The sequence below is a fragment of the Planococcus citri genome, chromosome 1, assembly GCF_950023065.1.
Source record: "Planococcus citri chromosome 1, ihPlaCitr1.1, whole genome shotgun sequence".
NCBI lineage: Eukaryota > Metazoa > Arthropoda > Insecta > Hemiptera > Pseudococcidae > Planococcus > Planococcus citri.
The window spans coordinates 85,640,046-85,712,134 of NC_088677.1; the positions used below are offsets into that span (position 1 = coordinate 85,640,046).

Below are 72,089 nucleotides of genomic sequence, written 5' to 3' on the forward strand. Positions count from 1 at the left end.
ATTAAAAACATTTTTTTTCAGGTTACCCTACTTGAGGAAGTGCGGGGGGCGTGGATGGGGTCCAATCGAAAATATAACGTCATATTCGTGTTCAGCGTTACCAAAAACATACAATTCGATATATCACATGCCTCAATTTTTTTTTCGAAAGTTTTGCCCAAAATTGGGGGTGGGGGAGCTCCCCTTCTATCAAGAGATCCCATCTGGAAACTTAAATATTTCGAAAAAGCATCAAAAGTTACATCTATGGAAATTTTTTCAGAGTTTTACATGGTAGCTCCCACTTACAGCGCCATTTTGAAATTTGAACTTTAAATTTGAAAATTCAACTTTCAAATTTTGAAAATTGTCTAAGAAGGGTCCACTTTTAGTAAAGATTGTCAAAAAGGGCCAATTTTTGCAAAAGTTGTCAAAAAAGTATCCATTTTTAGCACAATTTTCAAAAAATGTACACTTCTGTTAAAAAGGCCCAAAATGTGTCCATTTTTGGTAAAATTGTCTAACAGGGTAGATTTTTGCCAAAATTCTCAAACATTACTGTTTTTGCCAAGATTTCCTAAAAAAATCTTGTTCTTACCAAAATTGTCCGAAAGAGTCCATTTTTGGTAAATTTGTCAGAAAGGGTCAATTTTTGCCAAAATTTTGCAACGAAAATTATCTTGTTTTTGCACAAATTGTCAGAAAGTAGCCATTTTTAGCACAATTTTCAAAAAACGTCCACTTTTGTGAATGGTCCAAAATGTGTCCATTTTTGATAAACTTGTCTAAAAGGGTCGATTTTTGCCAAAGTTTTCAAACTTGACTGCTTTGCCAAGATTCCCTAAAAAAATTTTGTTATTACCAAAATTATCCAAAAGAGTCCATTTTTGATAAATTGGTCAATTTTTGCCAAAATTTGAAAACAAAAATTATTTTGCTTTTGGAAAAACTGTCAAAAAGTAGCCTATCCATTTTTAGCATAATTTTCAAAAAAGTCCACTTATTTTTGATAAACTTGTCTAAAAGGGTCGGTTGTTGCCAAAATTTTCAAACTGACCTCTTTTGCCAAGATTTCCTAAAAAAAAATTTGTTATTACCAAAACTATCCAAAAGAGTCCATTTTTGGTAAATTTGTGAAAAAGCGTCAATTTTTGCCAAAATTTTTCAATAAGATCTTGTTTTCGCAAAAATTGTCATAAAAAGGCCAATTAATTTAAGCACAATTTTTAAAGTGTCCTTTTATGTCAGAGCTATTCAAAAATTACCATTTTTAGTGAAATTATTAAAAAAGGTCAATTTTTTCCAAAATTGTCTAAAGGGTCCATTTTTAGAGAATTTGTCAAAAAGCGTCAATTTTTGCCAAAATTTCTCAACAAAAATTATTTTGTTTTTGCAAAAATTGTCAAAAAGTATCCATTCTTAGCACAATTTTCAAAGAACGTCCACTTTTGTTAAAATGGTCCAAAATGTGTCTATTTTTGGTAAACTTGTCTAAAAGGGTCGGTTGTTGCCAAAATTTTCAAACAATACTGCTTTTGTCAATATTTTCTAAAAAAAATCTTATTTTTACCAAAATTGCCCAAAAGAGTCCATTTTTGGTAAATTGGTCAAAAAGGGTGAATTCTTGCCAAAATTTCCCAACAATAATTATTCTGTTTTTGCAAAAATTGTCAAGAAGTAGGTATCCATTTTTAGCACATTTTTCAAAAAAAGTCCACTTTTGTTAAAATGGTCCAAAATGCGTCTTATTTTGGTAAACTTGTCTAATAGGGTCGATTTTTGCCAAAATTTTCCAACAAAAATTATTTTGTTTGTGCAAAAATTGTCAAAATTTTCAAAAAACGTCCACTTTTGTTAAAATGGTCCAAAATGTGTCCTATTTTGGTAAACTTGTCTGAAATGGTCGATTGTCGCCAAAATTTTCAAACATTACTGCTTTTGCCAAGATTTCCTAAAAAAATCTTTTATTCACCAAAATTGTCCAAAAGAGTTCACTTTTGATTTTGTCAATTTTTGCCAAAGTTTTCCAACAAAAATTATTATTTTTTTTGCCAAAAATGTCTAAAGGGTCCATTTTTTGAGAATTTGTCAAAGAGCATCAATTTTTGCCAAAATTTCTCAACAAAAATTATTTTGTTTTTGCAAAAATTGTCAAAAAGTATCCTTTCTTAGCACAATTTTCAAAGAACGTCCACTTTTATTAAAATGGTCCAAAATGTGTCCTATTTTGGTAAACTTGTCTAAAAGAGTCGATTTTTTCCAAAATTTTCAAACAATACTTCTTTTGTCAATATTTCCTAAAAAAATCTTATTTTTACCAAAATTGCCCAAAAGAGTCCATTTTTGGTAAATTGGTCGAAAAGTGTCAATTTTTGCCAAAATTTCCCAACAATAGTTATTTTTTTTTGCAAAAATTGTCAAGATGTAGGTATCCATTTTTAGCACATTTTTCAAAAAAAAGTCCACTTTTGTAAAAATGGTCCAAAATGTGTCTTATTTTGGTAAACTTGTCTAATAGGATCGATTTTTGCCAAAATTTTCCAACAAAAATTATTTTGTTTTTGCAAAAATTGTCAAAATTTTCAAAAAAACGTCCACTTCTGTTAAAATGGTCCAAAATGTGTCAATTTTTGGTAAACTTTTCTAAAAGAATCGATTTTTTCCAAAATTTTCAAACAATACTGCTTTTGTCAATATTTCCTAAAAAATCTTATTTTTACCAAAATTGCCCAAAAGAGTCCATTTTTGGTAAATTGGTCAAAAAGTGTCGATTTTTGCCAAAATTTCTCAACAATAATTATTCTGTTTTTGCAAATAAAATTGTCAAGAAGTAGGTATCCATTTTTAGCACATTTTTCAGAAAAAGTCCACTTTTGTTAAAATGGTCCAAAATGTGTCTTATTTTGGTAAACTTGTCTAGTAGGGTCGATTTTTGCCAAAATTTTCCAACAAAAATTATTTTGTTTTTGCAAAAATTGTCAACATTTTCAAAAAACGTCCACTTTTGTTAAATGGTCCAAAATGTGTCTTATTTTGGTAAACTTGTCTAATAGGGTCGATTTTTGCCAAAATTTTCCAACAAAAATTATTTTGTTTTTGCAAAAATTGTCAACATTTTCAAAAAACGTCCACTTTTGTTAAAATGGTCCAAAATGTGTCCTATTTTGGTAAACTTATTGTCTTAAAGGGTCGATTTTTGCCAAAATTTTCAGCACAATTTTCAAAAAACGTCCACTTTTGTTAAAATGGTCCAAAATGTGTCAATTTTTGGTAAACTTGTCTGAAATGGTCGATTTTCGCCAAAATTTTCAAACATTACTGGTTTTGCCAAGATTTCCTAAAAAAATCTTATTTTCACCAAAATTGTCCAAAAGAGTTCACTTTTGATTTTGTCAATTTTTGCCAAAGTTTTCCTACAAAATTTTTTTTTTTTTTGCAAAAATTGTCAAAAAGTATCTATTTTTAGCTCAACTTTCAAAAAGTCTCTACTTTTATCAAAAGTATCCAAAAGTGCCCATTTTTAGTAAAATTGTCAAACATCATTGTTCTTGCCAAAATCTCCCAAAAAAGTCTTGTTTTGCCAAAATTGCCCGAAATAAGTACACCACTGTCCAGTCTTGGTAAATTTTCAAAAGAAGACAATTGTTGCTGAAATTGTCAAACGTCCTTTTTCTTGCCACGTGTTATGCTTTTTCAACTTTTATGTGTTGAAAAGTTAACTAGGTACCTATTAGTTATTACATTGTAGTACTTACATTATTTTTTACATAACATAAAATAGCTCATCGTTAAGGTATTTATGTGAAAAAATTTCAGATTCTTTCGAACGAGCAATTATCATTGATTTATTAGCACTATCATTTGTTTTTCAATAAGTATTTTAATTCAACAATAATAAGTAGGTACCTATCTAATAAGTTTTCTCGCTTTGGAGATCTCGAATACATGAAAACCCTAGAAGGGTATTAATAATCTAGTAACTACTTATAAATACCCCCCCCCCAAAAAAAAAAAAATTAAAAAATAAGTAAGTTATAAACAATAAAATTGACGGACGATAGCTAAAACGTCAATAAATTGGGTAAAATGAATTTAAAAACAAAAAATACCAGTATGTAATTACAAACGAATACGTATACTTGGTAACTAAATTCGATACACGCCGATTATAGGAACAGTAAAAAAAAAACCACATTTATAAAATGTTCAATAATAAATTAGGACACGTTCCTGAGGTGTCATTTCCCTTACAGCATCCTCAATAGCTTGCTTAAACGTTTTCCTATCACTTTCCGATTCGATATACCAGTCTATCAATTTCATCGCAGTATTGGATCGTTTCTTCACCATCATTCTCTTCAGTTTATCGATGGCCTGGGGTGAAGAAATGATTTTTCTTTTGAATTCCGCCGCTAAATCGATCGGTAAACCATCGGCAATAATTCTTGGCAGGATAAGGTCCTTGGAAACAAAACGATTTACACACATTTGCAAACCTTCGTCCGACAAGAGGAGATTTTTTTTATACTCGGAAACGATTTCTGGATACGATGACCGGAGTGGAGCCAGGTCAGCATTCAAATATTTCAAATTTCCGACAGAGTAGCACTTTAAACACCAGTTATTGAGAACCTGCATATTCTCAGATAACATTTTACGCAGGAATTGCGTCGATGAAGAATCGGTAAGAATTGAGGAGCGGAAATCAAGTAATCTGAAGAGCGAGTCAAAGTGACGACGGGTTATCAACCTTTGACATTTTATGTTGAAGTAAGAGCTACTGACGAGAAATTGCTTGTATTCGGTCGATTCTGCAGCATCGACATGGAATAAACTCAACAATCCGTCAAGCAATTCCAAATCTCTGCGACGACATAATTTCAGGCATATTACAATGAAGAACCGTGCCTTCGTAACTTTTCGTTTGATACTCGTATCGACAGAATCGCAGTACGACAACACCGATGATATTAAATTGAAGAGATGTGATTCCATGTACATGACGTACTGCAATTGTCTTAATATGATTTGGAAGAACACATAATCACTGGAATTTAATATACTATAGTTCTTTATATAATCTGGAGCAGTGTTCCATAGTTCAATTATAATCGACTCTTTCACTTGGTCGAGCAACAGCACGCTGATTAAGTTACCGAATTGAGCTCCAGTAATAAAATTTCGAAATTCGTACCACGATTCAAAAATGGCATCTTCTTCATCGTTATCTTTGGAATTGGCGTAATTGGGTACGATAATAATAAAGTATTTTTCAAACACCGAAACACGTTGAGATTCGTTCAATTTCATCAATATTAATTTTTGATAACGTAAGCCAAACTTTTCGATCAAATCAACAGCTTTTGTAACTTGTTGCTCGCTATTCAATTGATTGAAGATGTATTCGATCGCTGGCCAGTTGGAAACACGCATGTCTAAGGCGTTTAACACATTGATAGGTGTAAGATTTTCATCCTCTGGTAGTGACTTATCGAATTTGCCAGCCCAATACAAACTTAACTGATGAGGCTCGTGGACACCATCGAATAAACGGTCAATCGTCTCGAACGTCTGCCATATTTTCTCGACTTCTTCTTGCAAGCAATACGTGCTTGCCACGTGAAACTTGTCGACAGTGTTCAATTTGTCGGATTTTAATAAATTTCGAGCAGTTTCTAGCAAATTGATTGTCTCGTTCGAATTCCAATAAATACAGTTGACGTGCTCGTATGCCTTTTTTAGTTCATATTTGTTAAGAAATACAGCTTCGGAGATGTGGCAAGCCCAGGTTCGCACGGTCTCATCTATTCTTCTTACATAATTCTGGATGGAATTCGCAATCGACTTCGGTACAGGTAATACTAAGTCTACCCAAAGGAATATCTCGAATAACATAGGTGACCGAAGACGTGGCTCAGCTTGTGTGGTAAATCCTCCTATCTCGACACAGGCACGATTCCATAAAGCGATTGCCGCCTTCACGGTAGCTATCTTTTGCAAGGTAGGCGCCGAGGTCGGTCTCTCTGGAACAATACAATAAATCGAATGTATCGATTAGACCTCCTCAGTCGAGAGAAATTAGCAATTTCAGATGGATTCGAACAATGAATTAATGATTCAACTTACCTTCTACTTTATCAGGATTGTAATCTTCCAGTTTATAACCAAAGGTGTACCGGTACCAATTTTCACTCGCATAATCGCTTTCCTTTGATCGATCTGGCAGAACCATGATACCTACGTCAGAATAAGACGTCAAAATAAGACAACTAGATAAATTTAAACTTTTTTCGATGCTTAGAATTGAAAATTGAATTTTTTCGAATTTTGATTTTTCGTGATGAGTTCATTTTATCGAGTGAAAGGGGGTTTTTGAACTTTTTCAACAGATGTAAGAATAGGGGTCAAATGGGTCAACTTTACCAAACTAAACTTTTTTTCATTATTCAGGTCAAAAAATCGTATTTTTTCGCAAACTTAAAGTTTTTTTAAATCGACTTTGCAACAAGTTTACCATCCCAATTTTTTAATATGTTTTTCAGCATAAACAGTAGTTGTCCATAATATATTTTTTTCAGAATTTTTGAGAGTCGGGAGTCGGAACGATATAAAAACTACGTTTTGAAACTTTTTGAGCTAATTTTTTGTTCGAAAAAAAGTGGCAACACTGATTTTTATGATATCACCAAAAAGCCTTTCAAAACCCCTAACTATGGGAAAAAGTTCCATTTTGGTAGGTATCGCGGTTATCGAGTAATTCACGTTGCTGAAAGGGATGGTATTTTTGATTCACTGAAAACTTTGACACCCCCTGGCTGCCGTTAAAAATGGGCTAGAGGGCTGCGATTTGCGCCGTTGGTCATCCCTTCGGAAGCTCTTTCCACAGGAAAAATTTCAAAAAAATCGCCGAACCCACCTACCGCTTCTTGGTCCAATTGACGTGGAATGACCCTGGAGCTAATTTTTTTAGGGGGCTAAAACCGGTTCAGATTCACGTTTTTTGCGATTTACTCCGAAAATATTAGGTTTACGATAACAACTACCATGACTAAAAATGTTCCCCTTCAAATTCTCGACAATTCGATGCTACGCTCGATACCCATCCCTCAAGAGGGGTGTCTAAAAAAAGGGGTGGAAAGAGTAAGTGTTTCAAAAAATGGCAGTGCAATAAATTGATCAAAGTTACCACTTAATATCATTCGTTTTTGCTCAATTTTTTTTTACAAAGTCTACTCACCCAATTATTAATCACGCCACCATTGATTGGTCTTCAACCCTCCCCCGGGGTTGGGGGAGGGGTGCTTGATTTTTCAAGTAACACACAACTGAATCACGTATTTGAAAAATGAATCTGGATATGCGATAACTATATCGAATAGTATGTTATCGAGGTAACTTAATACGAATACCAATTTATTTTCTGGGCCCAACTCCACAAAGCCCCTCTGTGCCTCAATAATGGGGGTTAAAATTTTGAAAAATCGTGAAAAGTCGAGTGATATATCGAATGGTATGTTTTCGAGGTCGCTGAATACGAATATGAACTTACTTTTTGTGTCCCACCTCCCAATGTTCCTATGTGCCCCGACAGGGGAGCCAAAATTTCAAAAAATCATCAAAAAGTCGAGTGATATATCAAAAGGAATGTTTTTGAGATCGTTAAGCACAATTATGAACTTATTTTTAGGGTCGCCGACCCCACAATGTCCCTCTGTGTCCCAAAGAAGGGGCCAAATTTCGAAAAATCGTGAAATGTCGAGTGATATATCGAATGGTATTTCGAGGTCGCTGAATACAAATATGAACTTGATTTCTGCTTACAGTTCCTCAAAACCCCTTTACCCCTTTCTAAATAGGATAAAATTCTTAAAAGTCGCTGAAAATCATGTAAATACGAGTATATCGAATAGTACATAATATACTTAGTCCGGCATATGACAATAGGAGTAATAGCACCCCCCCCGCCGATCCTCCGGCACAACTTTTTTCTTAAAGGGGACTTCCTAAGGAATGTTTTAAAGCAAACTTGCCAAAAAAAAGTTGGCCTTACTTACAAAATGGCGGCCATTTTGATCGACAGGTCAGCCAAAATCGCAGATTTTGCGTTTTAACATAGGACTTGCACGAACTTTTTCAAACTTTACAAATGTAGATCGAAAGATCATGCAAAAATCTATCGCCTGTCAAAATTTCAAGTGCTGAAGTGCATTTTTCGATTTTTGGTGAATTTTTGAAAATCGAATTTAGGCCAAAAATGAGGGAAAAAATCAAAATTTTACCAAATTGACCAAGAAAGCTGAAATTTGGAATATACCCTATTTTTTTCGACGTGCCAAATCGATTGGAAACGGTTTCAACCCGTTTTGAGCAGTTCTGGAGCCTCCAGCAGATTTTTGAAACTCGAAATTGCCACAAAATTCCATAAAATTGGAGTTGTAAAGCTGAAATTTATTCTAAAAACTAATTTAAATACGCTACGAAGTGCTGCAGGTGAATTTCAAGTCGTTTTGGAGCCTCCAGCGACTTTTGAAAATTCCTGAAGCCTCCAGCAGATTTTTGAAACTTTAAATTTTCACAAAATTTCATCAAACGGAGATGGAAAGCTGAAATTTACTCTACACTCCAATTTTAACACCCTCTGAAAACGACTTCAGGTGGGTTCAAGTAATTTTAGGGCCCCCAGCGACTTTTTTTGAAAATTACTGGAGCCTCCAGCAGATTTTTGAAACTTTAAATTTTCACAAAATTTCATCAAATAAAGATGGAAAGCTAAAATTTACTTTACCCTACAATTTTAACATCCTCTGAAGACGACTTCAGGTGGGTTCCAGTCATTTTTAGGGCCTCCAGCGACTTTTTTGAAAATTACCGGAGCCTCCAGTAAATTCTTGAAACTTGAAATTTCCCCAACATTAATTTTATTTATCAAATGAAGTTGGCAAGCTGAAAATTACTTCGCAGACTACATGGTGGTTTCAAATGGTTTTGAAGCTTCCAGCTACTTTAAGGAAATTTCAATTTCCCAAAAAAACGTAATACAACCTTTCAAAAAGTTGCTGGAGGCTCCAAAACGACTTGAAATTCACCAGCAGTCAACTTCGCAGCGTATTGAAATTAGTTTGCCGAAAAAATCTACTGGCGGCTCCAGTAATTTTCAAAAAAGTCGTTGGAGGCTCTAAAATGACTCGAAATTCACCTGCAGTACTTCGTAGCGTATTGAATTTAGTTTTTAGAAAAAATGTTAGCTTTACAACTCCAATTTGATGGAATTTTGTAAAAATTTAAGGTTTCAAAAATCTGCTGGAGGCTCCAGTAATTTTCAAAAAAAGTCGCTGGGGGCCCTAAAATTACTTGAACCCACCTGAAGTCGTTTTCAGAGGGTGTTAAAATTGGAGTGTAGAGTAAATTTCAGCTTTCCATCTCCGTTTGATGAAATTTTGTGAAAATTTAAAGTTTCAAAAATCTGCTGGAGGCTTCAGGAATTTTCAAAAGTCGCTGGAGGCTCCAAAACGACTTGAAATTCACCTGCAGCACTTCGTAGCGTATTTAAATTAGTTTTTAGAATAAATTTTTGCTTTAAAACTCCAATTTGATGGAATTTTGTGGCAATTTCGAGTTTCAAAAATCTGCTGGAGGCTCCCGAACTAGTGATGGGCCGATTATTTTGAAAAAAATAATCGATCATGTTTTTATAGGGTATTTGGCGTAAATTTCATCACAATCTTGCGTTTTTTGGCGTTAAAATTGAAAAAGGATAATTTTCAAAACCGTGAAAACAGAAATATTGACGAATCCATCTTGTATTTTCATCATTTTCTCCAGAATAATCACATTTCTGTCATTCTCTGTTATTTCAACGGTCAATTAATTAACATTTTTACGTTTTTTCAGCAATTTTGAACATTTTAATGTGATAAAAAAATAATCGAAAATCATCGATTTAATCGATTATTTTTTCACCGATTAATCGGAGTCGCGATTATTTTTTTGGCCGATTAATCGATTTTCGATTATTTGAAATAATCGATTTTTGCCCAACACTATCCCGAACTGCTAAAAACGAGTTGAAACTGTTTCCAATCAATTTGGCATGTCGAAAAAATAGGGTATATCCCAAATTTCAGCTTTCTTGGTCAATTTGATAAAATTTTGATTTTTTCCCTCATTTTTGGCCTAAATTCGATTTTCAAAAATTCACCAAAAATCGAAAAACGCACTTCAGCACTTGAAATTTTGACAAGTGATAGATTTTTGCATGATCTTTCGATCTACATTTGTAAAGTTTGAAAATGTTCGTGCAAGTCCTATGTTAAAACGCAAAATCTGCAATTTTGGCTGACCTGTCGATCAAAATGGCCAACTTTGTTTTGGCAAGTTTGCTTTAAAAACATTCCTTAGGACGTCCCCTTTAAGAAAAAAGTTGTCCCGGAGGATCGGCGGGGGGGGGGTGCAATTATTCCGATTGTCATATGCCGGACTAATATGTTTTCAAGATTACTGAACAAATATTTTTAGAATCTAAAGCACATCAATGGTTCTCTGCCCCAAAAAAGTTAACGACAAGACATGGTGTGATCTTCTTTAAAGTTTCACACCATTATTTTAGAAATAATTCTGAAAATTCATCTCAAAAACACTGATTGGAGTAACTTTCAGACGGAGAAGCGGAGAGGTATGAGGTATTACCAAGCCATCATCGGGATCGCTATTCAAAAAGTTTGAACGCTCATTTTGCAGAGAAAACATGTTTTACATCTCAAGATTTTTCTTTAAAAAACGCTCATTCACCTACCAGTTTTTGATTATTTTTCAATAGAAAATGAAATGGAACTAGGATTTTCACTGTGTTGTCGAATTTCATCGAAATAAAAATATGTATAATCATCCAACTAACTTCTATTTTTAAATTTTTCCAAGGTACGTGCCACTCGAATTATTTTTTTATGAGAAATTTAAATGAAATTAATTACCTTGAGAGAGGGCAGATTGCCTCCACTGCCAAAGGTAGTGCTTATATTATGAACCCCTTATATTGAAAATATTGGTAATGTCTGAAATACTTTAGAAATAGGCTAAGTACATATACGGTTGCGATGTACTCGCGCATATAGGGCTGCGCACCCTTCTATTAAAGGGTTCGCGGCGCCTTTGACATTTATAGCCCAAGATAGGGATTTTGGGCATAAATAAGGAAAGTCACATAAATTCTACAATTTATGTGTAAGTAAATGTACTTAGCAAATGCGTGATTGGTCCACCACTTTTGGGGGTGGGAAATTGACCATCTTACGCTGCTTTTATAATACTGATTTTCGTGAACAAAGCCCAGTTCTTTCTTGGGTTCGGATATTCGCGATACTTGGTTCTTAAGTCAGTGCTAACATAATATTACCATGGCCGCGATCCCCTATGGGATAAGCCATGGTATGGCTTCTTTTCGATTAACACCATCTCGCGCATGGTTAATATTATTTATTAAAAATAGATTAATCGATCTTCTATCGATTAATAACAAGTGTACCTTTTCGGTCTTAGGGGATTTATCCGGAAATCACCTTAATTCGCGAAGTTAACAAGTGCCTCTTTTAGTTAAGTTCCATCGATGCCATTAAGTATTAGGTTGGCTTTAGAAGAGATGGAAAACGCGTACAGTCCAAGTAAGTGGTGCTTGCACCTACTTCGTTTATTATTAAGCCTTTTTTCCCGTAGAAGTGTAGACCATGGTGTCGAACTCTATGGTGACCAAAATCATATGCTTTTCGCGTAAATATTTAATTTATGTGATTATTCTCGTGTATATATTACCATGTGTGTATTTTCGCCTATCCTATCTGTTGTGTCTTATAGGGTAAAATCTTATTATTAGGATTATTGTCTTTTATTTAATGGCCCACATCTCGTAAATATGTGAAGGTCATTCTCTTGTTTAAATTCATCCGGTTTCTTACTCTCTGTCAAAATTATTAACTTATGGAGTATTCGATGAATTTATGTGTAAAAAGTGTAAATACATGTCGTAAGTAAAATTTAACCCCCGTTGGTATTCATTCTCACCACCATCACCTTCAGGTAGTCGTGCTTATCAACACTATATCAACCTATTTATAATTTTTTTTTTTTTTGGATGGAAAAACTCATAAATTGATAACATATTTTAAAATAGAATCCCGAAAACATACCATTCGATATACTTATTACTCCACTTTTCATGATTTTTCGAAATTTGGCCCCGTTTTGGAGCGAAGAGGGACATTGTGAGGTGGGACCCTAAAAGTAAGTTCATATTTGTACTCAGCGACCTCGAAAACATACCATTCGATATATCACTCGACATTTCACGATTTTTCGAAATTTGGCCCCTTCTTTGGGGCACAGAGAGACATTGTGGGGTCGAACCCAAAAAATAAGTTCATTATTGTGCTTAACGATCTCAAAAATATTCCAGTTGATATATCACTCGACTTTTTGATGATTTTTTGACATTTTGGCCCCCTTGTTGGGGCCCAGAGGAACATTGGAAGGTGGGACACAAAAAGTAAGTTCATATTCGTATTCAGCGACCTCGAAAACATAGCATTCGATATATCACTCGACTTTTCACGATTTTTCAAAATTTTAACCCCCTTTTTGGGGCACAGAGGGGCTTTGAGGAGTTGGGCCCAGAAAATAAGTTGGTATTCGTATTAAGCGACCTCGATAACATACTAGGTATTTGATATATCGCATGTCCAGATTCGTTTTTCAAATACGTGATTCAGTGTTACTTGAGAAATCAAGCATCCCCCATTAACCCCTTGGTAGGGTTGAAGACCAATCAATGGTGGCGTGATTAATACTTGGGTGATTAGACTTTGTAAAAAAAAATTGAGCAAAAACGAATGATATTAAGTGGAAACTTTGATCAATTCATTGCACTGCCATTTTTTGAAACATTTACTCTTTCCATCCCTATTTTTAGACACCCCTCTTGAGGGATGGGTATCGAGCGTAGCACCAAATTGTCGAGAATTTGAAGGGAAACATTTTTAGTCATGGTAGTTTTTATTGTAAACCTAATATTTTCGGAGTAAATCGCAAAAAACGTGAATCGGAACCGGTTTTAGCCCCCTAAAAAAAATTAGCTCCAGGGTTAGGAAGGTCGGTTTTTTTTTGGTAGTTCAGGGGGTTCATCTGAACACATTCCCGAAGAAAAACTTAATGTGCCAATTTTTTCCTTTTTGCCCTCGCTTTTTTTCGTTATTTTCCTGTTCTAGATGGGTGAAGTGGAGAGGCACATTCGGTTTCATGGCGTTTATCAGAAATAGTGAAAATAGTGAATTTTTTTCATGTTTTTTTTTTTTTATTTTACTACGCGTTTTAATTTTTAAACATTGAAGATTGTGTACCAATTTTTGACCATGGCCTATCTAAATTTTTTTTCTGAAAATAACACATTTTTGGGGGGGTTTAAAAACACTTAGATTGAATTGAATATTCAACTTATTTCTACTACTTGAACGCTCGATAAACTATCATATCATTCTTAGCACTTCCTTCCTAGCTCAAAATACCTGCAAAAATTTCAAAATTTCGATCAAAACATCCTCCCAATAGCAGGTACCTACTTCAAATACCTACGTGCTTAGTCGGTGTTACAGAGAAAAAAAATGAAATAAAATTCTCGAAAAGAAAATATACATTTTAGAAAAATTTTTATAGTCGAACCTCGAAAAAATTGGGCGAAAGCTGAATTTCACATTATTTGTTCAGATTGGTCTCTAAAACAACCCATCAAAAGTTGCACCCCCCCCACCCCAACTTGCCGGCTACCACCGCAAGAGGTCATAAACCTTTGCCGATACAGGTTTTTCGGCTGTATCGCCGAAATGAAGGGTCCAAGAGGAAAAATGTTCGAACAAAAACTGATCTACGCAAATTTTCCTATCAGCATGACCAGTCCAGCTTTTCCCAAAACGGTGATTTCACCCTTACTCAGGAGGTGGTAAAGTTGATAATTTTATGAAAATTGTTTTAAAAAATAAAAATCGACAATTTAAAACGTGAACTCGATTCACGGTAGACTCAAAAATATTTTGACCAAAGTTGCACACTGCAACTTGTCTGCTAGCCCCCCCCCTCCCCGCAAAAGGTCATTAACCTGTGTTAATCTACGTTTTTCGGCTATATCCCCGAAAAGAAGGGTTGGAAGGAAAAAAGTGATTCAACTAAAATTATTCTACGTCAAATTTCCTATAAAGATGGCCAGTTCAGTTGAAATAATATATTTTTCGATTTTTGGTGAATTTTTGAAAATTAAATTCTGGTCAAAAATGAGAAAAAAATCAAAATTTTACCAAATTGAGCCATAAAGCTGAAATTTGGGACATACCTTATTTTTGACCTGCCAAATCGATTGGAAACAATTTCAAACCGTTTTGAGCAGTTCTGGAGCCTCCAGTACATTTTTGAAATTTGAAATTTTCACAAAATTTTATCAAAAGCAGTTGGAAAGCTAAAATGCATTCTGTAAACTAATTTCAATACGTTAGGGAGTCGACTGCAAGTAGATTTCAAGTCGTTTTGGAGCCTCCAGCGACCTTTTTGGAAATTACCGGAGCCTCTGGCAGATATTTCAATGCTCAAGATTTCCATAAAATTTCACCAAACAGAGTCATCTTTTTTTTGACATTATTCTGAGGTGGATCGCAGGCAGTTTCAATCCGTTTTAGAGTCTACAGCAGATTTTTAGAAACTTCTGTTTTTCAAAAAATGTCACAAAATCTATTCCTTTTTATGAAGTGTTGCAGAAATTACACGTTTCAAAAATTTACTGTGAATTTCCGCATTCCAACTTCATTTGATGAAATTTTGTGGAAATTTCAAGTTTCAAAAATGTGCTGGAGGCTCCAGAACTGCTCAAAACGGTTTGAAATTGTTTCCAATCGATTTGGCAGGTCGAAAATAGGGTATGTCCCAAATTTCAGCTTTACAGCTCAATTTGGTAAAATTTTGATTTTTTTTCTCATTTTTGGCCTAAATTTGATTTTTAAAAATTCACCAAAAATCGAAAAATAAATTTCGACTGAACTGGCCATCCTTCTAGGAAATTTGACGTAGAATAATTTTAGTTGAATCATTTTTTTCCCTCCGACCCTTCATTTCGGCGATATAGCCGAAAAACGTATATTGACACAGGTTAATGACCTTTTGCGGAGGTAGCAGACAAGTTGCAGTGTGCATCTTTGGTCAAAATATTTTTGAGTCCACCGTGAATCAAGTTCACGTTTTAAATTGTCGATTTTCATTTTTTAAAACAATTTTCATAAAATTGACAACTTTACCCCCCTCCTCCCCCCCCAAGTAAGGGTGAAATCTCCATTTTGGGAAAAGCTGAACTGGTCATGCTGATAGCAAATTTACCGTAGAACAATTTTTGTTCAAACATTTTTCCTCTCGAACCTTTCATGTCGACGATACAGCCGAAAAACCTGTATCGGCAAAGGTTATAATGACCTTTTGCGAGGGTAGCCGGCAAGTAGAGGGGGGGGGGTGCATCTTTTGATGGGTTGTTTTAGAGACCGATCTGAACAAATAATGTAAAATTCAGATTTCCCCAAATTTTTTCGAGGTTCGACTAAAAATTTTGCTAAAATGACCGGACTATTTGGCATAAAATAGAATTTTTTGGAGAAAAAAGCCTTTGCTCACAATATTTCGTCAAAAAAGTGGAACTGCAGACAATTTTGACAAAAAGCAGTAGTTTTGAAAATTTTGGCTAAAAATTTATGCAATTTATTTATTTTGGAATAACTAACTACGAAAAAAATAAATATTGACAATGATTTGGCAAAAAAAAACAGGACTTTTTGGGATAATTTTGGCAAAAGCAACAATTTTTGCCAATTTAAGCAACAAGATTTTTTGAACATTTCGGCAAAAAGCAGAAGTTTTTTTTGGAAATTTTTACAAAAGTTAGGAGCTTTTTATAATTCTGACCAAAAAAAAGGAACTTATTTACAATGTTGACTCAAACGAGATTTTTTTGATAATTTAGTCAAAAACAGAACTTTGCAGACAATTCTGGCAAAAAACATAACACGGACTTCTTGGGATCATTTTGGCAATAGCAGGAAAGGCTATAGGTGGATAAGTATGGTGAATTTGCCCCCGAGAGCTTCAGGGTTGATATTTGCATGGAAGGTTGGTACCCTTGAGCACCTTCCGTCACAAAAGTTTCAGACCCCCAGGACCCCCCGTTTTTGAGAAACCCCCCCTTTTCTAAAATTACAATAAAAAATTTTTTCTCAGCCCCATGTGAACCGATTTTTTTAATTTTTTGGTATGTTGTAAACATCCATAAGAGGCATCCCCACAAAAAATTTCAACCCCCTCCCCCCATATTTTCCCCTCAAAATGGCGTTTTTTAGTTTTGTTTGCCCGTTTTAGCAATGATCATGATTCGGCACAAAAATGCGAATAGCATTTTTAAATGTATTTTTGACTCCAACAAAACATATATTTTTTTCAAAAAAAAATTTTTGGTGGGCCGTGGTCAAAAATTGAAAAAACCAACAGAGGGGGTTAAAAATGGAATCTGGTGTAAATCATTGTTTTTGGTAAACAAGGTGTCGTTTCCATATGAATCGAACCCCCCGAACACGAATATGACGCTCAATCTTATGCTACCCTCATCCACACCCCTCCAGCGCCTCTGCCCCCTTCTCAATTTTTACTATATCAAAAGTTCAGCTATTTTCGTAATATTGGTGTCGTTTCCAAATGAATCGAACCCCCCGAACACAAATATGACATCCAATTTTACGCTACCCTCATCCACACCCCTCCAGTGCCTTAGCCCCCACCTCAATTTCTACTATATTAAATATTGAGCTATTTTCATAATGTTGGTATCGTTTCCATATGAATCGAACCCTCCGAACACAAATATGAATTCCAATTTTTTGCTACCCTCATCCACACCCCTCCAGCGCCTCTGCCCCCTTCTCAATTTTTACTATACGAGTATTAAAAGTTGAGCTATTTTCGTAATGTTGGTATTGTTTCGATATGGATCGAACCCCCCGAACACGAATATGACGCCCAATCTTATGCTACCCTCATCCACACCCCTCCAGCGCCTCTGCCCCCTTCTCAATTTTTACTATATCAAAAGTTCAGCTATTTTCGTAATATTGGTGTCGTTTCCAATTGAATCGAACCCCCCGAACACAAATATGACGTCCAATTTTACGCTACCCTCATCCACACCCCTCCAGTGCCTTAGCCCCCACCTCAATTCCTACTATATTAAATATTGAGCTATTTTCATAATGTTGGTATCGTTTCCATATGAATCGAACCCTCCGAACACAAATATGAATTCCAATTTTTTGCTACCCTCATCCACACCCCTCCCCAGTGCGTCAGCCCTCACCTCAATTTTCACTATATTGAAAGTTCAGATATTTTCATAATGTTGGTGTCGGTTCTATATGAGTCGAACACCCCGAACACGAATATGAAGTGCAATTTAGCTCTACTCTCATCCATCACCTTTCAGGCTACAGCCAGCTCGACAATTTTTATTATTTGAAATGCTAAACCTATTTTCATAATGCTGGGTGTCATTTTGGCACGAATGGAAACCTCGAAACTTGAATGTTAAAGTTTGAACCTTGCGATGGTCATTGTTTTACGAGTTGTTGGGGGGGTAAACCAACTTTCACCATTGAGGGGTGCCACTCCCTGCTCTATCCGCTCCCGGGGGCACCACTAACTTGGTGATACTACGTCAGACCCAACAGATATTTGGGGACCCTTATACCCAATACACTAATGAAGAGGCATTGCACTGTTCAGTATAATGTTTATTAGGTATAATGGTAAATGGTCACACGGTCATATGTGTGACACGATACAATACAGAAGTATTATTCTGCTGAGCGTTGCTTATAACGGTAGAGGCTAGCGGAGCTACTACGTCAAGGTATGATAAACAACTGCACAGAGGCAGGAGCTTTCGGCAGGGTCTACCTCTGGATGGAACGAATCCACCAGAGGGCGCTAATCTAGTTAGCTTACCCCCAGCCTGGGCATAATTACCCCACTAGGTGGGTAACCAGGAGCCCCTAGTCCCCACTACAGAGTTTTCAACCTACGCGAAACATACTTTTAAAAGTAATAACAACCTGAGTAATTATTTGTAGAAGATTGATCATAAAATTGGACGTCATATTCGTGTTCGGGGGGTTCGATCCATATCGAAACAATACCAACATTACGAAAATAGCTCAACTTTTAATACTCGTATAGTAAAAATTGAGAAGGGGGCAGAGGCGCTGGAGGGGTGTGGATGAGGGTAGCAAAAAATTGGAATTCATATTTGTGTTCGGAGGGTTCGATTCATATGGAAACGATACCAACATTATGAAAATAGCTCAATATTTAATATAGTAGAAATTGAGGTGGGGGCTAAGGCACTGGAGGGGTGTGGATGAGGGTAGCGTAAAATTGGATGTCATATTTGTGTTCGGGGGGTTCGATTCATTTGGAAACGACACCAATATTACGAAAATAGCTGAACTTTTGATATAGTAAAAATTGAGAAGGGGGCAGAGGCGCTGGAGGGGTGTGGATGAGGGTAGCATAAGATTGGGCGTCATATTCGTGTTCGGAGGGTTCGATTCATATGGAAACGACACCTTGTTTACCAAAAACAATGATTTACACCAGATTCCATTTTTAACCCCCTCTGTTGGTTTTTTCAATTTTTGACCACGGCCCACCAAAAATTTTTTTTTGAAAAAAATATATGTTTTGTTGGAGTCAAAAATACATTTAAAAATGCTATTCGCATTTTTGTGCCGAATCATGATCATTGCTAAAACGGGCAAACAAAACTAAAAAACGCCATTTTGAGGGGAAAATATGGGGGGAGGGGGTTGAAATTTTTTGTGGGGATGCCTCTTATGGATGTTTACAACATACCAAAAAATTAAAAAAATCGGTTCACATGGGGCTGAGAAAAAATTTTTTATTGTAATTTTAGAAAAGGGGGGTTTCTCAAAAACGGGGGGTCCTGGGGGTCTGAAACTTTTGTGACGGAAGGTGCTCAAGGGTACCAACCTTCCATGCAAATATCAACCCTGAAGCTCTCGGGGGCAAATTCACCATACTTATCCACCTATAGCCTTTCGAAATTTTGGCTACCATCAAAGTTTTTTGGCCATTTCTGCAAAAAATATTTGGACGTATTTTTCAACTAAGTATTTTGGTAAAAAAAAACGGGACTTTTTTGGAAATTTTGACAAAAATTGTGATTTTTTAATGATTCTTTTTTTTCAATTTCGGCGAAAATGAGACTTTTTTCATAAGTAAGATTTTTTGAAGATTTTGTCGAAAAACATGTATCTACTTTTTTGGCAATTTTTACAAAAAGTCACAGTTTTTTAATAATTTTGGCTAAAAATAGGAATTTTTGAAATTTTGGCCAACAACAGGATTTTTTGTTCATTTTTGCTTACAAAAAAATACCTTATTAGGACTTTTTTGATAACGTCAACGTCATTCAGAAGAAAATGTATATTTCGACAATTATGACTAAAAACATTGCTTTTTGACAATTTCGACAAAAGTTAGGATACTTTTATAATTTTTGACCAAATCGTATGAGAACAGGGCCATTTCACCTACATATCTTATCTGCTGGGAATACCCAAAGGGATAAAAAATGATTTGTTTACTTGAAATTCCTCCCCCCCCCCCTTGAAAAAAAGGTCTCTCCGACGATGCATTTCGGTCAAAACTGCCAGAAAATTCCAAATTTTGATGAAATATGTATCAACAAAATACACGTCCTATTTTTCGCTAAAAATTCGGAAACAATAATTTTCAAGCTTTGCCAAAATTCGTACATCATCATAGGTACCTTACCTACCTACTTAGTCCCCACCAAATTAAAAACGTTTCAGATCTTTTTCTCAAGACGAACAGATAATCATTTTTTCGTCTGAATCGTCACTTTAGGTAGGTAACTAGGTACCTCTACCTATACACTTATCATTTTGTAAGCGCCTATAGTACGAGTAAATGAGTACTATCTAAAACACACGAGCAACACTAGAGTAAACAATGAATTAATGGAAAGTACAACTTACGCGAACGAAAATATGCTTATTATTCGCAATCTTCACAAATCAAAAAAACTTCTTCGATAATTTGAATAAAAAAAAAACACTTTGAATCGAAATAAATACCGAACATTTTACGTAGATACGATTAAATACAACATGTTAACACTACTGGCTTCATCGTTTAAATATGTACAGTACAACAATTTACACATAACAAAAGTTCGATAAGCCCATCGAACCACCGAACGCATACATATACAAAAACATACGCGCAACTTTGATTCATGCAACTACATTGCAAACACTTATCTATTATCTATTATTATTTCTCCTGCAGTTTCGGTACCTAATTTAAAGTAGGACCGATTCGAATAGGCATTGCTGATAAATGCACCTGAACCTGTACCTATTTAGCTTCCAAAAGAATCATTTAATATTCAACATGAACCTTATTGTAATTTCGACTGTAAATAATATCTCATTTCATGAACTCCATAATTATATAGGATTAAGGAAGGGAGCGATTAGATCTCGTCAGATCAAATTCGATCTGGGGTATTTCCGAATCTCATCCGGTCTGAACTCATAAACTTGACTAACACTCTGATCAGATTAGCTCTTATTGGGTATAGTCGTATTAAATTTGATCTAGGCTATATCTGATCTGATCCAATCATTTTTATAGCAATCAAAAAAGCTCAAAGAAGTGACAAAATAAAAATCGCACCAAAAAAACACAAAACATAACGAAGGTCGGTAATATGTTCTGGTTTTCAAGTTCAGAAAGTTGAACTAGGTATTTCAAATTTTTTTTTTGACGAAAAAGCTAGATTTGTTGGCAATTTTTGATAACGAAATGAGAATTTTAGCAATTTTTGGCAAAAGAGCCAATTAGGGTCGATTTTTTCCAAAATTTTCAAACTGACTGCTTTTGCCAAGATTTCCTAAAAAAAATTTGTTATTACCAAAAAAAGGCCAATATTTTATTAACAAAAAGTGTCAATTTTTAGTGCAATTGTCAAAAAATGACCACTTTTGTCAAAATTTTCTAAAATGTGTTCTTTTTTAGTGAAATTGTCAAAAAAAGGGCCAATATTTTTACCAAAATTGTCAAACACCAAAATTTCTCAAAAAATCTTGTTTTTGCAAAAACGTTTGATAAAACCGTCAAAATAGGTAAATTTTTGGCAAAATAGTCAAACACTGCTGTTCTTGCCAAAATTGCCCGCAAAATCTTGTTTTATGCAAGAATGGTCAAAACGTGCCCATTTTTGCCAAAATATGTCCAAAGAGTCCACTTTTAGTAAGATTGTCTGGCAAAAAGAGGCAATTTTTGCAAAAATTTTCCAACAAAATCCTGTTTCCTGCAAAAAGTGTCAAAAAGTGTCCACTTTTAATAAAATTATCCAAAAAAGGTCCATTTTTGTTTAAATTGTCAAAAAGGACCAATTTTTGCCAAAAATTGTCAAACACAACTGTTCATGCCAAAATTTTTCCAAAAAAAGTCTTGTTTTTGTAAAAATTGTCAAAAAGCTCCTTTTTTTGTCAGTATTGTCAAAAAGGTCTCCATTTTTAGTAAAGTTGTCAAAAAAAGTCAATTTTTGCCAAAATTTTCAAACATTGCAGTTCTTGACAAAGTCTTTCAATAAAATCTTGTTTTTGCAAAAATTGTCATGGAGTGTCTATTTTTAGCCCAATTTTCAAAAAGTCTCCACTTTTGTCAAAAGTCTTCAAAAGCGTGCATTTTTGCCAAAATTGTCAATCATTTCTATTTTCGCAAAGATCTCGGCAAGTGTCCATTTTTAGTAAAAATTGTCAAAGATTCAATTTTCGCCAAAATTCTCAAACACTACATCACTGGTCGACATTTTCCAAAAAAAACTTGTATTTTTTTCAAAAATTGTCCAAAAGTAGGTATCCATTTTTAGCACAATTTTCAAAAAATGGTCACTTTTGTTAGAACGGGTATAAAATGTGTCCATTTTTGGTAAAATTGTCTAAAAGGGTAGATTTTCACCGAAATTCTCAAACATTATACTGTTTTTGCCAAGATTTCCTAAAAAAGTCTCGTTCTTACCAAAAGAGTCCATTTTTGGTAAAGTTGTCAAAAAAAGTCAATTTTTGCCAAAATTTTCAAGCATTGCTGTTCTTGCCAAAATCTTCCAATAAAATCTTGTTTTTTCAAAAATGGTCATAAAGTGTCTATTTTTATCCCAATTTTCAAAAAGTCTCAGCTTTTTAATTCGACCAAAAAATGCGATTTTGAAAACCATGTATTTTCATTTCGCTCAAATTTTGTTTACAATATCTACCCACCCAGTAAGTAAGAAACCCGCAGTCAGTTTGGTCCCAGCCCCCTAAGGGGGTGGGTGGGGAGGCTTCCATTATTTTCCCATCCTCTCAGGATACTCAACTTCAGCAGCGCATTCCTCCAAAACTATGATACCCTGATGAACACTGATTTCACAGTTCCAAAGGGTATTGAATTTTGAACTTTTTATTAAGCATTTTGAAATTTTCAAAATTTGAAATTTTAAAATGGCGCTGTAAGTGGGAGCTACCATTTGAAATTCTGAAAAAAATTTCCATAGATGTACCTCTTGATGCTTGCTCGAAATATTCAATTTTCTAGATGGGATTTTTTTAATTGACAGGGAGCACCCCCCCCCCCCAATTTGGGAAAATTTTCAAAATGAAATCTGGTGCATGTGATATATCGAATTGTATGTTTTTGGTAACGTTGAACACGAATACGACGTTCGATTTTCGATTGGACCCCACCCACGGCCCCCAGCACCTCCCCAAATGGGGTAAAAGTTCAAAATATGGGTTTTTTCGTGCGACACATGAAATAGTATGTTTTTGGTGACGCTGAACACGAATATGGCGTCAGATTTTAGGTTGGACCCCCATCCACGGCCTCCAACAAATTTTTTGGACTTTTACCAATTGGGGAAGGTTCTGGGAGCAATGGGTGAGGTCAATTTGAAAAACTAAGGCTATATTCGTGTTCAGCGATATCGAAAACATACTATTTCATGTGTCACACGATTAAAAACATTGGGTTACCCCCCTTGGGGAGGTGCTGGGAGCCATGTAAGATGAACGAATCGCCCTCTCCTCCAGCTGGGATTCTAAAATTAACCAGTGGAAGTTGTTCATTGGGGTATGAAACTTCCGAGACAAAATTTTCAGATCACTAGTTCAACCTTGACCCCTCCTAAAGGGATGAAAATGATTAACGTTCTTCATAGGTGCGATACAAAAAAAAATATAATTTTTGCATCTCGGTCTTGATGCACAACATATTTTTTCATAATTTCTTATTGTGGGCAAAAGACCTTCAAAAATATAAAAAACTGATTTTTTCACGATTTTCCCCGACTTGAGAAGTCACTTTTGTTAGAAAATTTCTTGTTTCTCAATACACATTATCAAACACGCCTATCTATACAACATTGACGTGAATTTGACCCCAATTGCTGAATTTTTTTTTCAAGTTCCATTATTTTTATGTGTGGTGACAGAATTCGCGATTATACGAATTAAAAATGTTTATTCAAAGTTTGGTTACTAGCATATAATAACAACATCTTATGTAAAATAACATATAAGAGGATATATCAATAACATATAACAGGATAATTATATCAATAACATATGTATAAGAGGATATATGAGTTCTTATGTATAATAACATACAAGAGAATATTTTAGTGAAAATTGAGGTAGACTTTGTCATTATGACATACTTATACTTATTTTTTCACTAGGTAAATTTTATGATGTAGGTTGCATAATCTGTCACTACATTATTATAAAAATTGAATTTTGTCATTTTGGAAACCCCAGACACCCCTTTTCTGTGACCTAGATAGTTGGGCTACTTGTGTATAATGGGTAGGTAGATACTCATAGAAGATGAAAATGAGCTAGAAAAATACTCGAGGATCACATCTTCCATTCGGGGATAGATATGTCGCTGGGACTAATGTTCTTTCAGAGCGACTTCCAGCCTCCAAATTATTTCGCGATCCACTACAAAACAAAAAAAATGCCTTTTCCAAAATTAGTAAGAAAGTTCATAGGAACATGTTAGGTATGTTAAGATCTACTTCTAAATACCAGCATTAGTCAGTGGAAGGCTGAATTTTCATGCTACGGATTTCTTGGAAGATTTCTTAAACACATGAGAGATGTGATTCATAATTTTTTAAAATAAACTATCCTATCTGGATTATTATTAAGTACATTATAATTCTTGGAGAGTCTTCCTTCCCACAACATTAAAACCCTTCTATTTCCAATGCAACATTAATTGAAACGAAAAATAATTAAAGAATGATCGAATGTCTAATTTTAATACCTATATCTTAAAACCTAGCATTTCATCTAATTAATTATTCTAACATTAACTTAATATTTACTGTTCAACTTGCAAATACTTAATCTTTCTCATCATACGAGCACTTTGTAATCAATTCGTCCAATTCAGTGGGGGTTGTTGTAGAAATTATGCTTTTTAAATCAGATTCATCAGACGATTCGTTGACCATCTAAGGTATCGAAATTTTATTTTTTTTTTTAAAAGAAAAAAAACAACACAATATTTTTAATAATTAAAAAGTACCTACACCAAATATTTTCTTATTACACTTGGCATGTGTTACTACTTAGTACCTACCTCAGCATTTGTTGATAATTCAGTTAGTCGTTCAACAATATTTGAGAAATTTGGACGTTGGCCAGGTTCATATTTCCAACAATCCAGCATTAAATTGTACCTGTGAGAAATAACTTTTGCTTCATATGGGTAATTTTTAGCTGATTATTTTCACAAAGAAATTTTAGAAAAAAATCTTTGTTGTTGCGCTTACACATCTGTTGACGCGTTTGGGGGCTTTTCCAGGCGACGATTCTCGTTCAAAACGCGAAGCATTCCAGCGAGGGTTTTAACAGAAGGGTACGGATTGTCACCATGAGTCATAATTTCCCATAATAGTACACCATACGACCACCTGTAAAATACCAGTATTAAAGCTAATCATCTTATTTATAAGATCAATTGATTAGTTATCTTACACGTCAGATTTTATGGAGTATTTGTTGTCAAATAAAGTTTCAGGTGCCATCCATTTTATAGGAAGTCTACCTTCTGTTGTTTTCCTGTAGTACTCCGAATCTGTTACATTTCTAGTTAGGCCAAAATCCGCTATTTTCATCGTGTAGTCCGCTGTTACAAGAATGTTTCGAGCAGCCAAATCTCTGTGAATGCACTGTGAAGTAAAAAACAAAGGTTATCCTAATCGCTTTTGAAAATTAAAATAAATATAAAATTGTGTTTCTGGTGAATTACAAAGTTGGATACCTTCATAGAAGCTAGGTAAGTCATCCCATTTGCAATTTGATGAGCATAAGTCAAAAGAGTAATTTCTGTCTGTTCGGTAGGTTGATGGTGGTGTCTTTCAAGAAAATGTTTCAAGTTTCCGTTATCAGCATACTCTGTAATTAAAAGCAAGGGTCCCCCTTGGCTGCAGCAGCCAAGCAGCCGTAGGATGTTTGGGTGGTTTCCTAGAACTTTTAGTACCTCCATTTCAGATACCAAATCTATCATGTCTGAGTCAGTATGATTGTCTGAAAATGAAAACATATCATTTTAGAGTAAACGCATTATTTTACTATTTGAGTTTACTATATTACCTATTTGTCGAGTAATTATACTCATGAGTTGTTGATTTCGATTTGAAGGGCGACTAAACTAACCTTTGAGCATTTTCACTGCTACAATTGTAGTTCCGTTTTCCTGTCCTAAAATATTGCTCGCTTCAGCTTGGACAACCTGTCCAAATTCGCCTCCTCCCAAAGGTTTTATTGTGCGCAAGTTCTTTCGAGGAAATTCCCAACGTTCATCTAATGACATTTCATATTCTCCATCCGATACCATTCCACTTCTATCTTTTCCACTTATTAAATGTTGAATCGAAACAACAGGCATGCTCTATGAATCAGGTATAAATCCTTTTAAATCATGTAATTTTATGTACTTACTTATACCTACCTACATTAAGTAGGTACCTACATATAATGTGTATTGTACAGGTTAAATACATATTTACATAAGTTATATAAATCTACTTAGTATATGTACCATGATATCCTGAAAATCACCATTGGAGTCAATTTGTTTTTGAACAACGATCTTTTTTACCAGTCGTGTCATGTTTGCAATTTCTCCTTTTCTTTTTTCCATTTCCCTGCAAATTTCACATATTAGTTTTTCAAAGTAGCGGTAATGCCTAATGAAAAAAACATTTCAACTCGATTACCTCTTGTATATGCAGCAAAAAACAGTACCAATTATTATTATTGAGAATAGTAACATTATTATGAACACGCAGATCAGTAACATCTTGATAGAACCATCTTTCCCAAAGATAGTGAAATGTGATTTTTGAGATGATGAAATCATTTTGAACAAAAGAAATCAAAATACTAAGATAAGACTTTTTTGTTAAATGTGTGAATAGGCATACCCACTTAGAATTGAAAAGCATTAAAATAGTTTGCCAACTGAATGCACTCTTGCTCCCATAAAAAAAAGCAACTGGAAATTTGTTAAATTCTGATGGAGAATATCCTCTTTTTCATGGTATGATCGAAAAATGCCACAGAAGCACGCAGACATGTATGAAATGCGATTTTTAGTAATGTTGGGGCTTATATGTAAATAAATATCCAAAAAGCTTTACGTTTCTTACAAATATTTTTCGAAAAAAGCATCCTATTTAAAAAAAAGTAATAGCTTATTCTGGAAAGAATAAAATGTATGCTCTAGACCGTACAATTTTTGTTCCTATTATATATTTTTTTTTCTCAGGATGTACATATCGCACCTCGGGAGTTATAAGGTCACATCTCAAAAAAGTGAAATTTTACAGGAAGGTGATTTTCTTTTTTTTTAAAACTTGATTCATTATTTTTATCAACTTATAATTAATTGTAAGGAATGAATAGCACCTCATTTTAAAGATCTGGTATCCTACCTTCATTTAGCATAAGAACACTTTGAAAAATAAAATCTTAAAGAGGAAATATTTCAATGTTTGGAAAACATTTTGAGTTAGAACCTTTCATTAAAGTTGATGTGGAGGCGAAAGGAAGCGTCCAAAACAAATTTCATGTTTACAAAGATGTAGAGAATTAAATTTCCAATCGACAGAATGTCGTTAGTTTTTTTCTAGAGAGCTTAGTTTTTGAGTTTTTCTCAAAAAACTAAAATTACATGATATGTGACGCGGCCAGCGATACCATACCATATGTCTGAAAACTTTTTTTTGAGATAATCGCGTTTTCATGGAAAAAGTTAGAAAATATCAAAAAAATTTTTTTTGTCGATTCATATACTATGAAGCCTATACTTTGGAATGGGTGTACCCACCGATCTCAAACACGTCGTTTTAGTGGTGAAAAACCGGTTTTACAAAAGTGCTTTTCATAAAAAAATGTCAAAAAAAAAAAAAAATATTATGATGTAAAACCATTAAAAGATGAAGAAAATCAAAAAAAAAAAAAAAAAAATTTTTTAAATGTTACAAAAATAACCCAAACTTTCAAACACGTTTTTCTCAGAATTTTGGTTTTTGAATTTCAAAAAATACGCAACTTTGAAATTTTGAAAATTTGTCAGATTTTAATATTTTGAAAATCTGTTTGCACCATTGAAAAGAGGAAGAAAAACACTACCAGAAACCACAATAAAACGAAAAAAATTTTTGCCGACATATGGTATGGTATCGCTGGCCGCGTCACATATGTGCAAATTCATTTTTCTGAAAAGTGATCAATTTAAAAAAATTTTTACATTTGGTACAAACCAATAAAAAATTCACTCCTTGTGACTATTTCCAACTGAGAAACATTCAAAACAATCAAAACTATTTGTTAATACTTTGTATGTACGAAATTTGCTCAAAAAAGGTGGAGTTTTTTGAGATGTAACCTTATAACTCCAAACAACTTGCAATGTTGTTGAGATTTTGAGTTAGGCCATTTGCGTTTTTTACAAGATCTAGATGATGTACCCAACTCAAAGTGTAATTTTTGGTTGAGGGGGGTCATACAAACCCCAAAAATGCAAAAACATCAAAATCAATTTTTTTTTGAGATGTGACCTTATTACTCCAGAGGTGCGATATGGTTTCCTCATAAAGTCAAATTTTGACGTTAAAAGCACAAAAATGTGACAACTGTAAACTGGGGTAACATTGAAAGGTGCAGTTTTTCATCACATTATGCTCCATGGTGATGGAACTATGAAGTATGGAACAATTCTGACACTGGGAATGGATAGAGTACACTTTGGCAATTATTTTTCCCATTTTATCATTTTCAACTAGTGGTTCCAACACCAGTGAAAAAGCAAGCAAAAAAAAGTGGTGTTTTTATCAATGTTAATTAACATGAGAAGCTTGGTGTCTGGAATTTTGAATTTTCAAATACTTGAGATTTTGTCACAGTCGGTTAAAAACAAATACACACTTCATCGTATGCGTAGTACCCACTTCCTTAATAAAAATATAACGAGCTTAACAAAATTCTAACGAAACGCCTATTCATTCATAGAAAGAACAAAAAAGATACATAATAGCGACATGTTTTATTGCTCTCGTGTTGCGCCGAGTGAGAAAAAACATCGTCTAATGTGCTCAATAGTCATTTTCCTAAAGAAGTCTACTACAGTGTTATCCACATCAAATCCTATCAAAAACCCAGTGCAAATTACCAAATTTCCGCCCGTACCTCTTTCCATGACCATTCTTGTGATTAGAGAGAGAGGAATATTTAGAGTACGTAAATCAATTTACAGGAAAATTAGGAACTGTGTGAGCGTACTTGAGACCAGTTGGCCATTTTTGGAACAATTGGTAACAAGTATCGCTCTGTGACTCCTTTAGCTACCTATAGCTCACTGAGTTGCGACATTTTCTCATCGAATACATCTGCACTTGTCCGGGTTATGAAAATGTTTCGCGAATTAATCATATCTAACAAACCTAAACATATCTCAGAAAATTCACATCTCATCCGCTACTCTCTTCTCACAAGGAGAATCAAGCGCCTGATGGGAGGAAAGATTGGATTAAAGCCCCAATCTTACATATAGATAATCTCTTTACATTAGGCACACTTTTTGCTGACTTTTCTCTATTAGGTGTTTATTATAATCTCTATTATCTATAACTATTAATTACTATCTATCCCTTTACATTATCGGATTAAAGCCCCAATCTCATATTAGATCTGTCTCTTTACATAGGCATTCTATAGTCAGCTAAATACTTTCTCTTAGGTGTTTATGTTATTCCAGTAAGATCTAAACTATTAATTATTGACGGCACGTGCGAGAGGGTAACATAGCATTGTCTTCTGCAGTAATTTTGTCACAAATTTAGGTACCAGTAACGAGTCAAGTGACATTATAGATGGGTTGGTACACCTCCCGACTATAAATTAGCGCATTTGTTCATGTGCCAAAGTTCTTCCCTGAGGAGTAAAAAAATAATATTCAAACTGGGGTAACTTTGAAGGCTATAAAAAAATTATGAAATTTCAGTAAAATTGGCCAACAATGCACAAAAATGCTTGAAAACTTGTTTAAAACGATGTGAAAACTAGAAAAACAGCTCTAAAATCAATGAAAAATCATAAAATTTGGTCAAATTGGCCAAAATGCATGAAAAACGCATGAAAACTCGAAAAATTTCAAATTATCATTTTGGTGCACTCTTTCATTAATTCAATTGTGAATATTGATAATTTCGTAAGTGCTTGATGCGTATAAAGTGACCAAGAAGTGAATATTCATGTTTTTGATAATTTTTGACCTTGAGCAAAGCGCATTTCAAGGGACCTTCAAAGTTACCACAAACGCGGGGTAACTTTGAAGGGCACTTCTTTTGGCTCTCTTGCACTTGACAGGAAAAAGGTAGAAAACTTCTGTAACCGCCAAAACGTAGTGGTGACATAGCTTTATTAAAAGCATCACACACATTTCCCCTACCTCCGCCATTCATACCTCTAAACATAAAAAATACTGAAAAATCTTTCAATGTTACCCAGTTTACTGAATATTACCATTAATTTTATACAGTATTTATGAAAGTACATATTTTCAAACTACAAATCCATGAGAATTTTACACAATTTTCAGTTTTCTTCTAAACCAATTGTTTAGAATGCTTCGTTTTTCCATAGTTTTGAGTTTCATGGTGAGAAAAATGGAAAAATATGCAAAACTTAAAATTCATTCCCTTCAAAATTCATCTTTTTGAAATTGAACGTTGAAGTATGTACCTGCATGTTGGTACATGTACATATAGCGCACCAAAAATTAATAAAATGAGCTCGTTTCAATCAGTCTTGAAATCTTCAAGTCATACATATTTTCACAACCAAGGAGTTAATTTTGAATATCAAAAAGATAGGATGAAATATTTGAGCTGAAAATCAAGATAAGCATTACTAAAAACGGTGTGCACTGCTCACCTTCTTCTTTTATGCAGTACACGAATGGGTTTCCTGTAAATCCTTGCTGACAACTGCATATAGGCTCATGATTAATCATTTGACATTGTGCATTATTACCGCACTTTCCTACACATACATCCAGACATTTTAAGTCTAGGCAGGCTTTGTTCTGCGGGCACTCAGAGTCTGAATTGCATTCGGGTCTGCACACTGTTGTTGGAGGCGAACCAAAGTATTTTTTCTGACAAGAACATACAGCGCGATTATCTTCTTTGTGACATTCACTGTTTGGTCCGCATGGCGAAGGATTACATGGATTTTTTTCTAGAACGGCAAAACAAAATTATAAGGGCTATTCCTCCTCAAATTAAACAATCATTGCATGATGTATGTATGATAAATTCTTTTTAAAGCATCCAACAAAAATTTATCTAGTATAGGGGCATCGAAACGAAAATACAAAAAAGAGCGCAACCGGAAAGATATAAAATTTTTGTGATATACAGTCGAAAGTAGACCTTTCCCCGATCCCTAAACTGTTGAAAATAATGTAAAATTTGCGTCATTATTTGTAATTGTTTATTTACTTCGTAATTACTCGTAATTCGTTGTATTATAGAGATACATTGTATCGTTTACATTTCCGAGAAGTCAACAAACATCTCCGATGACTTTTAGATTTTTCTATTCGAATGTCCGCGATTCTATTCGAGTATTACTACCATTTTGCGTTTTCCGTTCGCATTATGGCGATTTTTTTTGTTCGAATTAATGTACATATTTTTATATTTATGTATTCGTGTAAATACATCTTTTATTTCGAATGTGCGCATCATATTTCATTAAGTTATGGGCTACAGACGCGTTAAACCCTGCCTTTCGAGATAAAACGCTAATCCTGATGTATTTCGTTCATAACTTTATCTGAATTTGTATTCGAAGGTTCATGTGCGGTTGTATTATTCGAAAATTAGATCGCAGTCGTTAGCTGTTGATATCTAATCACGCGTTATCTTTCAACGTACAGATTGTGGATCGCAGTTGTGAGCTGTTGATATCCATATTCGCCTAATTGTATCATGGATTATATCAAGGATATAAAGCCTCTGTCCTGTTCCAGTGATTGGCCGTCATGGAAAGATAAAGTGCTTGACATACTCGCCTTGTTTAATGCTGTGGACATCGTTGAAGGTAAATCAACCTGCCCCGAATAACCAAAATCGACAGATACCGCCGCCGACACTGCCGAAAGACGTAAGTTGATTGCAACATGGCAAAAATCTTCTCACCAAGCGAAAATAACCATTTCACACACCGTTTCCAAAGAGCTACACAGTCGAATCGCTGGTAGGCTCTCTGCACGCGAAGCATGGCAAGTGCTTACGAAGAGATTCGATGACAAGGCAGAAGACCAAATATTCCGCGAATGCCTGAATTTCTTTAGTACCGAGTGGAATGATTACGAAGATGCGCCCTCTGTTGTTGCTCGAATTAAAAATCAACACCAAGAATTTCGAGCTGGACTGGAAAATCGTAAAATCAAGACAGTTGATAAGCTGTTAGAAATCTTGTTCGTTTCGAAAGTATTACACATTCTTCCGAGTCGTTTGAAAGCTTTTAAATCAAGCTACCTTCTTCTCAATGCTCAAGCTGATAAGTCACTAAGCAATTTGTCCGATTCGCTTATCATGCACGAGTGTAACGTTGCACCGGTGCATAGTTCATTGTTGTCATCATCATCAGAAGCTATGTTCGCTAAATCTGGTCAGAAGAGTGGTTCGAATGTCATTGCAAAAATGTCTGGTGATCAATTCGTTCGAAATCATCAGAGAAACACCCAAGTGTGTAAATATTGTTCTGGGAAAGGGCACTGGCTCAAAAAGTGCACGCAGTGGATCAACGACGGTAAACCACCCTTTCCTGCTCAAGCTAACGATACTTCAGGTTGTTCGCCTCAAGTCAACGTTTCTGGTTGTTCGCCAAAACTCAACGATACCGATTTAGAACCTAAACGCGCTCTACTCGCCGATTGTGAGCAACTGAATCTGGTTACCTCGTCATCGGATCAATCCTGGTGAATTGATAACAGTGCAACAAAGCACATTACGCCGAATCGAGAATGGTTTCACACGTACGAAACATTTTCGAAACCAAATTACGTCAAAGCAGCTGGCAGTTGCATCACAGCAGTTGGTCACGGATCGATCGAAGTTGCTAGCTTTGTAAATGGTCAACTTGTCAAGTTCGATTTGACTGATTTCTCAGTCGTCGCGGCTCACGATAAAAAGCCAGAGAGCAGATTTTATTCGAATCCAACATTCTGCAAATTTAAGGCAGATAATCGCGTCATGTTCACCAGTACGAGATTGAAAAATGGTTCTCTTTTCAAAGCGTCGTTCGAGACCATTTTGCTGGAACCGCAGGTGAATGCTGTTGAGAGCAGCGAAATCATGCAACTTTATCACGAACGATGGGGCCATGTTGATAAAAATCACGTTCGAGCTAAACTTGCAGAATTGGGCCTAAAGAAATGATCGAAGGAAACTAAAACCAATTCGAGCAATCCCTGTCAGTTCGATAAAGTTCATCGCGAAACGTTCAAAAAACGTTCATCGACCAGAGCAGTTGGTGAGCTGCTTTCTGGTGGTGTTTGCAGGCCATTTGATTGCTCCTTCGGTGGTCGCAAATACCTCATCGTTATCAAAGATGATTATTCGAATTATCATCATAAGTTCGTCGAGAAGGACAAAACCGCCGCAGTAGTATCTCATTGCGTTTGAGAGGTACTATTCAAAGCTCATGCCCTTGGTCATTGTGTGTTAGAATTTCAGTCTGGCAGCCAAGGCGAGTTCGATAACAACACGGTACATTCAGTATTACGAGAGTTCGATGTTTGTCAATGTTTTATGCCACATGCAGCTGTTGAATGCGGTAGCAGTGCAATCGTAGAGTTGGAGTGAACATTGAAATATTTGAATCCCGAGATTACGTACCCGATTGAAATCTGGGCTGAACTTGTTACCACCGCTTCGTATTTGCTGAATTGAGTAGGCAAATCATTAATTGACGGCTTGACTCCTTATGAGATGTGGTTTGGTATACCACCGCAAATAAAACATCTTCGAATTGTTAGTTCAAAATGTTACGTTAACGTTACGATCCAGTCATGTCGAAATCTGGATAAAAAGGTTCTGGAAGGTTACCTCGTCGGATATACGATGGTGACGAGCAATATCGAGTTTACATACCAGAGAAACATGACATTGTTATTTCGAAAGATGTCACTTTCTACGAGAAACTTCGAGATTGCGACCAACGAGTTACCATTCCAATCAATCAAGATTTGTTAGATCCGATTGATAATGATACCAATACCAATACCAAAAGCGGGGATGTGAAGAAAATGAAAAGCACATCTTCTACATTGAAGTCATCACCTGTTACGCCGAAATCTTCAACTAAATCGACCAATTCGACTCCGAAAAGTTCGCTGAAATCATCGAATAGTTCTTTGCTTGAGAATGACGAATTCGATGACGCTAATGATATTATCAAAGACGATCTAGAAGAAACCAAGCTTCTGTCTAGATGGAGAAAATTACGCGACAACAATAGTTTGAAATCTCAAGATGTCAACGATCACGCTAATTGCGTTGAGATTGAGATTTTCACGGCTGAAATAGAAGCTTCAACAAAATCGTACGCGGAAGCTGTTCGAAGCCAACCTAGTTCCAATTCGAAAGACCCTATGGACACCGCGATCCGTTCCATAGCCGCTAACGATGCGCCGGATTTACGTTCGAGATCTCCGGGAAAGCGATCAGACATCGATAAGTCTGATATTTCCATTCGATCGATTAGCAGCAAACAAGCTGCTGTTACGTTGCCAGAGACACGTCTATATCTCTCTGTAAAATCCTACCACTGAAAACGTCAGCTGTCTACATTACGTATTCGCAGACAGCTCCAGTGTTCCAGCTCGCCGGATGTTTGAGTTCGATTCACTTGACATCTGGCGTACCTATTCGATTATGCTGACGTGGCAATTTGTGGATCCAGGTAGCTGATAGAGTTACTTATCCGAGTTCATCGCTGCTATCGAAGCATCTTTAACATCGGCCTAATTCGAGAAAACATGATTATCGTTCATCATGTTAGATTTTTGAGTAGTTTTAGAACTTAGATTATTACTCAATAATTCTCGAATTAGGAAAAGTGTTGAAAATAATGTAAAATTTGCGTCATTATTTGTAATTGTTTATTTACTTCGTAATTACTCGTAATTTGTTGTATTATAGAGATACATTGTATCGTTTACATTTCCGAGAAGTCAACAAACATCTCCGATGACTTTTAGATTTTTCTATTCGAATGTCCGCGATTCTATTCGAGTATTACTACCGTTTTGCGTTTTCCGTTCGCATTATGGCGATTTTTTTTGTTCGAATTAATGTACATATTTTTATATTTATGTATTCGTGTAAATACATCTTTTATTTCGAATGTGCGCATCATATTTCATTAAACCACCATTACATATTTTAGGTCGACTTGCAAAACTGGTTCAGGGGTACTCAAAGTTGTGAAAATTGCCAATTTTTTTCCTACCTATTTTGGATTATCAGTCTTCACAGAAGATAGGTAGGGAAACGATTCTGGGCTTAAAACACTCGTAAGGGACCACTCTTCAAATAGCCACTTATAAAAAACCTCGCTTAGTGATTCTCACCCCTTCAGTGGTTCCCAAAGTGGAAATTTCGAAATTTCTTTTTTCAAGTCGCGCAATTAATCGAGTATTACTCGGAGGGTAATTTTGCAGCTGAAAAATAATCTGAGTAAAAAAGTTTGAACATTTCATGATGATTTCAAATATGTGTCAGTGTTTGATCTAGCGTTGATAGGGGTTGCCATAAGAGGGGTTGAAGAGGAAAAAACATGGTTTTATGCAATCACAAAAAAATTCTAATTTCGTTTTATACCAGCTTAGATCGTTTATTATTCCTATTATTTTTTAATTTCTTACCCCTGTAAGTGATTTCACCAATTTCATCTCCTAAATTCCGTGAAACATTAAATTTTTCAAATTTAAAAAAAAGCTAAAAATTAAAAATTCATCATCTCGGGAAAACAGTTTTATGAAATTTGATCAAAAATATTTATTTCTAGGTATTACATTACGTTGTACAAGAAAGGCTCACCAGAGAACTGTGAGAACTATCGCACCATATCGCTCATCTCACACACCAGTAAAGTGCTCCTGAAAATCATCTATGATCGACTGTATCCACTCATGCAGCCCGAAATCCCACCAGAACAGGCCGGATTCACCAAAGGAAGAGGCACCAGAGAGCAAATCCTCAACATCAGAATGCTCATAGAAAAAGCTCGGGAATACAACGTTCCTGTGATGCTCTGCTTCGTCGACTATAAAAAAGCATTCGATTGTGTCCAGTGGCAGAAATTATGGCGGATTCTGCTCGAGATGGGTGCTCCGAAACATCTTGTGTGGCTGATCAAACAACTGTACGAGAAGGGATCAGCCAATGTCCGTGCCAACAGGACAACATCCGGGAAGTTTCACCTTGAGAAAGGAGTTCGCCAAGGCTGTATACTGTCTCCGCTTCTGTTCAACATCTATGGAGAATATATCATCTGGGAGACACTGCAGAAGATCAGAGATGACTTGGATGGAGCTGATGAATGACCGGGAGGTGTCCTGATAGGTGGCCGACGGATCACCAACCTCCAGTATGCGGACGATACCACTCTGGTAGCCTCAAGTATCGAGTACATGTCAGTGCTGCTCAAGTGCCTGGAGGAAGTCAGCGCAAAATATGGCCTACTCATCAACACGACGAAAACAAAGATGATGGTAATTGACCGGCCATCCAACAACTTGCCAGAGATCCAGGGCGTTGGAGGAATCGAAGTCATCAAGAAATTCTCCTACCTTGGCTCTGTCATCGAGAACACCGGTGGATGCGAAGCTGAGATCCGTCACCGTTGCCAACTCACCAAAACTGCGATGACTCGTCTGAAGCGAATATGGAGCGATTCGGCGATAAGCAAGGCGCTCAAAATTCGACTCGTCAATGCGCTGGTCTTCTCTGTTTTCCTGTACGCCTCAGAGACTTGGACTATTCGCGAAGGTGATCGGAGACGGATCGACGCCATGGAAATGTGGTGCTGGAGGCGACTTCTCAGAGTTCCTAGGACGGCTAAAAGAACGAACGCCTCAATACTCCGAGAAATTGGTGTCACCAAGCGCCTATCAGCTGTGGTACTTGTCCGGATACTTAAGTACTTCGGACGGCTGACGAGAGCGGATGCCATGGAGGCTATTTTTGTGCAAGGCAGAGTCGAAGGAGCCAGAGCCAGAGGACGATCGTCGACCCGATGGACTGACTCGATCCGGAAAGCGACGGGCTGCAGTTTTGCCGAATGCGTGAGAAGCGCGCAGGATAGGGAGCAGTGGCGCACGATTACCCGCAGGATTACGTAGTTTTGGAATGGTCACGATACCCCCGCGCGGGGTGATACGATTAAATGATGATGATCTTTGATTTAAATTTTGACCTGATCAAAATTGATAGAAATTATATTTGATCAATTTTATATACAATTTATCAAAATTTGTTACTAATGAACTCTCATAAACTCATAAAAATGTCGAAACAGTTGCCTTGCATAATTTTTTTAACAATTTGTGTTGCAAAAAGAATTTCCAAAGAAGTTGAAAAAAATTGCAATATTTGCCCCAGGAAGGGTTTGAGTTCATGTAGTTCTACTTCATAGTTACTTGCCACCTGCCTATCCTTCTGAGCCAACCTGCTTGTTGAATGGATCGGTATTAAAAGCACACATATGCCCTTCTCACCATTCTGGACTTGGAATTATTTTAGGAACAGATTGTATCAAATTGATCCTGGACTTGGAATTTTTTTAGGAACAGATTGTATCAAATTGATCCTGGACTTGGAACTTTTTCAGAAACAGATTGTATCAAATTGATCTGATTGTATCTTTTGATCCAATTTTACAAAATTGTCTTCCGTCAAAATGGATACAGTTTGACACAATTCTGTAAAATTGCGGTGAAATTGATACAATTGTATGGAATTACTTTCATCAAATTGATACAGTTTGACATAATTTTATCAAACAGTAGGTATACAGTTTGATAAAATTATATCACTTGTATGGATCGAATTTGATACAATTTGTATCAAACTTTATCAAACTTGATAGAACCGTTTTTTCCCCGATGAATTTTCACTTTTCAGTTTTTTTTTAAATTTGAAAAATTTAATGTTTCACGGAATTTAGGGGATGAAATTGGTGAAATCACTTACAGGGGTAAGAAATTAAAAAATAATAGGAATAATAAACGATCTAAGCTGGTATAAAACGAAATTAGAATTTTTTTGTGATTGCATAAAACCATGTTTTTTCCTCTTCAACCCCTCTTATGGCAACCCCTATCAACGCTAGATCAAACACTGACACATATTTGAAATCATCATGAAATGTTCAAACTTTTTTACTCAGATTATTTTTCAGCTGCAAAATTACCCTCCGAGTAATACTCGATTAATTGCGCGACTTGAAAAAAGAAATTTCGAAATTTCCACTTTGGGAACCACTGAAGGGGTGAGAATCACTAAGCGAGGTTTTTTATAAGTGGCTATTTGAAGAGTGGTCCCTTACGAGTGTTTTAAGCCCAGAATCGTTTCCCTACCTATCTTCTGTGAAGACTGATAATCCAAAATAGGTAGGAAAAAAATTGGCAATTTTCACAACTTTGAGTACCCCTGAACCGGTTTTGCAAGTCGATCTAAAAAATGTAATGGTGGTTTCGGGATCGGGGAAAGGTCTACTTTCGACTGGATATCGCAAAAATTGTATATCTTTCCGGTTGCACTCTTATGCGACTTTGAAACGATACAGTGTTCCATGCCCATACTTAGAAATTTCAAGATTCACAATATCGGTTTTCTTATATGAATTTTATTTAGAATGCTTGGTTTTTCCGCAATGTTTAGTTTCATGTTGAAAAAAGTAGAAAAATATGTTTGAACTCTTTCCCCTCAAAAGTTCATCTTTCTGGATTTGGATCTAGAGCTCGTTTTGATCAATGTCTTGAAAACTTTGAGTCAACCACAAAATACATATTTTCAAAACCAAGGAGTTAATTTTGAACATCAAAAAGATAGGATCAAATATTTTAACTGTAAATCATGCAAGATGAGCACTACTAAAAACGATGTGCACTGCTCACCTTCTTTTATGCAGTACACGAATGGGTTTCCTGTAAATCCTGGCTTACAACTGCATATAGGCTCGTGATTAATCATTTGACATTGTGCATTATTACCGCACTTTCCTATGCATACATCCTGACATTTTAACTCTCGGCAGGCTTTGTTCTGCGGGCACTCAGAGTCTGAATTGCATTCGCGTGTACACATCGTCATCGGAGGCGACCCAAAGTAGTTGTTCTGGCAAGAACATACAGCGCGATTATCTTCTTTGTGACATTCGCTGTTTGGTCCGCATGGCGAAGGATTGCATGGATTTTTTTCTAGAAATGGCAATACAAAATTATAAGTGCTATTCCTCCTCAAATCAAACAATCATTGCATGATGAAAATCATTGCATGATGAAAGATAAATTCTTTTTTAAGCATCCAACAATCAGCCTGTTAACAAATTGGAAATTTCAAGATTCATAATTTCAGTTTTCTTATATGAATTTTATTTAGAATGCTTAGTTTTTCCGCAATGTTTAGTTTCATGTAAAAAAAAGTTGAAAAATATGTTTGAACTCTTTTCCCTCAAAAGTTCATCTTTCTTGATTTGGATCTAGCGTGTCAAAAAGTTGATAAAATTAGCTCGTTTTGATCAAAGTCTTCAAAACTTCGAGTCAACCACAAAATACATATTTTCAAAACCAAAGAGTTAATTTTGAACATCAAAAAGATAGGATCAAATATAGACGATTTCAATGAAACGTCACAATGACGTCACTTGCCGGACAGCTGCAACGTGATTGGCTAATGGTGTAGCGACAAATGTTCGAAAGCGCTTTTGACAACGTTTTTGGCCCTCGATTAACATTACGTTAAATGGAGAATTTAAAATCTATAAAGAAATTATGAGAAAGGTTGTATGATATTAGAGTCTTTTTCAACGCAGAATCCGAATTTAACAAGCGTTTTCCTCATTTCTTTATAGATTTCAAATTCCCCATTTAACGTAATGCTAATCGAGGGCCAAATTTGTTTGTTTTTCTTTTTTTTCAACATGAAGAGGGATCCTGTAATGAAAACATTGTGAGGAAAGAAACTTTTGTATGTGAAGTGGAACCCCAGTTTGTGATTAAACTGAAACCCTATAACATTTTTATCTATGTAAATTTTCATATGAAGTGGAACCTTTTCATTACCAAAAAGAAAATGTTCACATTGATGAACAGAACTGAGCTTGCATAAATTGAATCTTCAACTGAAGGTGCAACACAACTAACACAAGCCTAATCAATCCTGTCGTGTACGAGGCACTTCAGTGACACCGTAATAAACAGCTAGCATTTTAGTGTGCTGTGAAGCCAGAAAATACAGTTAGAAAATAAACAATGTGACAAACATGACTCTCTTTATTTCATCATGATATAATTCATTAAATTAAATAAATATTTCGTTTTATTGGGTCAATCGCGATCCAATAAATGGTAGCAGAGTGTAAAGTTCTACAATAAGTGTCCGCGAGTGCGTTTCCGCGAATTAGTGTGCCGACATCGCGTAATAGTTCGTCGGAAGCCGCGTCGCGTCATTGTATAAACAATATAAACATGCCTTCAGTAATAGATACAATTTTCGTTTGTTTTATCGTTTATTCGCGTGTGTTTTCGCGTATGTACGAATAAAAAGTGTCAGTACACAGTTCCGACATTGAATTGTGTACTTCATCACTCATTATCAAAGGTACAACATCCTGTCATCGGACCTGTTGCACCTCATCCTCATCAAGTAGACAATCCTGATCATCGGATTGGCACTACATCCTCATCCAGCACCACATCCGCAACCTGATAACAATCTAGATCATCGGATCTTATCAGCAAAGCGCCACATCCGCATCCAAGCACCACATCCGAATCCAATAAACAAAACTGATTATTGGATTTTTATCAGTTCAACATTTATCATCACAAATACTTTGTTTTTGTTTATTAAACAAGTATTTCATCATTCATCATTCATCTCTGGTATAAATTCTCAATTCTTGCATCATTCAATATTGTTATCAGTGTTACTCTTATCACTGCATCATTCAATATTGTTATCAGTGTTATCTTTATCACTGCATCATCCAACATCTTTACCAACGTTATCACTCATCAGTGCTTCGTTCAACATCGTTATCAGTGTTATCTTTTATCACTGCATCATCCAACATCGTTATCAGTATTTTCACTCATCAGTGCATCGTGCAACATCGTTATCAGTGCTATCCCTTATCACTGCATCGTGCAACAACGTTATCAGTGTTATCGCTCATCACTGCATCGTGCAACATTGTTATCAGCGTTATCACCTATCAGTGCATCGTGTGACGTCGTTATCAGTGTTATCACCTATCACCTTATCATTCAACATTGTTATCGGCATTATCACTTATCAGTGAATCGTTTGACATCGTTATCACCATTATTGCTTATCAGTTCATCATTTTGACATCGTGTAAGTACCAAAACTTGCGTTATCAGTGAATGTGATCTGCCGTATGTCAAGACGTCAAAACGACATACCCAGCTTTCAATACGTGAATATTCCGCGATCATCAAACGATAGTTCCGTTACAACCAACGCTATGGGTGACGAAATCGACGAACATGAACTCGAGGAGTACATGAAAAGCTGTACTTTGACTATCGCATCAGTTTCAACTTTAATCGAAGAACCTCAACCTAATCTGCCGAAAATTCGAAGTGATCTTGCGATTCTGCGTATGGAAACGCAGTATATTGAGAGTTTACGGCCTACAAAGAAAACATCAAAGGTGGATTTTAAACCAGCATGTACCTTACTGCTTTCGGCAAAACGTACGATGATCCGCGCCGAATCATTACTAGAGGAACATCGTGACCCCAGAAACGATGATAAACCAGATAAAACTCAAACCGACAATGGGTTTTCGCGTCGAATCCCTGAAATGCATATCCAACCGTTCGATGGCGACATCACAAAGTATTCGAGTTTCCGCGCATCGTTCCACCTGAAGTACGATAAATTGCCTCTCGAAGATCGCGAGAGATTGCAATTTTTGAAGAAACATTGTACTGGTGACGCCTTACAATTAATCGAACGACTGGCACCCGAAGACAAAAACTACCAATTCGCATTAGACAAGCTAGATGAAAACTTCAATAATGAAGAAGCCGTGATTAGCGCACTGTACGTTAAACTCGAAAGCATTCCATGTTCATCAAACAAAACTGATGCACTTCAAGCAACGTTCTATGAAGTCGAAAGCATTCTCGGGGCCCTAGAAGCTCACAATCAAGACGTCGACAAGCTTGCTGCACTGCGCGACAAAGTTTATCATCGATACCCAACATGGCTGATATCTCAAGCGTGCAATGGAGATTTCCTGCCAGTAAAAACCTTTCAGAAAGCCGTCTCTAAACAGATACGCTTTCGCGATACAAACGAGAAAAACGCCGCAGCTCAAGCTCAACTTACAAGACGTCCAATTGCAACAACGTCAGCGCTAACAACATCGAAAGCATCGCCAAAACAGCAACCAACAAAACAGAACGAGTCGAAAACCTCACCAAAACCAACATCAAACGGTACACCAAAACCAGACAACACAACTCGTCGACCTCCAACGTGTGTCTTCTGTGACGAGGTGCACTATTCTGCAGAGTGTACAAAATTTGCAACGTTAGCAGTCCGTTCTGAGAAATTGAAGGATCGTTGTACCTTGTGCTTTAGTCGCGAACATGCCAAAGCTCAATGTCAACGGGTGACTCGCTGTTACTACTGTAAAGCAATGAATTCTCATCACACGTCACTTTGTCCAGTGAAGTTTGGTACAACTACACCCGAACCTCCACCACATCAGCAGCAGAATGGTTCAGGAACTGGTGGCAGAACAACAGCTTTCGTTCAAAAGCATAGCGGAGCTCATTGTACAGCTATTGTAACACTTGAAAATCCGCATACCCAACGACAATTCTACGTTAGAGCGTTATTTGATAGCAGTTCCAACGAATCATACATCGAAGAAGAAACCGCGCGTCGCACTGGTTTACAACTTACGCCATTTAAGAATGTACCAGTGAACGTATTTCATCAAACTCAACCAGTATCGTTTCAATCAGCAACCACAGCGTTCACAGTTACGAATGGTTCAACATTTCGCATCTCAGTAGTTGCGGATACCGCCCCCCAGCTCCCGCAAGATGTGAGATTATTTGATTTGCAGGAGTTTCTCCAAACGTACCCCGAGCATAGGTATGTCTCTTTCGCGAATCAAGGTGCTTCAAATCGCATCGAACTCCTATTAGGAAGCGACTACTACTACGACTTTATTAAAGTTGAAGATCGTACACCCGTTACCGAAGGTCTATACATCATCTCATCGCAGTTCGGAGCCATCTTAGTCGGCCGCCAACGCGAAGCATCACATACAAAAAACATATTCTACCAATTTTCGCCTCAACGTGCCATTGAAAGCATGTGCGCACTTGACGCGATTGGAATAAATGAGAAGCCGCTTTCTCAAACCCAGGCTGAGGAAGCAGCATTAGAACAGTTCTACGCCAACATCGAAATGCACGATCAACGATATCGCATTCGGCTTCCTTGGAAGGAATTTCCACCACGCATTGCGGGGAACTTTGGTGTCGCTGTTGCACGTTTGAAAGCAGTTACACGACGTTTTACTCAAACTTCCTTCGACGAATACGCTGCAATCATTGAAACTCAGCTGCAGACTGGCATCATTGAGGAAGTCAACGCCGCAAATATCGATACAGAGAATTCGTATTTTCTACCTCATCATGCAGTCATCTCACCTGAAAAAAGTACACCGCTGCGTATTGTGTTTGATGGTTCAGCGAAAACACGATCGGGCCTCAGCTTAAACGATACCATACACAAAGGTGTAAACCTCATCGGCCAAGGATGCGGGATACAGATGCGATTTCGACTACATCGATACGTTATCGTCAGTGATGTGGAGAAAGCATTTCACCAAATCCTGTCTCATCCAGATGACCAGCCGTTCCTGTCATTTGCATTCATACGTGATCTTACAAAGCCAGTCTCAGGACGCAATCTCCGTTATTTTCGATTTCTCCGTTATGTTTTTGGGGTCATCGCATCACCTTTCGTTCTACAAGCAACGACAAAATATCATATACGCAAATTTCTCATCGAATTCGCCGCCATCCTAGAACGTGATATCTATGTCGATGGAATTTTGTCTGGTTTCTACGACCTAGAAACACTTTTCCGTTTTTACAAAGCTGTCTGCGAACTATTCGCCAAATGTTCCATGAATGTTCGAAAATGGGCTACAAACGACGGATCCACACGACTGAAATTCGAGCAACCAGACAGATCAGCTTCAATCAGTGTACTGGGTACAAGTTGGAATCAGTACGACGATACGATCAGAATAAAGCCACTGATCGCACCTGTATATGAGGAAACCACACTACGAAATGTCCTCAGCAGACTGGCACTGTTCTACGATCCATGTGGAATGTGGCTTCCTGTTGTTGTAGCTGCACGTGTGTTTCTACGGGAAATACATGCATCATACGCCTGGGACGACGTTGTTAGCAACGATCACCGTGACCGTTGGATAAATTTATTCGACGAATTGCGTGCTGCATCCAATCATGTGATGCCGAGGTTCCAGTGTGACATCAATGAGCCAGCAGCCACCTTCGAACTACACGCCTTCGCCGATGCCAGCGCCAAAGCATGCGCATGCGTGGTATACTTGAAACGAATAACGCCAACACAATCCGATATGCATCTACTTTTTTCGCGTGCCAGATTAGCAAAAGAACTTGAAATTCCAAAACTCGAGCTCATTGCAATGTACATGGCGACTCAAGCGATCAGTTTTGTTACAAAACAGCTGCCAATATCTATTGCGCGCCGTGTCATCTGGACAGACTCAACGTGTGTACTAGCGTGGGTCGAAAATACATCACGATTACTACCAGTTTTTGTGCAACGACGTGTTGATGACATCAGAAACGAGCCATCAGTTGAAAAACGCTTCATCGCTGGTACGATAAACCCTGCCGACTTCCCATCACGCGGAACAACGACTCAACAACTCCTTGATTCAAACTGGTTCTCTGGACCATTAGAATGGACATCGAATCCACCATCAACTGCTCCAATTGAATCAACGCCAAACTACGAAACATTCTTCATTCACGCTCAGCCAATTCAACCAGATCCACCGCCAGCATGGACCTATCCATTCGACATAAATATCGCAGAGTATGCCCAGAAACGCAATGGATACTTAGCGTTACTTAGGATAACCATGTTAGCAATGCGCTTTGTCTACGCATTCCAAGCTGTTCGTCATAACGAACATTTTGAGAGTAGCCCGTCATTGAGAACCGCTCAAATAATATGGATCAGGTTTGAACAAAGGAACCACTATGCAGACGTGTTTGCAGCCATTGAGAGCAGAACTCCTCATCGTCTCATCAAAAAGCTGAACTTATACATAGACCCTCGTGGTATAATACGTTGCGCAGGTCGTTTAATGTATGCACCGCTAACTGCGCAAGAACGTGAGCCGATTCTTCTACCCTCCGCTTCAGTTTCGATATTTGTTCGTATGTTAATCGTTTACTATCATACGTCCCAATTTCACACTGGCACCTCATATACGTTAGCAGCGATTCGACGCAGATTCTGGATACCTTGTGGGCGACGAGCTGTGTACAACATCGTTGAAAGCTGCGTAAATTGTAGACGATTCGGCGGACGCCCATATAGACAACCTGACGAGTCTTCTTTACCCGAATTCAGACTCACCGACAAAGCAACGCCCTTCTCGAAGATTGGAATCGATACGTTTGGTCCATTATTTGTGAACAACGAAAAACGATTTTGTCTTGTTGTTACCGATCTGGTAATACGTGCCGTCGACCTGGAGCTGTTGGAAACTATGTCAGCAGAGACAATTTTTCTGGCGCTTCGACGCATCATCGCTCGTAGATCAACACCATCATTCATCGTCTCAGACAATGCGCCACAGTTCGTCGCATTATCTCAATCATTCTCAGCCGTTTACACCCATGAATTCAAGTGGCACTTCATCGTGGAGCATGCACCTTGGATGGGTGGCGTATACGAACGCATCGTTGGCCTAGTGAAAGCGTCAATACTACGAACTCTACATGGACGAGCAATCGGCGAATCAACCCTCCGAACAATATTAGCGGAAATTGCCGCAATGCTGAACAGTCGGCCGCTAACATACGTGGGAGCGGATGACACTGAAGTGATCACTCCCAATCATTTTCTCCATTCATATTATGAAAGGGAGAGTGACGAAAACGCTAATGTCGATCGGTATTGGAGCCAGTCCAACGAGATGGCTAACCAATTCTGGAATCTCTGGAAGACAACATATCTACAGTGGCTACGCGAACAAGCGCCATGGTCCAATAACCGCCGCACCGTAATGCAGCCACCAGCCATCGGAGATGTTGTACTGATCCGAGATAAAGTGAAAAAACGTAACCACTGGCTCACTGGACGTATAATCAATCTGCCAGTCAGCTCAGATGGTCAAATCCGCAGCGCTCAAGTGAAGACTGCCAACGGCGTCCTCCATAGACCCATTGGCGATCTACATCCCATCGAAACAAGCATACGCATCGAACCTGATGAAAACATAGCGGTAGATGCGCCAACTGACGACGAACCTCGTGCAATTGAGGACATCTATATACCTGACGATGTCCACGATGCGCCCATCAACGACGACGAGCAGCGTGCGATTGAGGATATCTATATCCCGGAAGATATCCTCAACCCACCGACTGACGACATTGCAACAGACGACGCGATGCCTAGAACTGTGGCAACCAACTGGCACGGTTACGACATCACCCTGGAAAGGCAGGAAGTTAGCATCAGTGATGATGACAGCGACAGCGAATAAAATCACTCGTTAACTTAGATTTAAGTTGTCTAGTTGGAAAATTGTATATATATCAAATTTTTTTTTTCTTTTTTTCCTTTTTCGTTTTTTTGTGTCTGCTTGGAGTGTCGTGTACGAGGCACTTCAGTGACACCGTAATAAACAGCTAGCATTTTAGTGTGCTGTGAAGCCAGAAAATACAGTTAGAAAATAAACAATGTGACAAACATGACTCTCTTTATTTCATCATGATATAATTCATTAAATTAAATAAATATTTCGTTTTATTGGGTCAATCGCGATCCAATAAAAATCCAGCCCTCTGATTTGCCTTTTTTTTTAACTCAACCCATTACCATTTATTAGTTTATAGTTTATCAATGCATTAGTTCGATAGAACCTCTGATAATCATAATAATATAAGTCATTAAATCTGGATACTTCACCAGTTCACCGAGCATAAGTAGTCATGATAACCCCAAATATTGAAAATTCAGGTGATAAAAAATTTCCTTTGTGGGTATGAAAGTCCATGATGAATTTGAGTGGTAGGTTATCATATGATATCCAAATTTTTGAGCTTTTTTCTTCATCTATATACTGACAGTGGTTGCCCTCCTACCAAAATTGCAAATTAAAAATTCTGATTACCCAAATTTTCGTTGATTTAGTTCACTTTGAGAATTTCTGTTGGGTAAACATGTCTGAATTTGAGTTAACTTGGTAGGACTAATGGAATGTGAATTTGAGAAAAATTTTTGCATAGATCAGAGCATCAATGAAAATTGATTCGATGATCCCTACCAAAATTTGTGATGAATAATCATGATAACCCCAAATATTGAAAATTCAGGTGATAAAAAATTTCCTTTATGGGTAATGAAAGTCCATGGTGAATTTGAGTGGTAGGTTATCATATGATATCCAAATTTTTGAGCTTTTTTCTTCATCTATACTCACAGTGCTTGCCCTCCTACCAAAATTGCAAATTAAAAATCCTGATTACCCAAATTTTCAACGATTTAGTTCACTTTGAGAATTTCTGTTGGGTAAAGATGTCTCAATTTGAGTAAACTTGGTAGGACTAATGGAATGTGAATTTGAGAAAATTTTTCGCATGGATCAGAGCAATGAAAATTGAAAATTGATCCGATGATCCCTACTAAAATTTCTGATGAATGATCATGATAACACCAAATATTGGAAATTCAGGTGATAAAAAATTTCCTTTGTGGGTAATGAAAGTCCATGGTGAATTTGAGTGGTAGGTTATCATATGATATCCAAATTTTTGAGCTTTTTTCTTCATCTATACTCACAGTGGTTGCCCTCCTACCAAAATTGCAAATTAAAAATCCTGATTACCCAAATTTTCAACGATTTAGTTCACTTTGAGAATTTCTGTTGGGTAAAGATGTCTGAATTTGAGTAAACTTGGTAGGACTAATGGAATGTGAATTTGAGAAAATTTTTCGCATGGATCAGAGCAATGAAAATTGAAAATTGATCCGATGATCCCTACTAAAATTTCTGATGAATGATCATGATAACACCAAATATTGGAAATTCAGGTGATAAAAAATTTCCTTTGTGGGTAATGAAAGTCCATGGTGAATTTGAGTGGTAGGTTATCATATGATATCCAAATTTTTGAGCTTTTTTCTTCATCTATATACTGACAGTGGTTGCCCTCCTACCAAAATTGCAAATTAAAAATTCTGATTACCCAAATTTTCGTTGATTTAGACTTAGTTCACTTTGAGAATTTCTGTAGGGTAAACATGTCTGAATTTGAGTTAACTTGGTAGGACTAATGGAATGTGAATTTGAGAAAATTTTTCGCATGGATCAGAGCAATGAAAATTGAAAATTGATCCGATGATCCCTACTAAAATTTCTGATGAATGATCATGATAACACCAAATATTGGAAATTCAGGTGATAAAAAATTTCCTTTGTGGGTAATGAAAGTCCATGGTGAATTTGAGTGGTAGGTTATCATATGATATCCAAATTTTTGAGCTTTTTTCTTCATCTATATACTGACAGTGGTTGCCCTCCTACCAAAATTGCAAATTAAAAATTCTGATTACCCAAATTTTCGTTGATTTAGACTTAGTTCACTTTGAGAATTTCTGTAGGGTAAACATGTCTGAATTTGAGTTAACTTGGTAGGACTAATGGAATGTGAATTTGAGAAAAATTTTTGCATAGATCAGAGCATCAATGAAAATTGATCCGATGATCCCTACCAAAATTTGTAATGAATAATCATGATAACCCCAAATATTGAAAATTCAGGTGATAAAAAATTTCCTTTATGGGTAATGAAAGTCCATGGTGAATTTGAGTGGTAGGTTATCATATCATATGATATCCAAATTTTCGTTGATTTAGTTCACTTTAAGAATTTCTGTAGAGAAAACATGTCTGAATTTGAGTAAACTTGATAGGATTAATGGAATGTGAATTTGAGAAATTTTTTTGCATAGATCAGAGCAATGAAAATTTATCCCTACTAAAATTTCTGATGAATAATCATGATTACCCCAAATATTGAAAATTCAGGTGATAAAAAATTTCCTTTGTGGGTAATGAAAGTCCATGGTGAATTTGAGTGGTAGGTTATCATATGATATCCAAATTTTTGAGCTTTTTTCTTCATCTATACTGACAGTGGTTGCCCTCCTACCAAAATTGCAAATTAAAAATTCTGATTATCCAAATTTTCGTTGATTTAGTTCACTTTGAGAATTTCTGTTGGGTAAACATGTCTGAATTTGAGTAAACTTGGTAGGACTAATGGAATGTGAATTTTAGAACATTTTTTGCATGGATCAGACATCAGAGCAATGAAAATTGAAAATTGATCCGATGATCCCTACTAAAATTTCTGATGAATGATCATGATAACCCCAAATGTTGGAATTTCAGGTGATAAAAAATTTCCTTTGTAAAAGGTAATGAAAGTCCATGGTGAATTTGAGTGGTAGGTTATCATATGATATCCAAATTTTTGAGCTTTTTTCTTTATCTATACTGGCAGTGGTGTGGTTGCCCTCCTATCAAAATTGCAAATTAAAAATTCTGATTATCCAAATTTTCGTTGATTTAATAGTTCACTTTGAGAATTTCTGTTGGGTAAACATGTCTGAATTTGAGTAAACTTGGTATGTTTAATGGAATGTGAATTTGAGAAAATTTTTTGCATAGATCAGAGCAATGAAAATTTATCCCTACTAAAATTTCTGATGAATAATCATGATTACCCCAAATATTGAAAATTCAGGTGATAAAAAATTTCCTTTGTGGGTAATGAAAGTCCTTGGTGAATTTGAGTGGTAGGTTATCAATTATCATATGATATCCAAATTTTTGAGCTTTTTTCTTTATCTATACTGACAGTGGTTGCCCTCCTACCAAAATTGCAAATTAAAAATCCTGATTGTGATTGATTATCCATTATCCAAATTTTCAATTTTCATCGATTTAGTTCACTTTTGAGAATTTCTGTAGAGAAAACATGTCTGAATTTGAGTAAACTTGGTACTGGTGGTTGGTGAAGGAGGCATTGTAGTGCCGCCGTGATCAAGCTCGCCCTGCACAGACGTCTCAGGACAGTGAGTTCAAAACGATCCCAACATGGCTGACTCCCATATATGACGTCACTATCACTGTTTATGATAAGAACTTGTAAAATTTTCGCGATTCGCATTCTGAATCTGATTTCAACTTTGCTTTTTGAGAATCGAGATTCAACTTTCAAGACACATTTCCATATTCTGCATATGAATTTAATGTATTTTCACGAAGGATTTATGAAACTGTAGATACAACAGACTTCAAAGGTCTACACACTGTATACTTTTCACAGCTATCATCTCAAACTTCAAAGTATCTTCAAAGTAATATCCCTGTCACTTCGATTTTACCACCAACTCGAGTATCCATATTCTTCAGTACATATTTCTTTATTCATTTTTGCAGCTTTTTATCCTTTGATTGGCTTTGATTGATTAAGTATGACAGTGGGATCAAAATAGATAATCGCATCAACTAAACTTTGAACTTATGCATACAATATACATAAATATCAATCATGTTATGTTACTCAATTTTTATTTGTTATGAAGATTTTCATGTAGAACTACTGAACTGGAAGGTACTCGTAATGAATTTAAATTAATTAGATGAGATGCTTTCAGAAACTCAGAAAGTTCGAAATGCTCATCAGTTGCGAAATGTTGACTTCACTTCTAATTATCAAACACAAACAATGGACATTTTCAATTCTTATACTTTCACCAAAAAACTACATTGAGTAGTGGTAGTTATTAGTTGATGAGAAAACTGAGAAGATATTGTAGTTCAACTTCAACAGGTGCAGAGCATACCCAATAATCTGGTAAAACGGCTAAACATTCAGATTCATTCATTGCATTTTATTCGATTATTCCAACACAAATACCTGCAATACTTATGTGAATCATGTAAATTTTACAAGTTCTTATCATAAACAGTGATAGTGACGTCATATATGGGAGTCAGCCATGTTGGGATCGTTTTGAACTCACTGTCCTGAGACGTCTGTCGCCCAGCATCGAATGTAAATGTAAACAGAAGATGATCTGAATTCTGAACCATATCTGAACTGTATACTCAATACTGAAAAAATATTTATTTAAAGACACCCAACATCTATCATCTATGATGAAGTAAGAAACAAATGATATTATGTTGATGAATTTATTTCTAGTTAATTAATTATCGCGCGATTACACAATTAATGAAGTGTTCTCGGGCTATGATCAACCCAAGAAAGTGAATCGTAGGATCCCACTTCAATCAGATAATTTTTGTGTAAGGAAGGTTCCAGTTCATGCATAAAATTTGCACATGAAGTAGGATCCGGTTCCACTTTAGTGATACATAGGTTCCACTTTGGCCGATGGTCCCAGTTTATATACACAAATGTACCCAGGGTTTTTTTGTTGATAATGAAACCAACCAATCACAGCACAGCTGTCCGTCAAGTGACGTCACTGTGACGTTTCATTGAAATCGTCTATTTGAGCTGAAAATTAAGATAAGCATTACTAAAAACAATGTGCACTGCTCACCTTCTTTTATGCAGTACACAAATGGGTTTCCTGTAAATCCTGGCTTACAACTGCATATAGGCTCGTGATTAATCATTTGACATTGTGCATTATTACCGCACTTTCCTACACATACATCCTGACATTTTAACTCTCGGCAGGCTTTGTTCTGCGGACACTCAGAGTCTGAATTGCATTCGGGTCTGCACATCGTCTTTGGAGGCGAACCGAAGTAGTTGTTCTGGCAAGAACATACAGCGTGATTATCTTCTTTGTGACATTCACTGTTTGGCCCGCATGGCGAAGGATTACATGGATTTTTTTCTAGAAATTACAATACAAAATTATAAGGGCTATTCCTTGTCAAATCAAAAACAATCATTGCATGATGTATGATAAATTCTTTTTTAAGCATCCAACAAAAATTTATCAGCCTGTTAACAAATTGGAAATTTCAAGATTCACAATTTCAGTTTTCTTATATGAATTTTATTGAGAATGCTTAGTTTTTCCGCAATGTTTAGTTTCATGTCGAAAAAAGTTGAAAAATATGTTTGAACTCTTTGCCCTCAAAAGTTCATCATTCTGGATTTGGATCTAGCGTGCACATGTCAAAAAGTTGATAAAATGAGCTTGTTTTGATCAAAGTCTTGAAAACTTCGAGTCAACCACAAAATACACATTTTCAAAACCAAGGAGTTAATTTTCAACATCAATAAGATGGGATCAAATATTTGAGCTGAAAATCAAGATAAGCATTACTAAAAACGATGTGCACTGCTCACCTTCTTTTATGCAGTACACAAATGGGTTTCCTGTAAATCCTGGCTTACAGCTGCATATAGGCTCGTGATTAATCATTTGACATTGTGCATTATTACCGCACTTTCCTACACATACATCCTGACATTTTAACTCTCGGCAGGCTTTGTTCTGCGGACACTCAGAGTCTGAATTGCATTCGGGTCTGCACATCGTCTTTGGAGGCGAACCAAAGTAGTTGTTCCGGCAAGAACATACAGCGCGATTATCTTCTTTGTGACATTCACTGTTTGGCCCGCATGGTGAAGGATTACATGGATTTTTTTCTAGAAATTACAATACAAAATTATAAGGGCTATTCCTTGTCAAATCAAAAACAATCATTGCATGATGTATGATAAATTCTTTTTTAAGCATCCAACAAAAATTTATCAGCCTGTTAACAAATTGGAAATTTCAAGATTCACAATTTCAGTTTTCTTATATGAATTTTATTGAGAATGCTTAGTTTTTCCGCAATGTTTAGTTTCATGTCGAAAAAAGTTGAAAAATATGTTTGAACTCTTTGCCCTCAAAAGTTCATCATTCTGGATTTGGATCTAGCGTGCACATGTCAAAAAGTTGATAAAATGAGCTCGTTTTGATCAAAGTCTTGAAAACTTCGAGTCAACCACAAAATACACATTTTCAAAACCAAGGAGTTAATTTTCAACATCAATAAGATGGGATCAAATATTTGAGCTGAAAATCAAGATAAGCATTACTAAAAACGATGTGCACTGCTCACCTTCTTTTATGCAGTACACAAATGGGTTTCCTGTAAATCCTGGCTTACAGCTGCATATAGGCTCGTGATTAATCATTTGACATTGTGCATTATTACCGCACTTTCCTACACATACATCCTGACATTTTAACTCTCGGCAGGCTTTGTTCTGCGGACACTCAGAGTCTGAATTGCATTCGGGTCTGCACATCGTCTTTGGAGGCGAACCAAAGTAGTTGTTCCGGCAAGAACATACAGCGCGATTATCTTCTTTGTGACATTCACTGTTTGGCCCGCATGGTGAAGGATTACATGGATTTTTTTCTAGAAATTACAATACAAAATTATAAGGGCTATTCCTTGTCAAATCAAAAACAATCATTGCATGATGTATGATAAATTCTTTTTTAAGCATCCAACAAAAATTTATCAGCCTGTTAACAAATTGGAAATTTCAAGATTCACAATTTCAGTTTTCTTATATGAATTTTATTTAGAATGCTTAGTTTTTCCGCAATGTTCAGTTTCATGTCGAAAAAAGTTGAAAAATATGTTTGAACTCTTTGCCCTCAAAAGTTCATCTTTCTGGATTTGGATCTAGCGTGCACATTTCAAAAAGTTGATAAAATGAGCTCGTTTTGATCAAAGTCTTGAAAACTTCGAGTCAACCACAAAATACACATTTTCAAAACCAAGGAGTTAATTTTCAACATCAATAAGATGGGATCAAATATTTGAGCTGAAAATCAAGATAAGCATTACTAAAAACGATGTGCACTGCTCACCTTCTTTTATGCAGTACACAAATGGGTTTCCTGTAAATCCTGGCGTACAGCTGCATATAGGCTCGTGATTAATCATTTGACATTGTGCATTATTACCGCACTTTCCTACACATACATCCTGACATTTTAACTCTCGGCAGGCTTTGTTCTGCGGACACTCAGAGTCTGAATTGCATTCAGGTCTGCACATCGTCTTTGGAGGCAAACCAAAGTAGTTGTTCTGGCAAGAACACACAGCGCGATTATCTTCTTTGTGACATTCACTGTTTGGCCCGCATGGCGAAGGATTACATGGATTTTTTTCTAGAAATTACATTACAAAATTATAAGGGCTATTCCTTGTCAAATCAAAAACAATCATTGCATGATGTATGATAAATTCTTTTTAAGCATCCAACAAAAATTTATCAGCCTGTTAACAAATTGGAAATTTCAAGATTCACAATTTCAGTTTTCTTAAGGTGCACTGGGGGAAGTCAGAACGTTTTTTCACAATTTCAACTTTGACCAGCTGTTACTCCCCTTCTAATGAACCAATATGGCTGAAATTTGGTACGTAGGTTCCCATAAGGGTTCTTAACCTATGGTAAAAATTTCAGCGCGATTGTCGCAGTAGCTTTCGTACAATCGAATAAAATGTAACTTGTCCTGACTTACCCCACTTTGGGGTAAGTCAGAAAATCTACAAAATTAATTGTATTATTAGGATTCGACCCTAATCGATGCGCAATATGTCGAATAACATGTTTTCGAGGTCGTAGAATCCGAATCTGCAGTTATTTTCTTTTGTAGTAGAGGGAAGTGAGGCGTGGGGAGAGGTAATATATCAAATTTTTCCTACACTATCCTGTAATATGTTGAATAATATGTTCTCGAGGTCGTAGAATTCGAATCTGGAGATATTTTTTTTGTAGTGATGGGAGGTGAGTCAAGGGTAGAGAGAGTAAATTACAAATTTTGCCTATATTAATGTGTAATATGTTGATTGATGTTTTTGAGGTCGTATAATTCGAATCTGGGGTTATTTTTTCGCACGGGTATGAGGCGTGACAAGAGGAGAGGAGAAATTTCGAATTTTGCCTATAATATTGTGTAACATGTTGGTTGATATGTGTTCAAGGTCGCAGAATTCGAATCTTGAGCTGGTTTTTAGGGTCGAGTGCTATTCAGGTATCACCGTTTGGGGAGAGGGCCCCACCCATGCTAACCTTTGACTCACCTTCCACCTTCACCATAAAAAATGACTCCGGATTCGAATTCTACGACCTGGAAAATATATTATTCGACATATAACACGATAATGTAGGAGAAATTTGAAATTTTCCCTTTCCCCACGCCTCCCCCTCCACTCCTACAAAAAAAATTACTCCAAATTCGGAATCTACGATTTCGAAAACATATTATTCGACATTTATTACACAATAATGAACGAAAAATTCGAAATTTTCCCTCTCCCCACGCCTCACCCCCCACTCCTACAAAAAAAATAACTGCAGATTCTAGTGTTGGGCACAATCGATAGTTTCAAACTATCGATAGTTTACTATCGGTAGTTTTATAACATCGATAGTCGGCTATCGATAGTAAAAACTATCGATAGACTATCGATAGTTTTCCGATAGTCTTCAGTAACGTGTTTATAAGCGTTTTTCACAGTTTTCCATCTAGTATAGGGGTTGAAGTGATGCAAAACCTCTCAAAAACACATTAAATGAGACTCACTGTTCAATTTTTTGTCATATTATATTCGTTTTAGGCTATTGAAAAAATATTATATTTATCATGTCGATCTCAAACCTGAAAAATAGAAAAAAAATTATCCCCACCCCTCCCCAACCACCACCCTCCAAGAAATATGAAATAAATTGATAAAAAATGATCAAAATAATTCAAAACTTTCATAAAATTCAGAAATTTTTAAAAAATTTTCAAAGTTATGAAGTCTTTCTTCGGACCTACTCCCTGAAATGGCTAAATGGCTCAAGAACAAACAACAATACCTCCCTCGAGACCTCGAGAGGTGGGCTATGGAGTAGGTAAGGGACGCAAAGGGCACCATCGCTTCCTCTTGCGAGCGAAAATTCAGAATAAAACATGCAAAAATGGACGTTTTTCCGTTTTTTGAACCCATTTTTTCAAAAAGTTGAGTTTTTACTTTCGCTTCACTCGAGTAGTAATTTATTTTACCTTCATTTACGAAAATGTTTTCAGAAAATTACCTCTAAATTTTCATTTTTTGTGCTTAAAATTCTGAATATAAAATGCTAATCAAAGACCTAAAAATATGATAAAATAATCCACATGGAAAAAGAAAAAAAATATGCTCAAAAAACCAAAAAAATGAGCTTTTACACTATCGAAAAACTACCGATAGTTTTGAAAAACCATCGATAGTAAAACTATCGATAGTTTCAAAAAAACCATCGATAGCGTTTTTCCACTATCGATAGTAATATCGATAGTTTCAACATTAACATCGATTGTGCCCAACACTAGCAGATTCGGATTCTATGACCTCGAAAACATATCAATCGACATACTTATTACACAATGATGTACGAAAAATTTAGAATTGCCCCCTCCCCACGCCTCACCCCCCACTCCTACAAAAAAAATAATTCCAGATTTGGATTCTACGACCTCGAAAACATATTATTCTACGTATTACACATCGATGAAGTCGAATCCTAATTATCAATGTTCACTTTTCTGACTTACCCCATAGCACTAATTAAGGGGGTAAGTCAGAAAAAGCGATATAAATAATGAATAATTGAAAATTAACAAAAATTTAATACTTGGGGTTTTACATTATTGTTTTAGGAATACTTTCACTTATGATATCACTTTTACTGATCATTTCTTCTGAGGTAAAAAGCAGTTTGAAAAACACTGATTACAATTTGAAATCAAATTCAAAACAGCAACTAAAAATGAACCAATGAAAAGCCTGTAAAATGAAACTGGGTCGCGAAATTTTTTATGCTGTGATGAAGTAGGGGTAGTACCCTCAAGTTACCCCTGGGTCGCGCTTCGGCAGATATAAGCCTCTAAGAGCTAGAGCAGTTTTTCTGACTTACCCCGAATTTGGACTTCCCTCAGTGCACCTTATATGAATTTTATTTAGAATGCTTAGTTTTTCCGCAATGTTTAGTTTCATGTCGAAAAAAGTTGAAAAATATGTTTGAACTCTTTGCCCTCAAAAGTTCATCTTTCTGGATTTGGATCTAGCGTGCACATGTCAAAAAGTTGATAAAATGAGCTCGTTTTGATCAAAGTCTTGAAAACTTCGAGTCAACTACAAAATACACATTTTCAAAACCAAGGAGTTAATTTTCAACATCAATAAGATGGGATCAAATATTTTAGCTGAAAATCAAGATAAGCATTACTAAAAACGATGTGCACTGCTCACCTTCTTTTATGCAGTACACGAATGGGTTTCCTGTAAATCCTGGCTTACAGCTGCATATAGGCTCGTGATTAATCATTTGACATTGTGCATTATTACCGCACTTTCCTACACATACATCCTGACATTTTAACTCTCGGCAGGCTTTGTTCTGCGGACACTCAGAGTCTGAATTGCATTCAGGTCTGCACATCGTCATCGGAGGCGACCCAAAGTAGTTGTTCTGGCAAGAACATACTGCGCGATTATCTTCTTTGTGACATTCGCTGTTTGGCCCGCATGGCGAAGGATTACATGGATTTTTTTCTAGAAATGGCAATACAAAATTATAAGGGCTATTCCTCATCAAATCCAACAATCATTGCATGATGTATGCCGGTGTAACGACGACAATGCGGATTTCAATGTAAATGTAGACACATTGAAATCCGTCACAATTGGATGCTTCAGTGTATAGATATAGATGTAATTGTAGATGTTTTGTTGATGTACTTGTAGATCATTTTGTGAATCATCTACAAAACACCTACAATGGATCGATATAGGCACGCCCTTTTGCAATGTAATAATATAAAATTTTAGTTTCAAAATTGAAAATTTTCCCAAAAATTATTTTCTTGGAGTTGGTTACTGCCAGGGTTGTACAAAAACGTGTTTTTTTTGAAAGAAACAAAAAAAAACCTTTTTTTTTTGTTTAAAATGTTTTTTTTTTTGTTTAAAACGTTTTTTTTTGTTTTAAAACAGTTTTTTTCTCGTGTTTAAAACTATGCGTTTAAGCTTAAAATGTGTTTTAAACACAAATTCATTTGTTTTGGGTTCACCAGACATCAATTTTTGAGATGTGACGTCATAAAAATGCTACAAAGCAAGAAATATTGAAAAATTGGAATCAAAAAACAAAATTTGTCTCTAAAAATACAGTTTGTTCATATTCACTTTTTTTTCAACAAAAAACTAAAAAAACGTGTTTTTTATTTAGGAGTTGAAAAAAAACATGTTTAATAAAAAAAAAACACAGTTTTAAACGGCTTTAAGAGGGTGCTCTACGTTTGATTGTTTACTTTTTAGCATACTTGCGGGCAGAAATTAGACATTTTTCAAACGCATTTTTTTATTAGTTGGAGATAAAGAAAGCGAATAATTATGAGTGAAAACGTTATTACTGCATTGAAACAACATAATAAAACTTTGAAATGTGATATACTACTATGCCGTACGTGGTATGTTTAGGGCGCGCCCACATGGTAACACTGCATCGTGTCGGCAACACTGCGTTGTATTCTCGTCAGCTAGCCGTACGAGCCAAGCGACGAGAGTACAGAACGTCAGTAACTTGTCCGGTTCGAAACGGAGAGGTTATTCATTGTCAATCGGTTAATGCAGTCATTTAGTATATAAGTTTTACTCGCGCGTGTTAAGTGTTAGTGTTAATATTTCATTTAGTTTTAATTAGTTTACTTATTTATAAGGTCGATGCACTCACGATGTCGTCGGAGTGAGGCGAGAAGGATTGATGATCTACTCGTCGCTATCACGGTTAGAATACGTCAACGAACGTACGGGAATCTCCGTTGAGGGATACCTTATGACCACCCCCTCGCCAATGTGCGAATGAAACCTCGTCAATGTACGAATGGTGCATCGAGTTGACACATATACTACATCAAAGTATGTAATTGTATGTATCATTTGTCATGTTAACCTATCTTATTACATAAAAGATGTAGATAGATAGACTCATGTAAAGTGTTGTTAATCTCATGCACATTATAAATATTTCTTCATGTATGTCTTCCATGTTGTTATTTATGGTGTGTGTGAACATCTGTTAAGAGTGTAAATGCAACTTTTCCTACTCACGCCCTAGCCGAGCATATGAGGTATTCTGGTAAGTATTTAGAAGAAATGCTTTAAGGAATATTTCTAGGAAACAACACGACAGTAATGTCACTATTATGGTACAACCATTAATCTCATTACTTTAAGTCAATTTACCCTCTTACATTGGCGCCCTTCCGAGTGTCCAAAAAGCATAGATTCGTTGTAATCTGAGCTTGGAGGAAGTAAATTATTACGAGTACAAAGTCTGAACGGCCGTAAGACTTTGGAAAATAATACTTGGAGTATGATTTTAATTGTACCTAATAATTCACTTCTTGACTATTATCAGACCAAAGTGTCAGAGAATAGAAGAGGAAAGAATACTTGTGAATTTTTCAACGTAAATGATCACGAAAGTATTACGTTGCTTTCACCTTAAACACATACACCTAGTCAAATCAGTTAGAATTTGACGAAAACGTGTTCGTTTTTCTATGTGTACGTGAGGTGGTGGATGATGAAATCCACCGATGGATAAAAAATCCGTTGGAAATTTCTCAGAACTCAACTACGTTCGTTGAAACGTGAAAACGAGTTCTAACTTGTCCGCCTCGTTGCTGCGTGACCCCCGCCACCTCCCAAGGACAAGACACACATCGTCCGAGCTGCTACTGTGCACCTCCGTTGCCGCAGCTGCTGCGCAGCCACCAACCGTTGAGTTGGAAGCTACCGCGGCACATGTTATCTGATTTTCCTGGAACGGACGACCACAATACAAGCCACGCTTCTCGGTGAAGTAGCCTAGGCCTTCCTATTGTGTGATATTCGCGCGCATTTTCGCGCCACATGGTGTGTCTGTTGTCCATACTTTTCACGTTTCCAAATTATAAATTGAACATGATAACAACATGCCCTCGCTATAACGTTTTTATGAAAGGTGTACGTTTTAAACACCTAAGTTTTGTCACCACGTGTGCAAAACCATTACCATGTTTTCACATGAGTACAGACTTAGCTTCAGTCAGAAGCCACCTTTGGTTAGTAATATCATTGAATATTGCTATTTTATTTCGCGAATTAAACAAAGCAAACGATTCAGGCATAATATTCCATGAAATATATTGCAACCAGCATTTACTGCTGTGTTTAATTCAGTGCTCTTTATCCTGTCCGAAATACCTTGTGGTATTTTTGCACTTTTGAATTAATCAACAGCACACATACTGTGCTTGCACTCTATTGAGATTAAAGTATTTTTGCCCTGCCAGTGTTTGTTACTAGCTCGAATTCAGTGCTCTTTATCTTGTCTGGAATACCTTATGGTATTTTTGCACTTTGAACTCGCTAATACCACTAAACAGGCACGTGTGCATAATTCTTTGTGGAATCTGAATTTACTGGCATCATTCTAACACTTTTTCTATTGTTTGGAATATTCGTTGAAATATTCTTGCGTCTAGAAGTAATGAGCCGCTTTTATTCAGTGCCAACGAATCGTGATTACTATTCAAATGAGGAATATTTTTCTGCCAAATTGAATTCGCGAACATAATAACCAAAGTGCTCAACTTTTCTTGTCAACAATACCCAATGAGGCATTGTTGTACTTGAAACAGCTTGAAAGACACGTTTTCTAACACGTGTACAATTTCAGCTCCAACTCAGCACTCTTTATTTAATTAGGAATACTCGATTATATTCCAAGTACTCAAATTGATCAACCATTTGAGCCAATGCCAACGAACTAGAATCATTCTGCTTGATAGAATCACAGATTAGACCAGCATGGAATTCAAATTTTGTGTAGAAATATTCACTGGAGATATTTCCACAAAATAGAAAGTATTCGTTGAGATACTATCCAACCAAACTAAGGAACCAGGAATAAAATTGGAGCGAAATTGAAAACATCATATTAATGATGTACGAATTATGGACAATCATAAAGCAACGTGTCCGAATTCCCGAATTCAAAACTAGAATTCCTCCACATCAAATCACAATCTAAAAGAGATTGAGATGTATACAATGTCAGCTCATAGGAGCAGAATTGTCGTTCAATAATCATCCTTCACCAAATTCCTCCATGAAGGAATTCAGCGATGATGAGGGACACATAATGGGAAGTTTACCTATTAGAGGTAAACATTTCATCCCAATATGTCAATTTTAATACAGACACCTCACAAACAAGCGCAGGGGAGCCCCTCGAGCCCCCAGCCTTAACTGGGGCATCTGTAATGATACCCAATTAGAGTGCACAACCTACCACTTTAGAAAGGAAGCCGTGGGAATAGCCTCTAAAAAACTACCTGTCATTGAGCCTCAAACCTCAACGTTGAAATCTCAATAAGGAAATCCATCGACAGTAGAAAGCGCAGAACCGACAGAAGATCCGTAAATTGACCAATACTCAAAAATTGAACCACGAAAAACAGAGGTCAATAAGATCACAGCTTAAAAACCTAGAAACACAATCGCATAATTTAAATTGAGCGAGAACTGCATCTATATTCAATCTGTTTACTAGTAGAGTAATATGATCGAATAGAACTTACTACCTCAGTTCAATGTGACATGGATTGGAAAATTTTTATGAGAAAATTCTCCATCCGATTACACATGGTTCACAACGAGAGAATTTCGTTGAAAAATTCACTCAAGATTGTAAAATGCGCAAACAGGCACATAGATCGTATAAAATTAGTCATTTTATTTTGTAAAATCGTAGTTATTTACGATTAGAATTTGGAACTTTTAGCAATAACTAAAATGACCAAAGGGTCAGAATTATTAGAATTTGGACCACATAAAAATTTTAACACGAAAATCTCAAATTGGGGATTTTGAAGACGTTGAAATTGATCAGAATAAAAATGACAAAATTTTGAATCGAGAAAATCAAGAAGTTATTGGTCAAAATATTTCGTAATAGCGAATTAGAGAACGGATAGAATTTTAATTTAGAAATTTATGCAATTTTCGAATAATAAGATTTGAAATTAAGTCATAAAATTGCCTAAATGCGGAATGGGGCATCCAAGATGTTTAATTTTGAAAATAATTAGATTTTTGAAACAGAAAACATCAAGTTAGCTAGGGATGGGAAATGCTTGCGCACTTAGTTTTGCGTGCGCACATGCGCGCATATGCGCGCATTTGCTCGAGCATGCAAGCACATTCCACTATTATGAATCCCCTTACTTAATAAGCATTATGTAGATTTGTAGAAGGTTAATACACAAAATGAGACATATAATCTAATACAAATCACAATGAAGATCAAAATGTTGAAATTTGCGTTAAAGCCGTTAAATTTCCAAAAATGGGGCAAAAATATCAAAAATCTGTAAGAAATACCCGCAATTTTTGAAATTTTCCTCATTTTTTTCTTGAAAATGCTCGTGCTCGAGCAAATTATCAAAGTGCGTTCTCGCGCATTTGAGCAAATGCTCATCGTGCTGTTGCGCGCATTTGAGCATGCCATCCCTAAAGTTAGCCAATTTTGAAATTTTTGAAAGGTGAAAATTTGGTAAAAAACTGAATAAAAACCTGGAAAAACGGTCAAAATGTGTATATTATTCTAGTAAAGAACAATTACACATAAAAAATCACGCTAACAATGCAGAGATTTTAATGAATCAATTAAAACTTGTAATTTTTGAAAAATAACGCTACGCGATGCGTTACGCGTTACGTTACGATCAAAAACATGAGCCACCTCATCCGCATACGAATAGTTGAAATAACAGCCGGCAAAAAGCTTTCTTATCACAATTTTCATCATTCCAAATGCGAATTCGGTGAAATTCAGATCATTTCGAATAATTAGCTTTGTTTAAATGATTAATTGATTGTTGAAACAAGACTTGAACGGCATTAAATGCGAAATCCATTAACAAGAGCATATTCGCTTTGTACGTGTATCAATTGAATACCAGCTACGAGTAAGTCACTTTGATAATAGAAATTTCTAGCTAACTTACTAATTGCCAACTCTCTTAGAAAATGGATCCAGCGCCGAACCACGAACGAACGATTTCGACTCAGAAAATCCGGTGTACGTGTAAAGTTGAAAAAGTAAACGGAGAGTTTTGTCGGCTATGCTACGTAAAAAATCTACCGAACCAGGAGGAATACCCCAAATGGATTTGCTTAGACTACCTCGAGTGGTGGGACGATGTAACAAGAAATCAACCGTGGTATGTAAAATTCAATATAAATTTTAACAATATCAACCACCATTTCCTTTGATTACATTAAGTTCACACTAACTAAAACCACATTGCGCATTTTTGCTTGTTTTCGTAGAATGTTCGATCCAGCTTTTGACGATCTAGCGAATAGCTAAATTTGCGAGATCATGAAGCTATTATCGAGTCAACGGAAATAATTTAGTTAGAATTAGTTCCATAATGCATTATAATTATGTATAATATACTTCGTCAAAAGTAAAATATGCATAATTTCTGATCTACTTCTAACCAATAATGTGTAAACTACTTCGTTGAAAGTAAACAACACTACGATCATGTAACCAAAAAGCCAACGTAGATACCCCTGCGACAGTAGCTAAATCAATGCATCCATTACTGCTTGTGTTCATTACATTATTAAGTGCACTGCCTGAATTATTCATTTCATAACGTAAATTACTTCGATGAAAGTAGAATTACGATGCAATGAGCTCTACTATTTGCTTCGCTGAAAGTAAATTGCACTAGAATTTTGTAGCTAAAAAGCTAATATAGATACTCCGTTGAGGGTAACTACATGAACATTTAGATAATGCACATAGATGTAATATTAACTTCAATCAATCATTCGGAAAATACTACAATGATAATAAACTACGAATGATCACGCTTCTTGGCTCTCAGTAATCATTTTTGACTAACAAAAAGGATGCAATTTCGCTTCAAAACCGCTACTAAAGATAAAATTACTTTGCTGAATGTAAATTATCATACGTAATATTTGCAAATAAAAGCATCTAATAACAACGTACGGTTCATTCCAGCCAAACTACTTCTCCGATTGAGAGAAATGAAAGCAGCAAAGTTGAAGCCTAGTGTAATGAAATAACACAACAGAAACATGGAAATAAATGAAAAACAATCCAGGTAAATAAACTTGAGATCGATCATTTATTACATACAATTGAGACTTCAGATCAAAAAACGCAATTCAGATTTACTTTATACTGAATACAGAGCATGCCGTAAATCAGTACGAAAGTGCTAACTTTCCAAAGCTAAATTGAACATCGCTAGAATTATTTTACTTAATATTAATTAGGAGAAAATAATCACTGATCTAACACTCATCATTTTGTGTTATTTTCCATGAACATTGATATGGTTAAAATCAATGGAAGAGCTACGAACGCTAAACCGGTGATAGGAGCAAGGTGATAATTCTAAAGAAGAGCTACGAACATGAAACTGGTCATTTTGAGACAAACAATAAGGTTTGTTATGAACAACCGAATGAATAAATACTAAGTACACGATCGATTATCACTAATACTAATTAAAATAATTTTCCAGAACCAATAGTAATATTTCTCCATTGCCGAATAGAGAAACGAACCATTATCACTAAATAAATAGTTCGAAAATCTACTTTGCTGGAAAAAATAAGAGGTACAATCGATAGGTTATGTAAGCGTTCTGTAACATGACTTATCGATGATAATTAATAGATACGTGTATTTACTTTATTATTTTTCATGTTCGAGTACGTGGATTGAGCAATAGCTGGAATTTCAACGATGATTGAAAGCAAAATGGAACAGCAACTTTACAAAGAAAGTTCCTGCAAATCCCCAGCAAAAGGTAACATTTGGCAACTAGGCCAGAATCGACCTGCTTTCCCACACGATTTAGAATTATTTCACTAACTTCGAATCACAAACAATAGCTAATGTTATAAAGATGGTTATAATCAAAAAGTAAAACTTCGAACTCAGAAATAAGAAAAATTTGGAACTGATTTAGACAGCCAGAAAATTTTTTCAAATTTGGCAATGATCAAAATTGAAAAAGCAAAATAGTGAATTTGAAAATAGTCAAATTCAGATAAATAAAATTTTCTTAAATTTGACAATGATCAAGTATTAGAAAATTTTGAATTTTGTTAAAGATTAGCTGAAGTTAATAGATTTTGGTTAACTTTATAAACTTGTAATACAGTATTTAGACTGTGATAGGAGTTCAAATATTTTCCTGATGACTAAAAAACTGTCCACATGAAAGTTGAAAATTTTCCAATGTATTAGCCTCACTGTACTAAATGGTGAAGCTAGCATACTTCTTGATTTCGATACAAGCTAAAACGATGAAATTTGAAAAATTCAAAGAAGAATACCACACAGTAACAAGACTGTAAAGTACTTTGAAAAATTTTTTTCTCTGTAAGCTGCGAAATAAAGATAAAAATTCTGAGTTTGAAAGTGAAACTACCTGAAACAATAGATTCTAGTATGTTTCACGAATACATTATGCAATAGAAAGATTATGAAATGAGTTCAAATTTCTCTTTGAGCAAAATCTCCATACTTTCAAATTCAATTTACCATACAGTATATAAACTGTAATGCAAATGAATATCTTGATCGTGACTTAACCTAAAATGGAAATTCACGCTGTAAACAGACAGCAATATATTTTTCGAAAGATTCAAATTTCAATTTGAAAAATTTTGAAACAATTCAAAACAGAAGTCTCATGACAATTTTAACAGAAATTGCATGAATTCAACTTCAATATTTTTGACGTGAATTTTTATTAGAGGTCACACTGAAATTCGAATATTTCGATCAACCAAACTTTAATAGAATTTTGAGAACGATTTCAAAGAATTATTCAGACAAACTAATCAAGACGACATAAACTTAGTACATTTTTGACGCGCTCGAAATCGCTATACGGTACTCAAACCGCAAAGCGAGCTAAATTTACAAAAAACCTGAAATAGAAAATGAACATAAAATACCACAGGATGACGACATTCATTTAATTAAAATGATTACTGAAATAGATAAATTCCAGTTCATTTTCAAAATTTTAAGAGTAAACGAAAATTTATTTCATCGAATTTGATACGAGATCGAAATCGATGAAATAGAATGAAGTAACTAATAGCACAAAAGAGAAACACAAATCTAACAAAAGGCAGATGTTTTCGGTTGAAACGAAACCGACTGTTTATCTAGCAGCGACTAGAAAAATGATAAGAAAATGGCTGACAGGCAATATAATTCGATTGAAATTACATTGCGACGTATCTTATTAACAATAAAGATACCGAACTGGGCATTTAGACGTATTTTTGACAAAACCTGTTCCAGGAAAATCGGCGCCAACTGATATTTCTGCTTAGAACATTCTAGAAGGTTATAGTTGAAAACCTGCCGTTCGAACGCTTCGCTACCAACACGACGTCGCATCCAACCAATCATGTTCACCGCCAAATGAGCAGCGTAGTGGGGGAAGGATGAGACAGTTGGAGCGAACGACGGACCTGATGCGCTCAGTCACAATCATTCCAGTTTTTATCGTTGATACGCCAACATACCTTTCAATGCGTCTCTTTGAGATCTATTTTCTTCGATGCGTTTAATTTGCCAAGGTGCTAATAGTATATAACTGCAATACTTAATTGAGTTTGCTATAGTTATATCGCGATCGGTAATATTTTTTCGCTATTTTTTTTTCGTTTATTAAAACCAAGTTATCATCTATCCTGTGGTAAGTACCAACGTTAATTTATGCATGATTTCTTTTGTACTCAAGTGTTAACGTAACATGTGCAAGTGGCTCACAAAGCCAGTGCCATGATTAAATCTAGAATATCATTTTCAAAATACGCTATATTCGTGTAACAATTACCAACAAGAAAGATTTCTAACATAAAATCGTCACATTTGTTCACAGCGATGGAAGAAATCGTAGCCATTGCGTGCAATCTATGCGGCAGATCGGTTACGGCAAAAAGCCCAATACCTCTCGATAACCAATCGAAACCCGACTCTGTTTATATCACACAGTGCCAACACATTTTCCACAAATTGTGTATCTACACCAAAATTACGTCCTCGGAGAAACTTGATCCTGTCAACGAACAGTCGATCAAGTGTCCCCACCTGAATTGCGGCAAAGACATCACCCAACAACAATGCTATAAAGCAGACGTGACCAGGATCATTATTAACGTATCGATCAACACAGAAGTCGCATCCGCTGAGATGCAAACTCTACAAGCTCGAGTTGCTGAACTCGAAGCTACCTTATTGGTACGCCAAGATGAGGCTCAGGATATACTCAGCAAGTCACGAAGTTTCGAGAATCAGTTAGAAGAGGCACAAGCCCAAATCAATGCGTTATCCATACAGTTGACTACGGCGAACGCGAAATATGAATCGCTCCGCAAAACGAATATATCAGCTCTATTCGCAAAATGGGCACCGACGGCAGCACCTCAATCGTACCTGCAACCGACGGTCCCCACAGCGCCCATTCAACCGATTCCGAACGTGATTCCACCTGCAGCTACGGTGAATCAACCGATGGCTCAACAACCCAGCCAGGGGTTCATAGAGCCACAGTTACCGCCTCCCCCGCCAGTCCACCAGGGTCCGTCGCTGAACGAACCCAAGATAGCTAAACAGCAGAATAAGCCGTCAAAAAACGCGGTGGGAGGTATCCCCGCGCCCACGGTTCCGGTGGGTACAGGGATACCTCAGAAAAACGCTGGCCAGGGCGCAATCAACCGTACCCAACACATCGCCAATCGTCCGCACCCAGGATTTGCAGTAACGAAAGGCACTACGACAACCGGTACTACGAAAACCAGCAACACGACCACGACGACCGCCACTACGAAGACAGGTACTACGATGATGTACGCAATCGCCACTACGACGACGACGCACACCGCTCCCACCGAGGACACGGTCGCCGCGGGGGCTACCACTAAGTTCAAGATTCCGCTAATTGAACCGGGTACAGCGCAGACTGCACCTTTCATGAAGCATTCTTCACCGTTATCGCCGCATTGGACTAACCAACCTCAACAAGGTACGTCTTCGTATGGTCGCCCGCCGGTCAGCAACTCAGCCAACACTGGTCCGGGTGTTAGCCAAATTGCTACCCAAAACTATGCCTTGACCAATAACTCTGCTGTTGCACAGAATCCCGTCAATATGAACGCGAATCAAAACGCTGCCAGCATTGGCTCGAATGCAGACAGCAACGCAGTAGAACAACAAGCGGGTCCAGGTGCCGACGAAAAGAAAAAGAAAAAACGTAACAAGCCAACTCCATGGTCAAATCCTACGGCGAATTGCACGACATTCAACTCGAGATACCCAAAGATCACGGTAGCGGTCTTACGACCATTCTACCCGACGAATGCGTACCCATTACACTTCGCGTTATGTGGTCGTCGAACCGCAGAACAAAAGACAGTAATGGCGCTGTTTGCGTACTATTACCTATTACTTGGCAATATCCACGCAGTTGGTCTTTGGGATGCGATCACGTACGATAAATGGTATAAGGATAGTTTCGACCCGAAATTATACTGCAGAGATATCACCATTGCGAACCTGGCCCATAACTTGAACGAGATGGCGGAATTGCCGGCGAACCTGATGATTTCGATCGGGTTGTACGACATTTTCTTACACATACCACACGACATTTTTCAGGCAGGATTCCAACACCTGGCGAATGTTCTGATTGCCAAACGCGTTAAGAGAGTAATCATCTTACCACCAGTTCCGAGTTTGCAACTAGATCTGGTAACATACGAGACCCTAATCCAAGAATTCAGTTGTGGATGGGGCTCCGGCCTATTTGCATATCTACTTGCGGCCAACTGGTTGGAAAACTTAGATGAAGAACTCCCAACTCGCGACCACTTGGGTCCATGTTATCAACGCAACGCCTACCTAACAGTAGCGCAAAACATAGATAACGCGATTATACCTGCGGCAGTACTTACGCATCGTGAATTGACCGCCGAGTCAAAAAACGATGCTAAGCAGGGGCACGCACCTCAATTGAAGGTGAAGGCACCACAGAAGCCCGGTAAATCTACGCCTGCGAAAACGCAAAAATCTGCAGCGGCACAATCGATACCGCAACTGATCACGTCACAGGCACTTGTAACACCAGGACCTTCAAATACAATGGTATCGCAATACCCCTACGTAAATCCGCAGACGCAACAGGCGACAGCGACTTACCTAGGAAGCAGAGAGGTTGGCACTCCACCATACCCAAATAAACCAACGGTCACCTCGACAACATCGATTCTTCACCCGAATGATCCGAGAGGGGCAAATCGAAAGGCAGCGGCTCTGACCGCAGTAACAATTTCTCCCCACAGTGGCCTGCACTTGGCTAGTGTTGGTTTTTCCGACGACGAAACAAAACCCCTCGATGAGAAGGTGGTATTGGAACGCACCGGCGTTATGACTCACCATCAAACTGCTATTAAGAGCAGTAAGATGCGTGAGCAAGAAAAACTCGCTGCCAACGCCGCTGCCCGAGAAACATTACAACAGAAGATGGAGTGGAAAAAGGAGGACCATGATAAGAAAGCTAATTCATTCTCGCTGAAGAAAGAATTAGCTGAAAAACCCCCTGTCCATCAATCCGTTGATCACAAGAACATTTGCTCAAGGTCATCATCGGCTTCCAATCACCATCGTTCACCTTCGGTTAAAACCAGAACGGAATGTAAAACGAGGTCTGGAGATGAAGCGACTGACTTCAACTCCGGTAAAACGTTAAACCCAAAATACATCGGTCAACTTGTACCAAGTAACAACGAAGTATCGAAAAGGTTACAACAACAACTCAAAACCATGTTTGGTAAAACCGATGATGTACAGAACACACATAGCGACTCTGTAGGGTCAACATCCGAAAAAGACGCGCCACTCGCCGGTTCTTGTAAAGCTTGAAGTTCGGTAAAGGCTAAGTTAGCTAAGAAGCCTAAAACCCAAATCACGCAGCGTCCACAACGTCAAAAAACCAGACGGGTCAACGCAGCAATTAAGCCACGAGACCCTGATGACCAGAAAGACCCTAAGAATGGGCTTCCGTGTACGGAAACGTTGAAATCAACACTGATTTCCAACGTAACTTGGAAGAAGACTTCGACCACTGCTGAGCAACCCTCAACCGAAGCGGTAGCCGGTAATCAATCAGCCACCCTGGGCTCTAACGTGGACAACGCGGAAAAAGCGACTATCGAGAATTCGCCGCAAACAATTGACCTCCCAGCAAATCCGCCAATCGAGCAGGAATTGCCGCGAGGGGCAAAATCGATCAAGCAGCGCGTAGTCACAGTAGAATCTATATTAACCGAGACCGATCAAAACACGGTCACTCTCCATTCAGTCGAAACGGATGAGACGGTCGAATTACAACAGGTAATAACGACTAAAACCTTGACCGAAAGAGTCAAAACCACCGAACCCAACGAGTTAGACAGCATTACTCAAGACGAGTTATTCAATCCTGAGAATGCTGCAATCACCGATAATGACGAACAACACAGTGTTACTCAGAGCGATCAACAGAATCCCAGAAACACTGTCACTTACCAACTCTATGACTTAATAGGTGAAACTCCAAGCGGTGACTTAGAATTTCAACAACCTGTAACACCCCGCACCGAAGCGAATCTTCTCGGTGAAGAAGAATCGCGAACGGAAGACTCGGCCATCGAGCCAAAACCCGTCGAAGGAAAAGACGAGGAAGAAGACGACGATTTGTAAATATAGTTTTACGGTCGCAAAACTTTGTAAATACGTTTAACATTAAAATTAAGATTTAATATATTTTTGCCAATTCAAAAATAGTAGTAGTAGCAATACTCTATTACATAATTCATTTCATGTAATTTTCAACTCGAAATAAACAGATTTCTTGATGTTTGAAAATCTCAATTCATTGATGGGTACTTAATTCTGATTACAGTGAAATGGACATTGAAGAACGATGGTGTGCTTTCAGCGACATCCACTACATCTTACGATTCGTAGATCAATTAATACAAGCGTTCACTGAAGCGCATGCAACGATCGAAAAGATTTGACACATGGGAATTCGCCATTGTAACGTCGATGACTGTTTCTACGTATCAACCACCACAAAATCCATTGAGCTAGATAAAGAATACTTCACCTTATGGGTTATGCTAATACTACTCTACGTAGATCTACTATGGCAAAAATATAATCTTGGAGACAAACAATCGTCGAATTGTCAAAATCTTCGAGAAAGTAGATTGTGAACTTTTCAGTTAGGAATTGAACACATCTACGCACTTTTCTCTGTTTTAAAATTTTTTTTTCAAGTTAAGGGAACAATCAATCGATCGAATTGGTAGTTTTTCTCACATACAGACTCGTTGAAGTCTGTTGAGTTTTTTATTACCATTATTAATCAACGATATGTTCAACAGTGTTAAAAATGGTCTGCACATCGAGACTACCTGTAAGGCGCACTTTTCGAAAGCGCAAGTTCAACGAGTTGTTGGAGCCAACCCCTAACGAGGAAGACCCAATTCGCCCGTGGCCAGTAACTCTACCTTGGTTCCTGCAGAATTTGG

At 36.7% G+C, this 72,089-nt stretch overlaps 3 protein-coding genes and 1 long non-coding RNA gene across 4 annotated transcripts; 1 reads left to right on the top strand and 3 right to left on the bottom strand.

The window, feature by feature from the left end:
• Nucleotides 1-3,809: 3,809 nt before the first annotated feature.
• On the bottom strand, nucleotides 3,810-20,483 carry LOC135839193 (uncharacterized). The gene is made up of 3 exons (XM_065355097.1): nucleotides 20,115-20,483; nucleotides 6,106-6,216; nucleotides 3,810-6,002 (listed from the first exon to the last, which is right to left on the bottom strand). Exons 2-3 carry the CDS (start codon nucleotides 6,209-6,211, stop codon nucleotides 4,186-4,188), a joined length of 1,923 nt encoding a protein of 640 aa, XP_065211169.1. The 5' UTR covers nucleotides 6,212-6,216; nucleotides 20,115-20,483; the 3' UTR covers nucleotides 3,810-4,185.
• A 3,186-nt stretch (nucleotides 20,484-23,669) lies between these two features.
• LOC135839197 (fibroblast growth factor receptor homolog 1-like) lies at nucleotides 23,670-26,510 on the bottom strand. Its single transcript, XM_065355112.1, has 8 exons — nucleotides 26,417-26,510; nucleotides 26,239-26,344; nucleotides 25,854-26,088; nucleotides 25,459-25,724; nucleotides 25,173-25,366; nucleotides 24,968-25,108; nucleotides 24,775-24,874; nucleotides 23,670-24,646 (listed from the first exon to the last, which is right to left on the bottom strand). The coding sequence occupies exons 1-8, from the start codon at nucleotides 26,497-26,499 to the stop codon at nucleotides 24,536-24,538; spliced, it is 1,236 nt and encodes a 411-aa protein (XP_065211184.1). The 5' UTR covers nucleotides 26,500-26,510; the 3' UTR covers nucleotides 23,670-24,535.
• Nucleotides 26,511-30,076: 3,566 nt separating this feature from the next.
• LOC135839205 (neurogenic locus notch homolog protein 1-like) lies at nucleotides 30,077-54,519 on the bottom strand. Its single transcript, XM_065355124.1, has 6 exons — nucleotides 54,227-54,519; nucleotides 53,463-53,765; nucleotides 52,699-53,001; nucleotides 51,935-52,237; nucleotides 38,896-39,198; nucleotides 30,077-30,941 (listed from the first exon to the last, which is right to left on the bottom strand). Exons 1-6 carry the CDS (start codon nucleotides 54,414-54,416, stop codon nucleotides 30,550-30,552), a joined length of 1,794 nt encoding a protein of 597 aa, XP_065211196.1. The 5' UTR covers nucleotides 54,417-54,519; the 3' UTR covers nucleotides 30,077-30,549.
• An 8,704-nt stretch (nucleotides 54,520-63,223) lies between these two features.
• Nucleotides 63,224-63,916, top strand: LOC135842918 (uncharacterized). Its single transcript, XR_010558214.1, has 3 exons — nucleotides 63,224-63,406; nucleotides 63,465-63,661; nucleotides 63,771-63,916. It is a non-coding gene; the product is annotated as an uncharacterized LOC135842918 (long non-coding RNA).
• The last annotated feature ends 8,173 nt before the right edge of the window (nucleotides 63,917-72,089 follow it).

What these genes read in the sequence shown, in the direction of transcription:
- LOC135839193 (XM_065355097.1), bottom strand. Translation starts at nt 6,211, where the DNA reads ATGGTTCTGCCAGATCGATCAAAGGAAAGCGATTATGCGAGTGAAAAT. An exon ending in CAATCCTGATAAAGTAGAAG is followed by an intron (nt 6,003 to 6,105) that starts GTAAGTTGAATC and finishes GTATTGTTCCAG; the next exon opens with AGAGACCGACCTCGGCGCCT.
- LOC135839197 (XM_065355112.1), bottom strand. Translation starts at nt 26,499, where the DNA reads ATGTTACTGATCTGCGTGTTCATAATAATGTTACTATTCTCAATAATA. An exon ending in TTTTGCTGCATATACAAGAG is followed by an intron (nt 26,345 to 26,416) that starts GTAATCGAGTTG and finishes TGAAATTTGCAG; the next exon opens with GGAAATGGAAAAAAGAAAAG. An exon ending in AATTATCAACAAATGCTGAG is followed by an intron (nt 24,647 to 24,774) that starts GTAGGTACTAAG and finishes TCGATACCTTAG; the next exon opens with ATGGTCAACGAATCGTCTGA.
- LOC135839205 (XM_065355124.1), bottom strand. Translation starts at nt 54,416, where the DNA reads ATGTGCAGACCTGAATGCAATTCAGACTCTGAGTGTCCGCAGAACAAA. An exon ending in TGTGTACTGCATAAAAGAAG is followed by an intron (nt 53,766 to 54,226) that starts GTGAGCAGTGCA and finishes TGTAATTTCTAG; the next exon opens with AAAAAAATCCATGTAATCCT. An exon ending in TGTGTACTGCATAAAAGAAG is followed by an intron (nt 53,002 to 53,462) that starts GTGAGCAGTGCA and finishes TGTAATTTCTAG; the next exon opens with AAAAAAATCCATGTAATCCT.